The following is a 72,089-nucleotide window of genomic DNA, read 5'->3' as shown; positions in this document are numbered from 1 at the left end:
AGAGGAGAAGGAAAGGGGCACACAATACCCGCACATCCGTGCCCTTAAGCTCAATGCATGTGCCAGACACGTGTGCACCCCCTTTTTTTTGGTGTTACATGAGGTAATTAGACGGAGAATCCCAATGAATAAGGTGAGGCAAGGGAGAGGAAGTAATGGAGCTTGACAAAAGGATCTCATAGTATTCATAAGCAAGTGCCGGAGTTCTTTGCCAAATGATCTTTGCATCTTCTTTGAAACATATGGTATTTCCATGTTTCCAAATGAGCCTAGTTGTGAGCCGAAGTGAGGCTACTTGCAAAGAGCCATAAGCCAAATTGTATCAAGTGAGACCCATATTGCTAAAGCAAAGGAGTATGTGAAGAACATGCTATCTAACTAAGGAAGAGAGTAGCTTGTCTCAGTCCATGTGGAGATTGAAGGCAAGACAAGAGCACTGGGGTACTCTCGACTAGGGTAGCAAGACAATTGGTGGTTGTTGTTAGGCTTCGTCTTGGCATGATCTCAGCCATGGGTTGGTGATGAGGGCAGTCATGTGTAAGGTTGAGCAAGGGAAAGAAGGAAGGAGGTTGTGGCAACAGTGCTTTCGATTGATAATTGCGAACAAGGAAAAGGTGGATGAATATAGTCTAGTTGAGGTGGAGAGAGAAAGAGAGAAAGAAAGAACTAGATTAGATTCAACTTGGTTGGGCTCGATTGCACTCTAGAACTTATATAAAAGGCTAGCCAGACTAGAAATGCTTTAGCCAAATTGGCTAAGACCCAACAACTCGATAGCTAAGTTGAGTCGGACTAACCATGCATGGACCCAAATAAAAAGACAATAAGCAAATGGCTCGATTAGCTCATGGATTTAAGCTAACTATAACTCAGACTCAATACTAGCCGCAACAATAATCCACCATGTTTCCTTACACATTATCCTCAAGGTGGAAACTCAGTATACCAAGCCATGTAATATGACTTAGCCATCCAAGTCACATCATCTTTGGAATCAGCCTAATCAAGTTCTTCTATCAACATAATAGCAATCGGTCTTGCGCATCAGTGCCCTCCAAGAAACCTTTCATTGCAATAGAAGTAATGACCCTTCCCTTTTAACTTATCCACTTAAGTTGTTAGATGCTGCATGGGAGGATGCAATTATCCTCTATCCAAAACTCGTAATGCTCAGGCCACAAGTTCCAAGGTGCCTTCTAGGTCCCTCGAATGTCATGTAGGTTCACTCCATTATCCTAGCTATGAGGATTGCATCCACGAGAGAATGTGGTTTGCTTGCCTTCACTTGACTTGAATGTCGTAGCAGAGTTTGTTAATGAAAGTGCTTCGCTTGGGCAGAAGATATCCTTTCAAATTCCAACTGGTAGGCCTGAATAGAAGAGGTCTAAGTGAGTTTTGAGAGGATAGCTATGAATCTTCATACTTAGATAGTCTAAAATGTTGACAAACGACCATTGTAAACTCATACAACTTTTGAAATAGTCAGTTTGGCTGTGCTGATTGGAACACCAAATCATGACATCTTCTAGATGGAAAGAGGCTAGCAACTGTTATGAACCGAACGTTCGCTATCCGATCACGCTCAGATGTAGGAAAATAGTCCATACAGTCGGAGGAAAATAATCACAAAATATTCTATCGTAGATAAAAAATTATGAAACTAGTGGTGGTCGATCTGAAACTTCCTAATCTACGTTTTTGGTATTCACACCCTTCATAGATTCTGATTGGAACTAGGATGAAAATACTCAAATGTAAGGGTGAAGGTGAAGGTGACGGGTGACAGCGATGATGGGGTGAGGAATGATAATGGTGATGGAATGAATGGCTTGTGGTGTTGAGGGGATAAGGATGAGGGGGGAGAAGTAGTTGAGATCCAAAGGAGGAGAGAGGACTCGATAGTTGAGGGGGATTAGAGGTCATCGGCATTGAGATGGTGCACGACTAGGGCTTGAACGAAGAGGAAGAAAGATTAGGGTAGAGAGGAAGGGAAGCGATAGATATCAATATTCATTCATAATAATCCTTTTGGTTGTTATCCACATCTTAAGAGGCTAATCCAACTAGCCAAAATGACAAATAATAACCCTAGAAATAATGAATTCTCGCCAACTGTGTTTGAACACACACTTTGCGTTCTCTGTTGATGCAAACGTATGCAGGGGTTCGCACGTGGGCATTCAAACGGGGTTGAGTGCGTTCGAACACACAAATTTCGTTCTCTGTCGATACAAACACCTGCAGGCGTTTACATGGGGTATTCAAATGAGACCCTCCTACGTTCAAACACAACATACGTAATTTTTATTTTTTTAAGGAAAGAACTAGAATAAAAATAAGAATAGACTCCCATAGGGTGTATCCATGCCCGAGACGACTTGGTGTGGTCTAAATCACACCAACAACACTTTACTTCTAAGTGCCTTCATATGAGAAAAATTGCTCTTCATGATAAACCAAATCAAGCGTGTCTCCATCACTGAATTTGGGAAAATCTAGCTATGTGGTTCATCCTTGTGTTGCTAGTCCATGAGGGTCACTATATTTGAAGTTTCCTAAACTAGTTAGGCACCTTCTTGCTACCATGGAGCATGTGGTAGGCATAGATCGTGGAATGGTGGCTCCGATAATATAATCCTAGGGAAGGGAGTAACTAGTCTTGGTTCAAGTGGAGACTGAGGGCAAGCCTAGAGCACCCCACCCATAATAGGGTCCTCTTGGCTAGGGCTACGTGCAAGATGATTTGTGGCTGTTGGTAATTATTCAACCTGGCTTGGTCTTGATCGTGGATTGTGTTAGTCTCTGATACCAAATTGATAAGTTCTGATACCAATTGATGGGTTCTGGAACTAAAAGATCGGCTACGGAATAATTCCTTAAGATCTAAATTTATCGTAGGAAGCACTTCGTGCAACTATGGAAAAATATTCTTCCGATATTCTCTAGTAGTTAGAAAATTACAAAACCAATTGGGTTAGATCCGTAATTTCCTAATCTACAACTTCCGTATTTACTCCCTTCGTAGATTCAAACTATAGCAGGGACAAAAATATGGAATAACATGGGTGATGGTGGTGGTGACGGGTGGAGTGGATGTTAGGGTTATGGATGGGTATGGAGATGAGGATGGATTATGGAAGTGATTAAGGAAAGTAGACAAAGGGAATGAAGTGGTCGAGATCCCAAAAAAGAGGGGTGGCTGGACAGTCGAGGGAGATTAGAAGCGAGGTGAAACCTTGCTAACGGTAGATGTGGAAGGATGGTGAAGAAAGATGAGGGAGAAGTCTAGAGAGAAGATAGAAGACAAGAAATCAATAATCCAATTCTATAATGAAGTTGGTTGCTATCCACATATTTATAGAGGCTAACCAACATGTCCTAAAACAATATGAAATCCTAATTCTAGAGTATTCCCGTCGATCGTATTCGAACGTGCCCGATCGCGTTCGAATGCACTCCAAAAGCCCCTTCTCTGGATTTGCGAATGCGACACAAGCGTTCACAAAGCATTTACAAACGCGAGCGTTCACAAGGGCGTTCAAACACGACTCCACCCGTGTTTGAACGTGACCTACAGAAATTTTATTTTAATAAAAATAAACACCTAATGCAATAAGAAACGATCCTAACTAAGTGTATTAGCCACCACGCTTCCCCCACCTTGCATTTAAGGTGAAAAGTCAGGGAAATGCTCCAAGATATCAGTCTCCAACTCCTATGTCGCCTCATCAGATAGCTTGCCAAGCCACTCAACTAGAATCTCCAACTCCAATCTGGTACCATGTCGTCGTCGGCTTCTAGTAAATATTCGAACTGGCTCTACGATCTCTATCTCCTCCAATGGCTCCGGTAGAATCGATCCAACAATCTCATGATTTCTAATACGCTCTCTCAATAATAAAACATGGAAGACAGGATGCATTGTCGACCCCTCCGGCAACTCCAAACGATATGCAACCAGACCAATACGCTCCAACACCCAAATGCATCCGCGGTCTAGCAGCAAACCGCCTCGATTCTCCAACTCGGGATGGCGCTCCGGACTATTTATCACCTCCTACAACAATCTAAAAATATCTAGGTCAGATGTACATGCATACCTCAGCTCGTCAAGGAAGGGAAAGGTAGGAGATGAATAGACTGCAAGCTTGGTGGTATCGGGTTGGCACGATAGTGCATCCGTCGCTCGATTTTTCGTTCCGTTCTTGTATTGAATTTCATAATCATACCCCAGCAATTTTGTGACCCATCGTTGCTATGCCGGAGTGTGTATGCACTGTCTCATAAAGTATGGAAGGCTCTTTTGATCGGTTCGGATAATGAATCGTCTACCGATCAAATAAGGTCTCAACTTTGTTACCGCATATAGAATTGCCAACATCTCTCTCTCTCTCATAAGTCGATAATTGCTGAGATTTTTGCGATAAAGCCTTGCTAAGATAGGCAATGGGACATCCTTCTTGCATTAATACAGCTCCTATACCAACTCCCGATGCATCACATTCAACAATAAATTCTTTGGTGAAGTCTAGTAGCGCTAGAACGGATACCGTCGTCATTGCTGTTTTTAATTTTTCAAAGGCTAAAGTGGCTTCATCCGTCCATCTAAAAGAGTCTTTCTTCAACAAAGAAGTGAGAGGAGTATCGATCTTACCATATCCGGCAATGAATCGATGATAATAACCAGTCAGCCCTAAATATCCTCTCAATCCGACGGTAGTAGTAGGAATAAGCTAAGCGGTCACACATGCAACCTTTTGAGGATCCGTCGCTGCACCATCTACTGAAATGATGTGGCCTAAATACTCCACCTTTGGTACTCCCCATAGGCACTTGGACTTCTTGATCTTCAATTGGTTTTGCTTCAACAAATTCAGCACGTCCTCTAAATACCGTCAATGCTCCAATTCAGTCTTGCTATACACCAAAATATCGTCAAAAAATATCAAGACATACCTTCACAATAGAGGCTAAAATATATCATTCATAAGGCCTTGAAAGGTAGCTGGAGCATTGGTGAGACCAAAAGGCATCACTCGGAACTCGTAATGCCTGTCTGGAGTCCGAAATGCAGTTTTGTGCACATCCGTCGGGTGAACTCTAATTTGATGATACCCGGCCCTCAAGTTAAGCTTACTAAATATAGTCGTCCCTACAAGCTCGTCTAACAACTCCTCGATAACCGGAATAGGATACCGGTCCTTGACGGTAATAGTCGACACAAAAACGTCATGTTCCGTCCTTTTTTTGCACCAAAAGCACAGGAGATGAGTATGAGCTATGACTTAGTTGTATGAAGCCTTGCTCCAACATCTCTGCTACTATCTTTGAGATAACTTCTTTTTGCATATGTGGATACTGATATGGCCTCACATTTGCCAGTGCAATCCCGGGTACAATCTCTATGCGATGGTCCGCCGCTCTCCTCGGTGGCAACTCCTGCGGGTCCTCAAACAGTCTAGAAAAGTTATCTAGTAAATTAGACAATTCAATGGTAGTACCTGAACTCGTTTGAGGCTCATCTCCTACTAGTCTTAATTGAAGAAGGTAGGCCAAATCATACGCATAAGGCAACCCCACCATAGGCTGTATTGCTGGAATTGGCGAAAACTGAACACCATCAAGCCACACATCTTTGTTTCCTTGTTTAAATTTTATCCACATGTTTCGAAAATCAAATGTGACGGATCCCAAACTCTGTAACCACTGAGCACCAAGGATAATATCCGCTCCTCGCAGTGCCAACGGATACAAGTCCACAATGATGTCGTGTCCTTGCACCCGTATACTGACTCGGCGACACAAGCTCTCTGCCCTAAGCTTCATGCCGTCTCATATAGCAACGTCAAACCCTGTAGTCGGTTCGGCATCCAAACCCAATCTCCTCACTAGCCTTCTTTCATCTAGAAAGTTGTGTGTACTCCCCGAATCGATAAGGATGTGCACACAATGCTTTCTAACGAGTCCGTCTACTCGTAACGTCCTCGGCACGGAAGTACCCAAATATGCATGCATAGATATTTCAGCTTAGATATCTTCCTCCACGCCTTCCTTAACGGTCTCCTCATAGGTCTCCTCTAGACATTCTCCATCATCAACTACCTCATCATCCTCCTTAGGACCATCGATAAGCATCACACTCCCGATCGGTTTAGAACACCGATGACCGGGGGTGAAACGCTCATCACATCGAAAGCAAAGGCCTTTCGCTCTTTGCTCCTCCACCTAGGCAGGTGTGAGAGTTCGAACTAGGGGTCTAGTGCCTCCTCTAAGATCGAAAGAAGGTCTCAAGGTGGTCGTGGTCTAGTAGTCGCAGCCGCTGTTTTTAGAACCGCAGAATTTCCAACCGATGTTCTAGGTGCAAACCGCCCATCTCGGTTGCCCCAATTGGTTTTCGCTGCCATCTTTAGAGCCCTATGCTTTTGTTCCATCCTCACGGCCTTCGCAAAGGTCTCCTCAAGAGTAGTAGGACATAGAGCACGAACATTCGCTTGTATCTCCTCTCACAGCCCTAAAATAAATGTACTCATCAATGTACGTTCAGGTCATAGTGGTTCACAACGACTACTAACTCTTTCAAACTTAGCTTGGTAGTCCAATACGCTAGTCCTTTGAACCATCTTGCTTAATGTGGCAGCAAAATCTTCATATGCCGCTGTCCCAAATCTGTGTATAATTCTCCTACAAAAATCAGCCAATTCAGTCAATCCACCACCACGAATAACCGATCTATACCGATGCAATGCCATTCCTTGGAGGTGAAAGCTTGCCATCTGGACTTTTGCATCTTTCGTTGTACCTTGACAATCAAAATATTGTTCAACTTGAAATACCCAATCCGTTGGATCATCGCCTTAGAATTTTAAAAAGTCCAAACGTGCGGTTCTCTCTCGAATAGCATTGTCGGGTTCACGAAAGATCCTTGGTTCAGGTCTAAACCTTTGTGCATGTTGATCACCTTCTCTAAATCCTCGAGTACGTCCATCACCAACTCCATAGGGATCAACCTCATCCTCATAGTGCCAATCCTCCTCATCGACAAAGCACACCGGTGCCACATGCCTCTTGGGTTCCACCACCGCCGGTCTTGGATTTTGTAATGGAGGTGGGGGATGATGTGAAGGCATAGGTAGGAGGGGATCATTGACACTCATATGACGCACCTGCACCTGTAGGGTATCGGTTCGATGAGGTCCCACTACTGGTTCTTCTTGAAACTCCATTCGTTGTTGAGGAGATGACGAACCAATCGACTCACGACATATTCCTTGAATTCATTGTGATCCTTTTGTATGTTGTCAACTCTATGCAACAATATTTGGAACATACCCCTAAGTTTATCCATATTCGAACCCATGAACGTTGGTTGACTCGGTCCTGTCGTGGTCGCTCCAAAGGAATTGGCCTTACGATTAGGGTCATTGTGGATTGAGTCTTCTCTTATCGATGTGCTCTCCATAGGTCTCCTTGTTGATGTCATCTTTTTTGTTTTAACCATTAATGGAGGTCTAAGGTTCGCTTGCTCTGATACCAAATGATTGGCTTTAATACCAATTGTTAGTCTTTGATACTAAATTGATAAGCTCTGATACCAATTTATGGGTTCTAGAGCTAAAAGATCGGCTACGGAACAATTCCTTAAGATTTGAATTTATCGTAGGAATCACTCCGTGCAACTATGGAAAAATATTCGTTAGATATTCTCTAGTAGTCAGAAAATTACGAAACTGATTGGGTTAGATCTATAACTTCCTAATATACAACTTTTGTATTTCCTCCCTTTGCAGATTCAAACTATAGCAGGGATGAAAACATGGAATAACGTGGGTGATAGTAGTGGTGACGGGTGGAGTGGATGTTAGGGTTATGAATGGGTATGGAGATGAGGGTGGATTGTGGAAGTGATTAAGGGAAGTAGATGAAGGGAACGAAGTGGTTGATATCCCAAAGAAGAGGGGTGGCTCAACAGTCGAGGAAGATTAGAAGCGAGGAGAAATCTTGCCAACGGTAGAGGTAGAAGGATGATGAAAATGGAGGAAGAAGAAGTCTAGAGAGAAGATAGGAGACAAGAAATCAATAATCTAATCCCATAATGAAGTTGGTTACCATCCACATATTTATAGAGGCTAGCCAACAAGTCCTAAAACAATATGAAATCCTAATTCTAAAGAATTCTCGTCGAGCGCATTCGAACGCGCCCGATCGCGTTCGAACACACTCAAAAAGCCCCTTCTCTAGATTTGTTAACGCAACACAGGCGTTCACAAGGCGTTCGAACGCGGGCGTTCACAAGCATTTACAAGGGCGTTCGAACGTGACTCTACCTGCATTCGAACGCGACCTACAGAAATTTTATTTTAATGAAAATAAACACCTAATAAAATAAGAAAAGATCCTAACAAACTGTATTATTGTTGATGATGGAAGCCACATGTCAAGCCGAGCAAGGGAAAGAAGAAAAAAGGCCAAGGCAAGGGGTGCTCTTGGCTAGGGTAGTGCTTGGCTAGAGGTTATCCCAACTAAATAGCTTTAGCTAAATCTGCTAAGACATAATAACTCAATAGTTAAATTAATTTGGAGTGAACCATATATAGATTCAAACAAAAATAATAAGTAAATAACTATTATAATAACTTAATTTGGATCGTAACACATTTCATCAAAAGAGGTAATTTAGAAATTAACTAAAAAGGAAAGTGAAAGACAAGGATATTTAAGGTAATTTAATATGTAAACTTTGTGTTATTTAGATATAGTTTTGTTAGAGACCGATATAAAAAAAAAATAGGTAAAAAAAATAAAGGAGAGTTAGATTACAAATAGCTAGCTCAAAACAGGGGTGTTAATAACAAAATCAGTAAAGTGCAGGGCATTATTTGAAAATTTCCGAATAATATAACAGTTGTAATGTCAAATGTGGTGGTGACGGTAAGAGCAGGGGAAAAGTCGTCATGGCCATAGAAGATGTTGCCACGTCAGAAGATCCCCAGGGAAAAAAAGTTTTGGGTACAGTATTTTTCCCTGTTAACCTCGCCCCCGCACGTGGCAATTGTCCCATGTGAGAGTGTGGGCCCCAGGGTGGGGGGAAGGAATTGCCAGCACCCAAAATGCGAGTCTAATGATCGAGTCATCCCACGCCAGACCGCCAGCCGCCCCCACACTCGGCCCCACCCATCAATACTCCGTGGGGCCCATATCCACTCACCTTCTTCCTTTCTTTTTCTTTTTATTTTTCCTTTTCCTTTTCCTCCTCTTTTTTTTGTGTGTTTACCTCTCTCTCTCTCTCTCTCTCTCCTTTGCCAAGTTTCTATTGGAGAAGAGTCCCAATCGTGGGTCGGTTGGTGGGGTCCTTGCCCCAAAAGGCAGTGCAAGAAGACTGGAGAAGTGGTAGCCCTAATATAGAGATAGTTACAAGCCAACCAACCAATGTATACAGAGAGGAAAATTGTAGTTGTAGTTGTGTACATGGCTTATTTAACATTCAACCATATATCTTCCCATACATTACACTTCAAAGAGTAAATATGACAAATTATTTTAGAAAATAGGATAATAAATATGACAATGGTAACCAACCATTAATCAGTGGACATAATGATACCATATCAACTGTGGTTGTAGATCAGGTTTGTAAAGTATTGATAGATAAGGCTTTTTTCCTTTTAAAAATGACCCATATAAAGAAGTAGATAACTGGCAGTGGTCACCTGCTTGGCTCAACTTGTATGGTTAAAGACAACCCTAATCCTTACAGGATCTAATTGCTTAATTCCATCACTAGCTAACAAAGGCAGCATGAACTACTACTCCCACATAGAGAGAGAGAGAGAGAGAGAGAGAGAGAGAGAGAGAATGACCAAAAAAGGTAATGATGTGTGGGGCTAAAGAAGTGGGTCCATGGTGTTGGAGTGGACGAGGATGCTGTTGCATTACGTTTTCTCCATATCTTTCCTCCCTTTCCCGTTCATCTCTCCCCGTTTCTTCCTGTCTCTCTCTCTCTCCATCTCTTTCTCAAGTCCTGCACGATTTTTATATCATAAATTCTCCTTTTCCCCCCTTCACCTCTGCTAACCTGCAAGACTTCCTTCCCTATAGTATCAAATAATTCATCACCCCGTTAACGTTTTGCTCTCTCTCTCTCTCACTCTCTCTCTCTCTCTCTCTCATCTTTCTCCGTTTCCGTTCTCTTCTCTTCTCTCTCTAGATCTTCTCTGTGGTCGTTATCAGAGTTGGGTGGGTGGCGGTTGCGGCGAAGGCTAAGAGATCTATCCCCGCCATTATTCACGCCAGAAAGCATTGACCCTGCGATAGCTTTCGATATCTATTGAGATCAGTTGAGGTGGAGGAAGAGAAGTTATATTATTATCATATATGGAGGGTTAAGAGATTGTAACGGTATGTTGTTTGTCTTCTAACTGCCTCCTCTCCTTTCTTTCTCTTCTTCGTCTCCTTCTTCTTCTTTCTTGGGATCCCGAAGAGCTCAAGAGGTCATCATACGTGTTGGGCTACTGAGAGAGGAGCTAGCTACAACTAGAGCTAGAGAGCTAGAAGGAGAAGGAGGCAGACAAAGGTTTCAGTGGATCAAATCCCGAGGTAGGTGTCCGAGGAGGCAAGACATGAAAAGAACTAACAAAAGCTTCTTGTCTGTTCTCATCTCTCTCTCTTTCGCTCTCTCTCTCTCCCTCTCTCTCTCTCCTCTCTCTCTCTCTCTCTCTCTCTCTAACATAAGCACACTAAGACATAAAACATTACTGATCTATTGAAGCTTGACATACGGATCTCATTTTAACGTTGATCGGTTGATCTATTCTTGTTCTTGGATCGGTTTCTATTCTACTATTCCAGCTGTTCTTTGTCTACTTCCTTGCCTAGAAGGGAAGGATCGTTCTGTTGTATCCTATGAATATAGTTACACACACACACACCAAACTTTTGGACTACGTACCATTATCCGTTTAGTAGGAAAATAATTTTGAGATCTTATCTTTGTCTACCTCTCTCATGAATTAAAGTAAAGATTCTATGTAAAAGACTTGGGACTATCTTCTGACAATCTTTGCAATAAGCTTCGTCTATACTTCTCATAGTTAACCGGCATTTAATTTACAATAAAAGATCACGAGTGCCAAAATCATGAGCAGTTTAAGCTTGTGATTTTGTTAATTTATGGATAGCCGCTTCCAAACATATGATGAAATCAAATCGAATGACTGTACTGAACAAGATTATGTAGCGTTGGAAGAAACCCTTTTATTTTGAAGCTAGTAAACTCCATAGTGATTCTACATCTAGTTGCATTTTATTCTTTCAACTCTTTTTACTGGAAGTTGCATGAAATATTCAATGCCCATATATTAGGATTAATCGAGAATGTTGTATCATACATTGTTTTTCCACTAACCCTTTTTGTTAAGAGACTGCAGGTAGATCCTTATTATTTGTTGATAGTTGAGTTTTGCAGGAATGTTTTGAACAATATTAGTGTTGCTTCATTTTCGTGAACATTTCATTCTTTATATTTAAGTCTCACTTTCTAGATGTATATATTCTATGCTAGCATTCGTTTTACTGATTAAGGTAACGTTCATAAAAACGTGTATATTTTTGGTATAAAACAACAGCATGTTAATTGAGATGCATACACAAATACCAAATCATTGACATCTGAACATTAAATTGTCAATGTGTTTTCTACTTTCTTTATAAAAGCTAGGTATATATCTTGTTGCAATGCAGGTAATACAAAAGCCAGTACGTAAAAGAGAAAGGATAAATTTTGCCTGAAAACTAGGAAGGAGATCTTTTGGATCATAATTCAAGAGTTAAATAAGAACTTAGTAGACAAAAATATCTTACAAGTATGTATGTATTTTAAGAAAGTGAAAGTATTTCTCTTCCTACATCAGATGCTAATAATTAAACTCTTCCTCCAGGAAGGTTTATTCCTCTTTATTTTCATCATTGTTGCCACCATCATCATGATAACTATCATCATCTTGTCACCTTCTTCTTCTTCTTCTTCTTCACGACAATTTTAATTGTTGGCTGGTTCATTTTGTAACAGTCTTCTAGCATTTGATTAAATCTTGAGACATCTATATCCTAACAATTTATTTCAACAAGATGAAACACAGATATCATAAGATGTGTGGCAATAAAATACTTGGAGCATGCAAGAATAATAAGGACATACTAATATTACTCAGCATATGATTTTATGTTTTCATAATCATAAGATGCATAACACGTAAATGTAGTTCTTTTATTACCAAAACTCTTCGTTCTTTCATGCACGTTGATGTGATTATGTGTTTATAGATATTGCTAGGTTTATTGAGGATGTCAGTTAGCCAATATTATTAGTACTCAGCATACGGTCTTAATCTGTGGCTATTTTCCATCAATTTTTATCTTTACAGTCTGATTGGATTTATTGATGCAATTTAAGAACATATATCGTGAAAGAGCACTACCAACTCCTATTCTTTCTGTTCCATGCATGACATTTACTTTCCTTGTTAGCCATCGTTCGCACATCTTTGTATACCTGATTGCAAGGACTCTTCCATCACGGTACTCAATTAGTGCAACCAAGAGTATATATCCTATATCTCTTTCTTGGACAAATTGGATCGTTTCTTTTTTTTCAAAAAGTCTTTGATCAAATACTCCATCTGCTGGGAATTATACTCCTTTCTACCCAATAGAGTGTTCTGCCATTTAAACTAGCACCACAACATAGAATAACCTTTATTTAAGAAATTCATCCATATTCTTTGCATTCTGAAGTTTCTTTGAACAACACCTAGTAAATTTAAATGATATTAATTTCTTTACACTAATATTACCTATTGTACATGATGCACAGGTTGGAGACTATGAGTACTTCATCGCATGTTCCCCCAGGTTTCAGATTCCACCCTACTGATGAAGAACTTGTTGATTACTATCTAAGGAAAAAGATGGCTTCAAGACGGATTGACCTTGACATAATAAAAGATGTTGACCTGTATAAAATTGAACCATGGGATCTCCAAGGTATGACTCAAAATAACTCCTGTAGTTAATAAGAAATAAAGTTAATAAGTAATCTACAAAGGATTTGTTTTCTGATTAGCTTTCTTCATTAAAATAGAAAAATGCAGGATAGGGCAAGATGATCAAAGTGAGTGGTACTTCTTTAGCCATAAGGACAAGAAGTATCCAACTGGAACTCGCACCAATAGAGCAACTGCAGTTGGATTCTGGAAAGCTACTGGAAGAGATAAACCAATTTATGCCAAGAACAACTTAGTTGGCATGAGGAAGACCTTAGTATTCTACAAGGGTCGGGCTCCGAATGGGCAAAAGTCAGATTGGATCATGCACGAATATCGACTTGAAACAAGTGAAAATGGACCTCCACAGGCAAGTGCTCTCGAGTAGTACTCAACCACATAAATTATATTCTTTCTTATCAACTAAACCTCATTTTAAGTATTGTTATCACACACAAAAAGAAGTGGTAATCTAATAATCGACATAACCAACTCTAAATTCCTCCAACTTTTAAAGCATGGAAACAATATATTTATATCTTCCATATCTTCCCTAGGAAGCAGTTGTTCCACTTAAAACCAACTGATTCTTTTAACTGATAACATATATATTATAGGTTGTCTAAAGAGAGTGACACAAAAAAGAAAAAAGAAAAAAGAAAGAAAGAAAGAAAGAAAGAAAAATGAAGGTGCTTTAAGATGCTCAAGATAGGTTCCATTATTCATACTCAGGATGCAAGACTGATTCATCTAAATACTAATGTCAATTGAAACTGCATGTGTTACCTCAAGTTAGTTCAAGTCTTTGTAGGTTAGACTATCATGATAGATCTTTTTCTCAAGGACTAGAAGGGTTGCCAGGATTAAGGACTAGAAGGGTTGATAGATATTTTTCTCTAGGACTATCATGATAGATATTTTACAGCATCAAATAAGTCTTACTGAAATCTGTTTCTCACTGTTCACATGACATTTATAAGGTGCCGATATTGAGTGACTGAAAAATTAAGGAACCAAAAAGGAACAATGAGATGCTTACCTTTATTATCTCTTTACGTCATCAGTCTATTAAAAATAAACCAGAAGTTATTGTTAAGGGAATATCTAGCCACAAATTTTTTAGTTCATATCAACTGAAAATCGAACTGCAATATCTTTATCTAGTTGGCCTGATCATTATTATTTTGTTGTACCAAACAACTGCTCGGATTTCACAGAAATCACTTTCTTCTTACATAATTTATCAAGAGGGCATAACAGTGACTAAGCTATTAGCTTTTAGTAAACTCAAAATTTGAACTGCATAAGATATATGCATAAACGTCTTTAACCTTTTCTTATGTTCCTTCTCCTCTAGTAAAAGAAGTCAAGATTAGACATAATAGTTACATTGAATCTAGAATAAGAACAAAGAGTACTCACTCAATTTTTCATCCGATGCTTACTTATTGCATGGAGAGTTAAATAATAATCAAATGTATTTCAAAATAGTAGCAACACAACAAAACCAGCTCTGAATGAGGCAAGTAGAGCTGCTTACTATTAATACATCTATATCAACTTTCAGCTAAAGCTAGAGCAACAGTCACTTTAACTTCCTTAAAGAGTATCGATTAACATAATTCATGTTCTTAATTTAATATCTAAAAATTTAAGAAGAAAACTGGAAAATGATGAAGCCATGCAATCAGTTGCAATCATCAAATTCCGTATAACACCAAATCTATGTTGTAGTAGAGTATGATTTTATTGTCCTTCCAAACATATTATTCATTTTTGCATTGGTCCCAGTTATTGCCGCATACTTGGTCTTTAGCATAAAAATTCAGTAACTTATTGTGCAAGTCCATATTACAGGAGGGTTGGGTAGTATGCAGGGTGTTCAAAAAGCGAGTGCCGACAACAAGGAGGGAATGTGACCAGGAAAACCCATGTTGGTATGATGAAGAAGGTCCCTTCATGCATGACCTAAACTCCCCAATGAGGCTGGCACCACAGATGCATTCGATGGCATATAACCAACACCTCCATCCACAAAAGAGAGAGCTACAGCTGCAGTACCAGCTACTAAATGAATCTTTCCACCAGCTTCCTCATTTGGAGAGCCCTAAACTTCCTAACTACATCCACCATGGAAGTAACATCCAACCTATCATCATTTCACAGGATGACATAGTGCAAGTCCAGCCAGGTCACCAACTTGAGATGATCACAGTCTGTAATAGCAATGAGAATGCAGCTCAATCAGAGGACCAAGTGACAGACTGGAGGGTTCTCGACAAGTTTGTAGCGTCACAACTTAGCCATGATGATGTATCGCAAGAGAAGGATTACTCCGACCCCACTGATGCTTTTCAAGTTTCAGAAAAACAACAAGAAGTTATAGCAGATTATGCATCAGCATCTACCTCAAGCAGTCAAATTGATCAGTGGAAGTGAAAGCTACTATGTTGGATAGAAGATAGTTTGCTAGTGATGTTATTAAATGCAATATTTAATCCTATGTCCAAGTGATCGATATGGTCAGTGTGAACGAAACTAAAGTTGTCGTGTTGCTGCTGCGCAGACATTTGTAATAGTAGATATATTACTTTGTGAATAAGGACATAGGTACATAATAGGGTTTGATAATAAGAAGCCCTGTTGAACTTCTTATGACTTGTGGATATTAACCTTGATTAATTACTCGATCTTTTGTTAGGTCAAGTTATAAGCCTAGCTCATCGTCAAAACTAATTCATGCAAAGACCTGCATTTCTAAGCCATGCTCATTGTTATAGCTTAGCTCCTTTTTATTTGCAAATTTATGATAGAAAATTTACTGCAAAAATTTAAGAGATAATTTCTTAATTGGCATTTTTCTATATAATCTAACATATTAGTATTCGATACATATCCAGATCTATCTCCATCTATATACTTAATATGCAAAACAATGACGAGAACTTTTGACCATGAATTACAAGGGAAATGTAATTTAAGTTTTTTGTTTCCACTTTTCTTTTATCAACTTATCTATTTGAGGATGATGATATGTTTTCCTACCACCTGGAAAGGAGGTCCAATATATGCAACCCAAACTGATAAAAGAACTATTAAAGAAAAGAAGTATATATATATATATATATCAATTAAATGGCGATCTCTAGCTAGGCAAACAAACTTATGCAGGAAAAATGAGATGCTGTTCAATTGGTTCACCGAAAGAGATGCTTTTTTAAAGGTGGACATGGGAATAGAAATTAAGGATACTCGAGAACATCTCGGACAAATGAATATGCTGGTAGCTAAAACGATAGGTAGGTTCTACTTGCCATTCTCTGAGGGATGAAACAATGTAATCTTCCCGCATATGCAAATAAGATAGTTTTTGAACTACGAACATGTAACTGATGCTAAATTGTAACATATATACATAAGAATCAAGAGTTGCTACCGTAACATGCTTCTTTAAGTGTTTTGTTGAAAAATCATCATGACTTCGTTTGACAAAAGAAGCCCACCTTTCATCATAATGCCTAATTACTTGCCCGAAAGATATGATAATTACCATGCTAAATATTTTCTTTCCTTTTTCCTCAATTTTAAATTGATCTTCTCACTTGCATATATATGCTTCTACTAGACAATTAAACAATACTACATAAATATTTACTGTCCCTGAAGTTATTGTTATTTTCCATGGAAGGTAGTGAGCTCCTACTCCATCTTCAACAATTGACAAGGGTGCAGGAAGAATTAGGAGAACAAGGCTTAACATATTACCCCCTTGCATGCTTTTATTTCCAGTCACATCAGCATATAGCTAAATATCTAATTGTTCGAACCCATAAAAAAAAAAAATCAACTCAGCTGCTGCTGACTATTCCTCAATTTAGAAATTTCATGAAAGAAGAAGTCATTTAGAACTATTATGGATTCTAAATAAAAAAGGTAGACTGCAGTGACATTACTTAAAAATGCCTCACAATAAAAGAAAGAACATTATCATAAAAGAATAACTTGCTATTATTTGGAAACGCAACAATAGAAGCAGCAATAACAACTGAATCTACCATGCAATTCAGATAAAACATTGCTGCGGTTGATAATTTTAACTTATTTACATCTCTTTTATTCTCTTCGCAAGGAATATGGTCTCTTAATACAAGCTCAAGAAACACTATAATCTAATTGGCATTCATTGATAGTATATCTCATTAAATTAGCTGCAAACAATATAGGACTGAATTATATAGTAGTAGAAGCATTAATAACGAACGAATAGCAACAACAATATACCACTGCATCAAGAAATATAAATATTAGGTATACTTTAAAGACTTCAAGAATGCTAGAACATCACAGTGTACAAATCATATACTTTGATGATGATAAGGCATTTCTCTAGCTAATTAAACACAATCAGCTATGGTATACCATGTAGAAAACTACCGAGGATCGTGTCTCTGTGGGCCAAATTATGTTATAACGTATGTACTTATGGTGAACCCTAAATAATTCCTGCAATCCCACAGAGACAGGAAATTTTGATACATTCATGTAAGGAAAAATAAGACTATAAGAAAGAGTTGGTACCACCCTATGAAGCAACAAAAGTAGATCAACCAAGGTAAATAAACAGCAGAAGTATTAAACAAAAGAAGATGTAACAGTACTGTTTAAGATCCAGTACATAACCTACCTAATATAACACAAGAGAAGTAATGAGGAGTTACATTAAATGTAGCTGTGCAAGAAAGGGATATGTGATGAAGAAAAAGATGAGCTGATCCCTAAAAGACATCCCAACTGTTCCTTTCAGGAGCCAGGCAATAACCAAAATTGCCTCCCACCTACTTAGCTTGTGGATTATATAGGTGGAGAACCCCACTTGGAAGCCATGCAAGCAACCTAACTCCATCATTCCTTTAAAGCAACTATAAGGAAGAGAGAGAGAAGGGTCAAAAAGGGCAAGTTGGAGTTGTAGGGAACCAAGAGGACATGAGAAGCATGCAGGAAAACGCATGGGAAATGAAAGAATAATTAAGGTGGTGTCATGGTTAGTATTGTTTGCGGAGGAAGATAACATTATGTCTGCGTGAGAGCTCTCATGTGATACCCCATCATGCATCCACCTTTGTTCCAATCCAACCCTTTCTTTCTTTTTTTATCTCCCACGCCTGTTGTTGTTTGTTGTTGTGTGCCCTACCTCGCTCGATCTATATGCTTCGAATCATCCCTTCCATATATATATCCCTTCTTTCTGGCGTTGGCGACTTCTATTCCATTCTACTATTTGTAATAATCAACTACCATGCACTTGGAGTTGTACCTTTATACTTGGTTTCATTGCAATCTTCACAGGTAAAAGTATGCGTACATGGATGTACGTACTGCATGCGACGCATATACAGCAAAATACACGAGTATTCTCCATTAAGCCCTGTATCTTCCTGTGTTTTGCCCACAAACATTTTACAAATACATTTGATGTGGTATAATATTATCCATTGATAGTGATTGTCATGAAATAGACAGAAGCTATTAATAAACAAAATGATGCCGCATCATCTTTTTTTAGAATAATATTTGTAGAGTATTTATGAGCATAACATTAATTTTTTTATTTGTAATAGCACCAATTGTAGTTTTGGACTTATGATTATAAAAAGAGTATTTGTCCAAACTAATTCTTCTCAAATGCTTGTTTACTAAAATAGTCTATCTCCTAAATTTAATATCAAAATAAGTCTATTTTAAATATGTCAGACAGCCTCCACTTTATAGGCCCAGCAAAAAGTGCTAAACTGTTTAGCATCTTTTGCTAAAACTGAAAGCACTAACAAAGATAAATAATTTATTTTAAACTAAACTGTTGAACAGATAAGTATTTTATTTCAAAAGTTGACATATTAACATAAGAATTTTAGATGTCTTAAAAACAAAGACATGTTGAAAACTTCGGCACTTGCTTTTACACTAACAATTAGTTCAGTCGGACCCATGAGATGGTGGTTGACGTATCCAAAATATATTATTTTTAAGTATTAAATTTAGAGAGTAGTGGTTTATTTTTGTTTAAAAGCTGATAAAAACCTCCACTCACAACATAGCTTATCTATTTTTTATTGTGTACGATTTAAAAAGAATCAACAAAAAGACAACATGGCTTACTAATTAGGAAGAGTAGACAACATAATGGTGTCTTTTTGTACGTTGCCAATACCATTTGAGTTACCACTGACTTAGAATCATCAGAGTTCCCAACATATATATATATATATATATATATATATATACCAGTGCAGTAAAAATTATATATAGCATATGTAGGACATTGCTTCTGTCTCAAGTGATTGATGTCTACTTTTCCGTAGGCCAACATATAAAAGTAGAATGATAAAAAGGTTAGGAGGGTTAAGAGTTTGGATTGCTTTTAAGGTCCGGCACTACTTGCCCAAAGCTTTCTCCTGCTGTTGGTCCACACGAAGAGCTCGATCGGTTGCATCTCCACCTTTTGACTCTTGTTTCAGATGCTTCTGACTTCTACCAATGTACTTCTTTGTTCTTATCCACTTCTTGCTTCGTAAGGGAGACTTCTTTTATGTTTTTATACATCTGCTGTCTCTGGCCAACTATAAAAAAATTATGATTCTGCTAAAGAATTATATTTTAGATGGGTAACGACTTTATAAACCTCTTTGAACATAAGGAACATAATATTGATAAAAAACTCATAGAACCAACTCAAAATTAATTAAATTCTAAAATGACCCAGTATCATTGTTCATCCCTTGAGAATAAAATAGTACAATTTTAAGAGATATTAATGATGGAAATAGAATGTTATCTTACATACCTGTACTAAGGAAAGAAATTGAGGATCCAAGAGGAAGGTGAGATGTGATGAGCTCAGAATTAAAGATATATATTTGGTAGTCCAAGAAAAGATTATCTTTTCTTCAATGCTTCCCAGCATTGGTTAGTGTACTATATAAAGGTGTGTTTGGTTAGGGAATAGGATAAGGATGGTCATTATTGTTTAATTAGTGTCGCCAAGTTAGTGTTTTTCCCAAGTCAAAGTATAGTTTGCCAAATCTGGTAATCATAGAACTCTCCTAATTAAGATTAATGCTATGGTTACAAACGCATTACAAATATTCTACAAACCAAACGACGTGGTTACTTATATGAATCTTTGGTCTTAAAATATTACCATCAACGTGTAGAATGATGCCACATCTATACTATTTCCAATACATTTGTAAAGTATGCAGTTGGAGAATCATATCTGAGTCAAGCAAAAACTAGCTCTATAATTTAGTTATTAATGGGATGGAGAGTTTCTTCCAGAGAAAATTTAGCTTCTCTTCCTTTCTCTCTTGACTTTTAGAGAGAAAAGGTGACCATTATTTGATCTCTTTTTTCTCCCTTTCTTCTTCATTCTCTCCTAAAATCTTTTTTCAAATAATAGAAAGTCTCTTTCGTAATTTTCTCCTCTTCTCTTCTCTCCATATGTTCTATAGGTATAAATTCAGAATTCCTTATCTCAGAAATCGCCTAGTCAGCGATTAGTCAGCAGCACTGAGTTGACTCTGAGATTTTTGGTCTTGTCGGGGCTGTCGACATTAACGAAATCCAGTGTAGTGAACGACTGGAAAAAAGGTCATCAAATCAAGCAATCGGAGAGGTAAAAGATTGTAGAAGAAATTAAGTCATCTCCCTCCCTGAAAACCAGAGCAATAGCAGCTGAATTCAGAACTTAGAGCTTGGATACAAGAAACAAAGATCTACAGAATCATTTGTTTGCTTAATAATTTTTATGATCAGATATCCCTTACAAAGTCAGTCCTGCCAAAACTATGCAGCATGGCGAAAAGAAGATTCAATCTAAACTGCATGTGTTTCTCCACATAGACTGCTGATTCCCCAACAAGAATAGAAAGTTCCATAAAAGGAACAGACTACTGACTTTAAACATGTAGTGTAACAGGAAAATGGAGGGGAAAAAGAAAGAACAAAAAACTCCATTGGATTTCATGTCGGCTGCTGCTTTTCTGTTGATGGTGAATTAAGAACAGCTGCCACGCTGTCCATCTGCAATTCACTTAAAAACATTTGGAGGAGGCCATATCTTCCCAAAAAACTCCTCCACATGTGTTGGATTGATTCATATATCCTTCGAGGCCAGCAGCAAGAAGCTCTTCGGCAGCTGGACCCATGGCAGATGCTAAGCTCAGTTGGTCCCAGTTCACAAGCTGTACCGTGATGGAAAACATTGTGCATCAGTTAGGCAGTCATGACAGAATATGTTGTAAAATAGGCCAAATGCCCATTGCATGTGTTCCAAATTTCTGTTGCATTGTCCTATTCTAGCACCTGACATAGAGCACGGATAACTATATCAAGGGGGTGACCAACGAGACATTTGAAAGTTTAAAAGGTGCAAACAATCTACTTTGCCAATAATGTATTCCCTCTGTCAATCAATGTGCAAAACAGTATATCTGTTAATTTTAAAGAGTCTAAAGGTGTCCAAATATATGCAACATTCATAAGCAACTGAATGCAGTTAGTGCTACTACTGATTATGTTGCACAATTACTTCAAGTATCAAGGCATGCCCACACTGACATGGAAATAAAGACCCAAGGCATAATACTTTTTGACTAAAAGTGACTGTGCATTACATGAAGGCTGCTAAAATGTGCCCCTCCAGCTCCACTTTACATGAATACAGAATAGGTGAACATACCTCTTCTTCAGTGAAGTTAATACATTTTGGCAGATCCTAGAGATAATCTCCTCATGAATGAACACTCTTCTGCCGGGTAAGTCACTGAGTCTTTCAGAGACTGCATTATATGCAACAATGTAATCGATCTTACAACCAAGTTAAGTTGTTCATAATCAGGTACAACAGAAGCTACTAACAAACAAGAGATGGTACAGAGGTGCAATGGTTACCCAAAGGAGGCTATATATGTCCTGTTTGTTGCAGATTGCTGTGGCCGTCAACTTTGATTTGTGCCCATATTTGTAAATATAACTCTATGCTTTCTTCATCTGATAATTTAGCCATTACAAGATCGCGAGGGCCCCAGGAAGTATATGACTCCACATATACATCTATATCCATGAAGAGTCTCAAAAACTTAATAAGGGAGAGGGATGATGTTTAGGGTCATATCAGGTTCCTCTAAAACAAAAGTATAGAGAAAACCAACATTTATGATGGGAATAAGTACATAACTACACATTTAACGAGAAGAAGAGTAAATTAAAACATGGGAACATAAATAAAGACTCATAGCAAAGAACAAACTCAGACTATCCTTATAGGTTTGAATTTTAAAGTGAAAGTTAATAGCGGTAATAGTGAAGAGAGAACATGTCAATCATTACAGCAGTACTATGAAGAGTTATCAGAAGTTTTCACTTCAGAGGATTACCATTTCCAGGAAAATGTTGAGAACTTCATAAAAAATTTAATCCAATTTTAGCTGGATAACTAGGAAGGAGATGAGGAAATAATTATCAGGCTATTGCAAAGCTGAACTGCTTGACAATATTCTTAATTTCCAATGAACTCAACAAATAGGACATGAAATAAGAAACTGATTTTCAGGCTATCACAAAGTTGAACAACTTGATGATCTTCTATAATACACCAAGGAAAACCTCATTGGTCCAATGACTATTAATATACTATTATCCAAGTAATCCAACAACATAACATTTCTAAAAAATACAATAAATTGCTAAAAAGAATTTACAGATAGTTAATAAATAAAAAAATTATTTTGCAATATCCAATATAGATCTGTTGAACATCCAATCTTTCTTTAAGAGAAACCAAGAAGAATACAGAAAATAAATATTTTGCAAACTTAATTAAGTTTATCATAGGACATGATAACATAATAAAAGTATAAAACTCATGCCAATGAAAGAAGCAAGTTTTATAATCACAATGAACAATCAAAATTACTAAATTAGAATTAGAAATATCAAAATATATAATCAGAACTGCTAAAGTAGTTAATAAAATAGATTTTCACCTTTAACATACTTGTATGTATCTAGAGTAAATGTTTATCCACACTCAGGCCTTCCAAGATAGAAACTTAATAACACAGTTGAAGGAATTTTGAGGAGAAAATACTGTGATGAAACCTCTAGTTCATTGTATAGCTTCAAGTCTTAAACAGTTCATGCATCTTCAAAGTACCACAGATGCTCTCTCAAATAGGAGTCTTATACAATTTTCATGGCAGATAGATGCTGGAAACATAAAAGATATTCTACTGTAAAGAAACTAACCCATTCCCCACACTACTGCTCCTTTCTATAGTAACACCAGTCAAAAAAGTTTAAGAGCCAGAGAAAAATAGTAACTCCACAATCCACATCAAATTCAACTTCAAATTCAACTGCAATACACCCTTCTCCACATGCTAAAGGACCCACATCAGCTTAACTCACATATGAAGGCACAAAAGTCAAATACAAAACTTTGAAACCTTTTAGTTGGTAAAACTTGATGTATGCAGATTTAGGTAATCACCACTCTTTACATGTACAGCAAATAGATGCACCATGTACTGGTAACATTGACAAATTAAAAAAGAGACTAATCACTATACTGAAAACCACACAAATAAGACTATAAGAGTCATGAACCACAATTTCTTATTGAGAAAGGCACAAATTTGTCGAGAATGTAGCATCATACAGCTCTTTGTATATTATTTGAATGTTTAAAATGCCTAAAAGACATTCTGATAAAAGAATAGTAAGAAATTAGCTACTGGAAACATTCCAGAGCTCTTACAGAGTAGAGAAATAAAAGAAATCCTATGACATGAACTAATGTTAGTTGTGTCAAGTGTCAACGTCACTACAACTTATAATGCATTATTCTGATAACTCATTTTGCTTACCAGACAAGCTATGATTGCATTACAACAGCATACAACATGATCCACTAGGTCAGCATCTAATATTACATCATTTCAAATAAAACGTGTAATATATCAGCAATCAAACAATGTCAATTGAATTTAAATAAATCCAAAATCTATAGAATGAGTAGAAAACCCACTAATTTGTAGAACAAAAGGAAAATTTATTCTACCAGGAGTATCATATTTCATAGCTATGAAATTACCTGGAATGCATCAATGGTAAGTAGGAGCACGGTGATTTCTCAGAGAACTTCTGGCGCTCTTCTTCATCGCATGTTATCCTGTGGCAGTAAGAGAAATTACAGAACAAAACCCTGCTCTCCTTCAACTTTGCTTTGGCTCTTGCCAGATCTCAAAGGCAGGCACTCACAGAAGTTGTAGATTAAGATCTTCTTGGATCATTGCTTCATAAAGTTGTCGAATAAGATGGCGTTAAATCAACTTTTCCATAATAAGATTATCCCATCACCAAAAGTCTCCACAAGAGCACAGTCCATCACTAAATTTATGGAAACGAACAGCATCTCTAACAAGAATCTCACGTCCAGTTATCTTAGAGATGAATTTGGTTGCATTGTGGCAATCCCCACATACACGAAGATTCTTAACTACTCTTATTGGCAGCCCTTGAGGAACAAAAATCAAACCAAAAGCAATAGCAAGCTTCTCACTATGGTGGCCAAGCATATGTATCTTCTCAGCCTCCCCTACATCATGCAAAACAGAGCTCATATCAGGTTTGTATCCTTCCTCAACCATCTTAGAGCTAAGCTTCTCTAGCTCTGCATATATCCTCTCTGAATTAGGGTGGGATTGGTCATCGGCTGAAAAAATGTGAACTTTGTTCTTATACTTGATCCAACTGCAGCCAGGTTCTTTTTTAACTCTCCTATCTCTCATTCCACGTCTCAGCTGAGATACCTCATCCCATTTTCCTTTAGCAGCATACATGCTGGATAGCAGAACATAGCTTGCAGGATTGTGTGGGTCAAGTTCTAAAAGATTCTCGGCTGCCCATTTTCCAATTTCCATGTTTCCATGGAGTCTACATGAGCTTAACAATGTGGCCCATCCAATAGCATCAGGCTGGCATGGCATTTGCTTTATAAAATTCTCAGCCTCTTTCAAGCTCCCTGCTCTACTAAATAAATCAATCATGCATGTATAGTGGTCAGCTATAGGAACAATTCCATGATCTTCCACCATGGAATTGAAATAGCTATTTCCTTTATCCACCAGTCCTGCTCGGCTACATGCAGAAATAACACCAATGAATGTGACCCCATCAGGCTTCACACCCTCGGCCAACATCCTTTCAAATAAATCGATTGTTTCTTTTGCCTTTCCAAACTGAGCATACCCTGAGACCAATGCGGTCCATGAGACCTGATCCTTTGTGCGCATCTCATCAAACAAGCGGTGAGAATCTTCAATGCTTCCACATTTACCATATAAAGTAACAATAGCATTAGACACAGTAATAAATGAAATTAATCCTGACACCAAAGCCCAACAATGGAACTGTGTGCCCTCTTCCAAGCTTGCCAGATTAGCACAACTGCTAATAACACTCCCTAAAGTGAAATCATCTGGTTCAATTCCACTCTTTTGCATCTTGCAGAAGACCCTTACAGCTTCCTCATTACACCCATTTTGCCCATAGCCCACAAGCATTGCTGTCCATGATACAATATTCTTAAGTCCCATGCCCCTGAAAACTGTTTCTGCTGATCCAATGCTCCTACATTTTGAGTACATATCAACGAGTGCGCTCCCTACAAAAATGTTTTCTTGATACTGTGTCCTAATTATAAAAGCATGAATCTGCTTCCCCTGCTCCAAAGCTGACAAACCACCACAAGCAGTTAATATACTCCCAAAGGTATATTGATCAATGCTAACCCTCTCTGCTCTCATCTTCCTAAAAAGATCAATGGCCTCCAACTGCATCCCATTCTGCGTAAGACCGGTAATCATTGTTGTCCATGAAATTGAGTCCCTCTCATCCATGTCTGCAAACAATTTCCTTGACTCCTCAATCATCCCACAACGAAGTAACCCTGTGATCATGGTATTATACACGACCAGATTCTTCTCTTGCATTCCATCAAACACACACATAGCCTCCCTCGGAAAACCAGTTTTTGAGTACATGTCCACCAATGGGCTACCAACAAAGACATACGACTCAAACCCAAATCTCAGAATTTGACAATGGACCTGTCGGCCCAAGTCAGCAGCCATCCGAGTGGATGATAATATTAACATGGTCGAGAAAGTGATGCGGTTCGGCATCACCTGACCCTCCCTCATCATAGCCCGATAAGCTGCCACCGCTCTGCTTGCTGACCCATGACTGGCGAAGCCTGAAATGAGCGAATTCCACGAGATACCATCCCTATCCTGCATCAATCCAAAGATCTCCTCCATTTTGGAAACGATCCCCGCCTTGGAATAGGCCGAGAGAATGGCATTCCACGAGAAAAGGTTTGGGTGAGTAATTTGATCGAACACCTTGCGGGCATAGACGGGAAGGCCGGATTTAGCGTAGGACGTGAGGAGGTTGTTGGAGAGGAAGGTTTCGGCAGAGCGACCGAGGGTTTTAAGGATGAGGCAGTGGAGCTTCTTGAGGTGAGATTGGTGTTGGGGCTGGGAGCAGAGGCTCAGGAGTGAGGCGTAGTGGTTTGAAAGCGAGGAGCGCATGGCAACTGCAATTGCCGAGAAGAGGGGGGCAGAATGGGAATATCATGAAAAGTGGGAGTCGCTGGATGCGTACGCTCAAAATTTACGAATTTTTCGTTTACAAAGTTTATTTTGTAGTGATATATATTATTTTCGTCAATTTAATATTTTGATGAATGTGAAGGTTAAAATTATACTCAATATCCTTCAATCAAAATCTGGCTTCCTCGGGAGATGGCAATCTTTTATTTTTAGATATTTTTAATTTGTATAAATTAAGACATTATGATTTACTTAGTTACGATTTTAATTTATTTTTATTAAAATAAAATTTCTGTAGATCGTGTTCGAACGTACTTGTGAACGCTTGCATCAGGTTCGTAAATACAGAAAATACATATTGTGCATTCGAACGCGGTCGAACGAGTTTGAACACCTGCGTTCGAATGCTTGCATTGCTTTCGCACTTACAGAGATGGAGCTTTTGGTGCGTTCGAGCATGATCGTGCGCGTTCGAACGCGATCGGCGGGAATCCTCTAAAGTTAGGGTTACATATTGTTTTAGGACTTATTGGCTAGCCTCTATAAATATGTGGATGTCAGCTAACTTTATTATGCTATTGGATTATTGATTTCTTGCCTTCTATCTTCTCTAGACTATCTCCCTTCTCCCTCTTCACCATCTTTTTTTTCACCTCTACCATTGGCAAGGTTTCTTCTAACTTCTAATCTCCCCCGACTATCGAGTCACCCATCTTCTTATAGATCTCGACCACTTTGTTCCCTTCATCTATATCCCTTAATCACATCAACCATCCACCTTCACCTCTATACCCATCCATAACCCTAACATCCACTCCACTTGTTACTACCACTATCACCCACGTTATTTCATGTTTTCGTCCTTGTTATAGTGCAAATCTATGAAGGGCATAAGTACGAAAGTTGTAGATCGGGAAGTTATGGATCTAACCCAATTAGTTTCGTAATTTTCTGACTATAGGAGAATATCTGACAAGTATATGCCCACGATTGCGCGGATTGATTCCTATAATACATTTAGATCTTGAAGGAATCGTTGCGTAGCCTATCTTTAGTACAAGAACCCATCAAATTGGTATCAGAACTTAACACATTATCGTCTTCTCTCACAACTGTTTTAGAGTAGCCAATCTTATTGCTGATTAGTTAGCAAACTTAGAAAAATCTCAATCATTTTTGTCAGTTTAAAATCGGGTTACACCGATCGGGATAAATGTTTGATTGTATAAGGATGCTTTAGGTATCACCTTAGATACCTAGAGTAGTTTTGTGTCATTTTTTGAGGTCAATACATTAACCTTTCCAATAAAAATCATCCTATCTATTATACAACTATTCGATGTTATTACGTGAGTTTCTTAAATTTATATAAGTTATACGAATTATAAAAGATTTTATTTATGAACGTATTTTTCTAAGTTTTAATTGAGTTTGTTTGTATTTTAAACTACTTATAAATATGTTATGGCATCATAAACATGTTAAATTTAAATGAGTTAATGAGTTGAGGTACTAAGCACTAACAAAACCCATTTAATAATCTGAGCAAAATCCCACCAATCTCCCATAAGCATATCATGCACAACATAATTTTCCCCGATAATAGCAGTAGGAAAAAAGAACTCCAATATTATTAATTCCTAATTAGTCCAGCAAGAGCAAGAATCACAAGATAATTAGAATTAGATTTTATGTATACCTACATTCTTATTATAATTATATATATTTAGTGTTTGTTTTATACAAAAAGAGATTAATCATCATAAGCTTACTCTATAATTAGCAAACAAGGTTCATAATTTATTACTATCAGTATTAAATATATAATGGAAATCTAATTATTTAATAAAAGTAAAAGGAGTGATCCTAAATTTAATAAATTAATATATTTTATATAAATAAATTATAATTAGATGAACGACTAATTTTATATTATTAAAATATTTTTAGATCTCGAATTTTTTATTTGAGACCTTATTGACTCTCTTAGTTGTGAGTTGACATTCATGAACATAAGTGGTTTGTGAATTATATGACCAAGATGTTATGAATTTTAGCATGATTATAGTGTACGATCACCACGAGCACTAAGGCTTAGTGCCACCTTATCATGGATCAGATCGTAAGAGATCCGGGCAAGGAAGATTCAAAACTAGGCAAGTAATCATGGTCCTCCGCCTCGATAGAAGTGCTAGAATTATCATTATTAGAGGGAAGTGAAAAGAGGAAGATGAGGCAGAGGCAGAGGGAGCCTTGCAGGTTGTCAAAGGCGAGGCACAACACTGCAGAGGAGGAAGTGACAAAACTCATCCTCAAGGCAAGTCATGTAGATCTGGAGAGTCGTCTCATGACAGCCAAGGAGAGAGGAGGAGAAGGAGATGAACTGCTTATTAACGACAGAGGTAGTCACCAATGGCAAAAGGGAGGAATCCCAGATTAGAGAGTCAAAATAAGTCAGCCAACTACAGCACAACCTTCTCGGCATTGGCAATGGAGGAGAGGCAGTTGTCAAATCTGAAGAGAATGTAGATAATGTCCTCAGCCACATTCTCTTAGGGTAGTGAGGTTTGAAGATGCCATGTTGGAATGGTTGGATAGCTACATTGGGAACTTAGATTGGAGAAGGTAGAGAAGTGAGATGGGAAGGATATTGGATGGGAGAAGGCTGGACGATCCAGCTAGTTGGAGAAGAGAAAGAAGAAGAAGAGTTTTAATTGTGAAGATAAGGGTATTTTGGTACACTAAATTTTTTTTTTTCTTCTCTCCAAATATAAGGGTAAATATATCAAGTAAAATCGGTAATAAAAACCCAACGAAAGAAATGTTTGAGAGATTCTACAAATCGTATGGAATCTCAGACACCATAATAGTAGTTACTTCTCTTTTTAACCTCCAAATAAATCCCTTCTCCTTGCTCCAATTGTACTTACCGAGAGATCTACTTATTTATATATTGAAATTGCCTTGCCTTTATGTACATGGCGATGTTGCTCCTCTTTGGTGACCACTGGGGTCGATGAATTCAACATCGCCCTCCAACGTTGTCCTTCTTTTTAGAACTCTCCATAGACTTTTAATATTCATTTCAAGTCTTTCATACAATCCAAATCCATCAGCGGATCAGTCTTAAACTGTAGTCCTACAAACATGAGATGCTAGACTGGCTAAACTATGAGCTGCATCGTTATTGGCGCGACTGATACACTTAGTTAAAATCTTTTCTTATTACATTAGGTGTATACTTTCATTAAAATAAAATTCCTATAGGTCGTGTTTAAACGCAGGAGGGGTCACGTTCGAACGCCTTTGTGAACGCCTACATCAAGTTCACAAATATAGAGAACGCATATTGTGCATTCGAACACAGTCGGGAGAGTTTGAAAGCCCGCGTTCGAACGCTTGCATCGTGTTCACACATACATAGATAGAGCTTTTGGTGCGTTCGAACGCATTCGAACACGATCGACGGGAAAGTTCTAGAATTAGGGTTTAATATTGTTTTAGAACTTGTTGGCTAGCCTCTATAAATGTGGATGACAGCCAACTTCATAATACTATTGGATTATTGATTTCTTGCCTCGTATCTTCTCTAAACTCTCTCCCTCATCTCTTTTCACCATCCTTCCACCTCTATAGTTGGCAAGGTTTCTCCTAACTTCTAATCTCCCTCATCTGTGGAGTCGCCCTCTTCTTTGGGATCTCGACCACTTTGTTCCCTTCATCTACTTCCCTTAATCACATCCACAATTTTTTTTTCTTCTCTCCAAATATAAGGGTAAATATATCAAGTAAAATCGGTAATAAAAACCCAACGAAAGAAATGTTTGAGAGATTCTACAAATCGTATGGAATCTCAGACACCATAATAGTAGTTACTTCTCTTTTTAACTTCCAAAATAAATCCCTTCTCCTTGCTCCAATTGTACTTACCGAGAGATCTACTTATTTATATATTAAAATTGCCTTGCCTCTATGTACTTGACGATGTTGCTCCTCTTTGGTGACCACTGGGGCTGAAGAATTCATTGCCCTCCAATGTTGCCCTTTTTTTTAGAAGTCTCTAGACTTTTAATATTCATTTCAAATCTTTGATACGATCCAAATCTGTCAGCGGATCAGTCTAAACCGTAGTCCTACAAACATGAGATTCTAGACTAGCTAAACTATGGGCCGCACCATTATTGGCGCGACTGATACACTTAATTAAGATCTTTTCTTATTACATTAAGTGTTTATTTTTATTAATATAAAATTTCTGCAGGTCTTGCATTAAGTCTTTATTTTTATTAAAATAAAATTTTTGTAGGTCGCGTTCGAACGCAGGAGGGGTCGCGTTCGAATGCTCTTGCGAACGTCCGTATCAGGTTCACAAATACAGAGAATGCATATTGTGCGTTCAAATGCGGTTGAGTGAGTTCGAACGCCCGCGTTCGAAACCACAATATGCGTTCTCTGTATTTGTGAACCTGATACAGAGATGGAGCTTTTGGTGCGTTAGAGTACGATCGGGCGCGTTCGAACATGATCGACGAGAAAGTTCTAGAATTAGGGTTTCATATTGTTTTAGGACTTGTTAGTTAGCCTCTATAAATATGTGGATGGCAACCAACTTCATAATGCTATTAGATTATTGATTTCTTACCTCCTATCTTCTCTAAACTCTCTCCCTCCTCTCTCTTCACCATCCTTCCACCTTTATAGTTGGCAAGGTTTCTACTAACTTCTAATCTCCCTCGTCTGTCGAGCCACCCCTCTTCTTTAGGATCTCGACCATTTCGTTCCCTTCGTCTATTTCCCTAAATCACATCCACAATCCACCTTCATTCTCATACCCATCCATAACCCTAACATCCACTCCACCCGTTACCACCACCATCACCCACGTTATTCCGTCTTTTCATCCCTACTATAGTTTGAATCTGTGAAGGGCATAAATACGAAAGTTGTAGATCAGAAAGTTACAGATCCAACCCAATTGGTTTCGTAATTGTCTGACTACCGAAGAATATCTGACGAATATTTTCTCACGATTGTGCGGACTGATTTCTGTAATACATTCAGATTTTGAAAGAATCATTGCGTAGCCTATCTTGGTTCCAGATCTTATCAAAGTGGTATTAGAGCTTATCAAGTGGTATTAGAGCAGGCGATCCTCAGACCTCCATTAATGGTTGAAACAAAGAAGATGACATCAACAAGAAAACCTATGGAGAGCACACCGACAAGGGAAGACTCAATCTATGATGACCCTAACCGTGAGGCCAATTCCTTTGGAGCGACCATGACAGAACCAAGTCAACCAACGTCCATGAGTGCGAATATCGATGAACTTAGGGGCATGTTCCATGCATAGAATTGACTCAATTCAAAAGGATCACAATGATTTCAACAAATATGTCATGAACCAATTTGATTTGTCATCTCCTCGACGATGAATAGAGTTTCAAGAAAGACTAATGGTGGGACCTCATCGAACTGATACTCCACAAGTCCAGATGCGTCATGTGAGTGTCAATGATCCTCTCTTACCTATGCCTACATATTATTTCTCACCTTCATTGCAAAACCCAAGACCGACGGTGATGGAACCCGAGAGGCGTGCGGCACCGGTGCACTTCATCGATAAGGAGGATTGACACTTTGAGGATGAGGTTGGTCCCTTTGGAGATGGTGATGGACATGTTCGAAGATTTAGAGAAGAGGATCAACATGCACAAAAGGTTTAGACCTGAACCAAGGATCTTTTGCGAACCCGACAATGCTATTCGAAGGAGAACCGCACGCTTGGATTTCCCAAAATTCCAAGGCGGTGATCCAACGAATTAGGTGTTTTAAGTTGAACAATATTTTGATTGTTAAGGTACAACAGAAGATGTAAATGTCCATATGGTAAGCTTTCACCTCCAAGGAACGGCATTGCATTGGTATAGATCGGTTATTCATGGTGGAGGATATATCGGATGAGCTGATTTTTGTAGGAGGATTACACGCAAATATGGGACAGCGGCATATAAAGATTTTGTTGCCACATTAAGCAAGATGGTTCAGAGGACGACCGTATTGGAGTACTAAGCTGAGTTTGAAAGAGTTAGTTGTCGTTGTGAGCCACCTTGGCCCGAACAGACATTGATGAGCACTTTTATTTTGGGGCTGTGTGAGGAGATACAAGCGAATGTTCATGCTCTATGTCCTACTACTCTTGAGGAGGCCTTTGAGAAGGCCGTAAGGATGGAGCAAAAGCATAAGGCTCTAAAGATGGCAGCGAAAACCAATTGGGGCAACCGAGATGGGCGATTTGCACCTAGAACGCCGGCTAAAAATTTTACGGTTTCAAAAACAGCGGCTGCGAGTACTAGACTACGACCACTTTTGAGACCTTCTTCCGATGTTAGAGGAGGCACTAGACCTCCCGTTTGAACTCTCACACCTATCTAGGTGGAGGAGCGAAGAGCGAAAGGTATTTGCTTTCGATGTGATGAGCGTTTCACTCTCGATCATCGGTGTTCTAAACCGATCGGGAGTGTAATGCTTATCAACGGTCTTGAGGAGGATGATGGGGTTGTTGATGATGGAGAGTGTCCAAAAGAGGTCCATGAGGAAACCGTTGAGGAGGGTGTGGAGGAAGATATCCAAGCATATTCGAGTACTTCCGCGCCGAGGACGTTACGAGTAGATGTGTTCGTTAGAAAGCATTGTGTACACATCCTCATCGACTCAGGAAGTACGCACAACTTTCTAGATGAGAGGTTAGTGAGGAGATTGGGTTTGGATGTCGAACCGACCGCGGGATTTGACGTTGCTATTGGAGACGGCACGAAGCTTAAGGCGGAGAGCTTGTGTCGCCGAGTCAGTATACGGGTGCAAGAACAAGACATCATTGTGGACTTGTATCCGTTGGCGCTGTGAGGAGCGGACATTATCCTTGGTGCTCAGTGGTTATAGAGTTTGGGAACCGTCATATTTGATTTTCAGAGCATGTGAATGAAATGTAAATAAGGAAACAAAGATGTGCGGCTTGATGGTGTTCGGACTTCACCGATTCCTACGATGCAACCTATGATGGGGCTACCTTATGCGTACGATTTGGCCTATCTTTTTCAATTAGGATTAGTATGAGATGAGCTTCAAACGAGTTCAGGTATTACCATTGAATTGTCTAATTTATTAGATAAGTTTTCTGGACTATTTGAGGAGCCGCAGGAGTTGCCGTCGAGGAGAGCGACAGACCATTGCATAGAGATTGTACCCGAGGCTGCACCGGCGAACGTGAGACTATATTGGTATCCACATGTCTAAAAAGAAGTTATCTCAAAAATGATAGCTGAGATATTGGTACGTGGTTATTCTGTTATCTTTGTGGTGGTTGACAGATTGAGCAAGTATGTGCATTTTTTGGCATTATCACATCCGTTTTCAGCCAAGTCGGTAGCTGAAGTTTTTGTTAGAGATGTTGCTCGTTTACATGGCATGCCATACACGATTGTCTCGGATCGTGATCATGTATTTATAAGCGACTTTTAGACTGAGTTTTTTAAATTACAGGGGATTCAATTGAACTTCAGTTCAGCCTACCATGGACGGCCAAACCGAAGTGGTAAATCGAGGCATTGAGCAATATTTGATGTGCTTTGTTTGAGAGATGCCGAGACGATGGTTGGAGTTCTTACCGTGGGCGGAATGGTCTTATAATACCGTTTACCATAGCAGCATTGGCATGACTCCATTTGAGGTGGTGTATGGACGCATGGCTCCGACGTTACACGCTTATGATTAAGCGGCATTTGTAGATCGGATGGAGGTGGACTTAGCGTTGATGGATAGAGACGCCACATTGAGGAGGTTGCGTGCTCATCTTAAACTTGCTCAAAACCGCATGAAGCAAGTTTATGATCGTAGCCATCGGGAGCAGGAGTTCGACATCGGCAGTTGGGTGTTCGTGAGAGTACAGCCGTATCGACAGGTGACCTTGCATCCGATGCGTAACCAAAAGTTAGCACATCTCTACTTTGGTCTGATTCGGGTGTTGGAGCGTATTGGTGTAGTTGCATATCATTTGGAATTACCGGAGGGGTCGAAAGTGCATCCTGTCTTCCATTTTTCATTACTGAGGGAGTAGATTAGAGATCACGAGATCGTTGGATTAGCTCTACTGGAGCCATTGGAGGAGATAGAGATTGTAGAGCCAGTTCGAGTACTTGCTAGGCACCGACGACGATATGATACCAGATTGGAGATGAAGATTTTAGTTGAGTGGCTTAGCAAGCCATTTAATAAGGCGACATGAGCATTTCCCCGACTTAGAGCATTTCCCTCACTTTTCACCTTGAGAGCAAGGTGGGGGAAGCGTGGTGGGCTGATACACTTAGTTAAGATCTTTTCTTATTACATTAGGTGTTTATTTTCATTAAAATAAAATTTCTGTAGGTCGTGTTCGAACGTAGGAGGGGTCACGTTCGAACGCCCTTGCGAACGCCTGCATTAGGTTTGCAAATACAGAGAACGAACGCTTGCATCATGTTCGCACATACAGAGATGGGGCTTTTGGTGCGTTCGAAAGCGATCGGGCGCGTTCGAACGCGATCGATAGAAAAGTTCTAGAATTAGGATTTCATATTATTTTAGGATTTGTTGGCTAGCCTCTATAAATATGTGGATAGCAGCCAACTTCATAATGCTATTGAATTATTGATTTCTTGCCTCCTATCTTCTCTAAACGCTCTCCCTCCTCTCTCTTCACCATCCTTCCACCTCTATAGTTGGCAAGGTTTCTCCTATCTTCTAATCTCCCTCGTCTGTCAAGCCACCCCTCTTCTTTGTGATCTTGACTACTACAGTTCTAATCTCCCTCATCCCTTCTATAGTTCGAATCTGCTAAGGGCATAAATACAAAAGTAGCATATCAGAAAGTTACAGATCCAACCCAATTGGTTTCGTAATTTTCTGACTAAGGGAGAATATCTGACGAATATTTTCCCATAATTGTGCGGACTGATTCTTATAATGCATTCAGATCTTGAAAGAATCGTTGCACAGCCTATCTTGGTTCCAGATCTTATCAAAGTGGTATCAGAGCTTATCAGTGACTCGTGAAGCAAACCCTAATTTTAGGGTTAACTGAAATCTACCTTTTACATTCTAGCACTATTGGATTAATGGGCCAGCTAACAGAGTTTGCCCACCCATTAACTGCCTTAACCATGCTGAGAGAGTCACTAAAGATCCAACAGTCATCATGATCTAAAAAATCTGCCACCATCTTTAGGCCCTCCAATAGGGCAAGAGCTTCACTTGTTAAAGCATTGGGGCAATGTTCAAAATGGATGCTCTTAGCAATGTAGAACCTATTCCGGTGCTTGAGAAGTAAGATGCCGATGCCTCCTAGATTGTTGCCTCTCCATGAAGCATCGACCTAGCACACCAAATCGTTGTCTTGCGGCTTCTCCTGGTCTAGATGGTAGGTTGCATTTGGGTCCTCTACACCATGCATAACCCTTCTTGAGCACTCAAACCTTTCACTGTCTTTAGTATAAGGCCAGGTGAGCATGCCATTTCCCTGAAGACTTTCTCGTTCCTTGCTTTTCAAATCTCCCACAATATATTAAACGCATGAGTGAGCTTATCTGGAGGCAACTGCTTTGCCATTTGGGAGATCCAGCGATCTAAGTGGGCAGGTGTACTATCAATCTACTAACCCAGTTCGCTAGCAAACTAGACGGCCCAAGCGGATTGGCAACCCAAGAGGAGATGCTCCACACTTTCAGGGGTAGCTTTGCAAACCGGGTAGACATCATCCACCATACGAGGGAGATGCTTTGCTAATTCTTCACCTACTACAATGGCTCCGTTAACACATCGCCAGGTAAAAGTCTGGACTCTTGGGATGACATGTTTGCACCCTCATATCGTTTTCCACGGCTTTTGTCTAGTTGCACTAGAGGAGGATTGGACTAGTCCCCTTTAGAGAGGATGTTGAATGCAGACTTCACTAAGAGTCCCCCTGACTTGGTGTGAGTCCACATCAACTTATCCGGCTATATGATGCTCTCCTAATTGATGAAGATTTTCTTAACCACCATTACTACATTGTTGGGAAGCACAGCTTGGAGCGTAGCTTCATTCCAAGTTGCACCATCCATTAGGTCTCCCACCACTTTGATGTTAGAGGGCAGCTCAAACTCCACCAGATTTAGCGGAGTCCATCGATCACAAGTGATTGAGATTGAGCGACCCACCTACCATTGTACACTCATCCACAGCTGCTCTCTTATCTTTATGATTGAATTTCATGACCAGGAAGCTTGGGCCTTCTGTGTTGCACACTAGAAGGACTGGTTATGAAAGGGTCTTTCCTTCAAAAGCTTGGCCCAGTTCAACTCCGGCTCTTTCAGCACCTCCACGCTAGCTTCATAATCAATGCCTTGTTCGTCAACTCTAGGCGCCGAATGCCAAGGCTGCTGGCTCTCCTTGGCTTACATATCTCCCTCCAACTCTTTAAGTAGATATGTCTTCTCTTGTCGGTAAATCCCCACCAAAAGTCCCTCATAAGACCATCCAACTTCGCAATCAACGCATTCGGGTAAATAAACATTGCCATGAAGTAGAGAGGAATAGAGCACATGACTGATCTAATCAAAACTAGTCTACCCACGTGCGATAGAGCACCCACCTTCCATCCAGCAAGCTTTCGTCGAATTTTATCAGCCACAAAAGCATAGGCTTTTAGCTTTGATCAAGGGAGGATGAGAGGGTTGCCAAGATATTTTTTGCCTTCTTGTAGTTGTCTTACCTTGGGAGCAGCAATCACATTGTTTCTTCTTGATTGCTCTGCATTTCTACTGAAGTGAAACACTGATTTATCAAAGTTGATGGCTTGGCCCGAAACACTACAATAGACACCAATAATCGCTTTGAGATTGGAAGCTTCCCTTGTCGTAGCCCTACCAAACAGTAACAGATCATCGACGAACATTAGATGGGTGATTGGAGGGGCACTCCTAGCAGCCTTGACCTCGCTGAGTCGTTACCTGGCTCTTTCTTCATCCAGCATTAGCGAGAGGATGTTTGAGCTTAGGATGAAGAGGTATGGAAAAAGGGGACAACCTTGACGGAGTCCTCTAGAAGGGCGAAAGAAGTCATCAACTACACCGTTGACCACCACTGAAAGGGTGGCAGTGGAAATACAAGCATACACCAGATTGATAAATTTGGTTTGGAAGCCATAGCCCTCAAGGCAATCTCTGGTGAAGCTCCACTCTAGGCGGTCGAAGGCCTTTGAGAGGTCCGCTTTTAGCATAAAGGAGCCCTTCTTGCTCTTGGATGTCTTGAAGTGGTAAAGCATCTCCTGGGCTAGGACTTGGTTGTCCACAATCTGTCACTTGGGGATGAAAGCTTTCTGTGCGATGGAGATAATATCATGCAACAAAGGTTTTATTTGTTGAGCGAGTAGTTGGTAATGATTTTATATGTGGTATTGCAGAGGCTAATGGGCCAATAGTCGCCGGCAATCTCCAGCCTTTCCTTATTTGGTATGAGGATAATATTAGTGCGACTTATGGCCTTGTCCATCTCGCCTGTTACAAAGAACTTGCTCACTTCATTGAAGATGGCATTGCCTAGGTAAGGCCAGAAGGTTTGCAGGAAACATGCGTTCAAGCCATTTGGTCCTAGCACTTTGTCAGGGCCAAGACTCAGGAGCACACAATTAGAGTAGGCCGATGTGGTTGCACCTTTTTCGACTGTGGCCGAGAAATGGAAAAAGGAGGTGTTTTGGTCTCCCCAAGACAACCAGCTCACACATGATCTTTGATGCCAATAGATCTCGTCTTTGAGGAGTAAGTCCTCGTGAATACTTCTTAGAGTCCACTCCTTTGCCCAATCCTTATCGGTGTAGCCATTCTCTTGAATATAGAGAATCTCTTGTTCCACCTTCTTAATTTTGCTCCGAAGGCTGCCGGTTCTTGAGTTGGCCCATTTGCGAATGTGCTTTGTAAGGACAGCCAGATTGAGAGAGAGGGAGCTATTGGGGTTGTAAGAACTCCATATTCTACTATAGAAAGGGGAGAATGCTTCTTCCTTAAGCCACTAGGTTTCAAATCTGAATCGTGATCTCGCTCGTCTCCTTGCTTGTGCAGTGGATTGTGGTCAGATGAAATAGCAGGTTGGTGGCAGACTTGAGCTTCTGAGTGCATAGAACACCACTGGGGCAAGCTAGAGCCCAGTCGAGTCATTCTCTGATTAGCTTGCAAGGGGATCTTCTGTTAGACTATGTAAAAGCTGGGCCTATGAACCTAAGATCTATAAGGCCAACATTAGTGATCCAGTTGTTGAACTCCTGCATCCTGTTGTGTCTTCCCTCTAGCGCACCCTTTTTTTCATTTGAGGAGGCCACGCAGTTGAAATCGCCAACACAGCAAAGGGGAAAATGGTAACTCGTTGCGTAGAGGGTGATTCTTGACCAAATGAAGCTGTTTCTAGCATGAAAAAGGGTCACCACAGATTCCTCCTAGGTCCTAGTTGAGGTCTGATGATTGGTCATTGATATGGGCAAAAATGAAGTTTGGGCCCGCTTCAAGGACTTCCACCACTACACTATCATCCCATAGGAGCCAAGGACCCCCTGCTAGACCAGTGGAGCTAAGGATGAAGCTATTTCGCATTGGGAGGGAAGAGATGATGGACTGCACCTTCGTCTTTCCGCACTTGGTCTCAAAGAGAAATGCCATGCTTACTTTAGTGTAGCGGAGGAAGTTCCTGAGGTTCTGAATTGTCGGGGAACCTCCTCATCCTTGACAAAACCAGGCTAAGATTTTCATGGTTGTCTGAGCGGCAGTTCCGGTCGCGCCGCTTGGGGTTGATTGTCATCCTCTATGGGGACTTGTGCTACTGCTAGAGAGGGTAGCAAACGCTTCGCTTGAGATGAAAGGGATGACGAGGCTTTACGTTTCCCCGAAGATAGCAAGGTTGGAGGATGGCAGCTAGTTTCCTCGCCTGCGTCTTTTTGGGTTATGTGGGAACTATGTTGCAAGTCAGCTCGCTTAAGGCACCTTATACTACATAAGCACTAGGATTGCATGCATGGGGTGGGTGGGACCCACACTTTTGGACGCCTCCCCTTTCAGTTTTTTGGTGTTCCTTTGGCTAGGGCCTGCTCAAGAACTTTCACCACCTTGGGATGACTGACGGCTATTACCCCAACTACTGATAGGATTTGTTCAGCTTTCGAGGATGCTGATGTGGGCTTCTGACATGGAATGGCGTCCGCTAGAGCCATGGGAATTGAGATGAGGGAATGGCCACCCACGCTACCACCATGAGAGAGCTGATTACTAGTTTTTGATCTTACCTCGGCAACCACTGTTAGGGTAGCTCTAGAGTGCTCCATTAAGGCTTCGACATGTCGATTAGATTGGGCAGGATCAACTAATGCACCGCTTGCTAGGGTCAGAATGGGCGATACATAAGTGCACTTTGATTTGACCTTACTGCTCATCCTGTCAAGCTCTTCACCAAAGGTGTGGATTGGTCTGATTGGTGACAGCTCAGTCACTACCTAGGAGAACCTTTATGACCCCGGCCTTGCTCTACCTTCACCACCATTGCTGGCGACCTCTGGCGATCCTTGGATGGCACCTAGTTTGACAAAACTAGGTTTCAGAAGGTCTAGTAGCTTGTCATGGATGTGCTTAGGATATTCTTGCTTGATTCTGGACTCCAACGCCCCTTTATTGGCCCATTCAGATTGATCATGCCCCACAAGCCCGCAGAACGAATAGTGGCGGGGTAGTCTCTCATACTTTACTTGGATATCTAGGGTGGTTTCGTTCGTCAGTGAGACTAAGAGCGAATCGACCAAAGGTTTCGTGATATCCACTCTGATGCGCGAATGGATGAATCTACTCCAATGCGATGAATCGATGGCATTAAAGGTAGTTGGGGTACCTATCCTCTCCGCTAGCTTGCGAGTTGTTGCCTTGGAGAGATACTCCATGGGTAGTCCGTGGAATTGGACCCAAAATTTGCAGAAGGAGAAATTACAACTCTCAACAAGAGTGTTGGCCTTGAACTGCCTGAGGGTGAACAGATCTCGGTTGAATGACCACGGCGAGCTAAACCACACTCTCCACTTATCAGCTTCCTTTTCAAACACCAAGAGAAGACAATCTTGCCTACCTCAATGAATTCAAGGGATCCCTCCATGTTCCAAGCTCTTGAAAGAGCATTTTTTAACCCAATAAAACTATTGGATCTATCCATATCTAGTTTGCCCACGAGGCAAAGATCTAGGTTGCATGCAGGGACAGTGTTGTCCTCATGCAAATGGGATGGTCTCCTCCATGTTGCTATCAGAGAGAAGAGCAGAGAACCGTCGCAAGAGAACTTCATCCATCGACATGGAGGTAGAGAGGAGATAATGGACCCAAGGGGTGGTACCAGAGGGAAAGGAGGAGCAGAAATGAGGAGGGGGTGGAAATGGAGGCAGGGAAAAGGGACTTAACACTGTCCGTTAAGTCTCATAGAAGACGAGAAGGCTGGAGAGGAATAGCTCTCCAAGGGAAGACATCCCCTCCAACCTTGTCTTCGACCAGTGTAATATCCAGTTAAAAATAATAAAAGTAAAAATAAACAAGTACAATTAAAATAAAGAGAGAACTAATGCAAGGAATCAAATTGAATTGTTTCCATAATAACTGTTCGATCATGTGAATATTGATTATATGATAGCTTGATTTGTAGCATAATTTATATAAATATGATATTAGGATGATATGATTCTTAAACCTATAGAAAGATGAGTTAGCAATTTATAATTTTTGAATTTATTACGTATCTATATTGGTTCACCATAGAGGTCAAAAATTGAGAGAGACAATAATAGTAGGATCGTCTCCAACAACTTATCTAAAATACTGCGGTATATTTTGATCATAGATTTCTTATACAATCTTCTATTTAGGTGATTCTTAATTCTATAGAAAGTTGACTCAATTATCTAAATTTTATGTTTATCAGATTAGAAGATTCTATAAAAATATAGGTCTAATATTCTCTGTCGTTTTGTTGGTATATAAGCTTTAAATGTGAATTATGGATTTATATCAAAACCCCTCACTTGAAATAGAAGTTATCACGCCTCCTTACTTGAGATAGAAAAACATGCATAACTTTAAATTATGCAGGTTGACCACATAGAAGCACACTTCTAGAGAGTGGTGTTTGTGTACTATTTATAATTTAGTTTGTAAATATGGATGGGCTATCAATGAATAACATTGAGGCATGCGTAGTGTTTATGCATTAGCTTAGAGCACTAATTTAGTAGTGTGATGGTTTGGAACATGGCTCGGAGGTATGGTTAGATAGTGCAATGGCTTAGTGCCAAATTACTCAATTAATGCGAGGATTGGGCAAGTTGTCTAACTCATTGTCCGCTCTTGAATGATAAAAAAAAGAAAGACACCAAAAGTATTACGATTATTTTATTAGAATAGGTGAAGTGAAATGGGTAGGAACGTTAAAAAGGAAAACCCGTTGGTTTTTAGGGTTAAATTGCCCATAAAATCATTTTTCTTTGAAAGAAAACAATAAAGAGAGGATAGCATAGCAGACTCTGCTGATGTGGAGTAATGTTAAATTTCTTCTACCCTTCTTCTTGCAAATTGAATATTCTTATTTATTTTCTTGTGTTAATCATAGATTTAGCAAAAGTTTACTCCAACTAAGATGTAAATTCCTGTCACTTGGAGTTCCTTTTCTTCCTATCTTGAATAAAACCAGAGCTGGTTAGCCATAGTGCTCCCCCACCCTTACTTGAATCTACGGCTTCCATTTACCAAAAGAAATAACAAGTTGTAATCACGCTTACATTTTGATTGAATCTACTGCTTAACAGTGAAGCAGCTTTCCATGTGAAGATAATTATATCATCCATTATGTGGCGAGATCCATTCCTCATCTGAAACTTCAGCTCTCCAAAATGACTTTCTTTAGTGTGTAGTTCTTCGCAAAAGCAAGATATGTGACAAAATTCACTATACACAGGCCAGTCAAGCTCCAGAAGAAGTAATCAAGGTGGCCTTTGTTCAAATCATCTGGTATCCATCCAGGCTTCCCTTCTGTTGCCATCGTAACTGAAACGAGTGTTACAATGAGGGAGCTCAAGTATTGGCCTAGAGAGACTGTGAGCAATGCCAAAGCAGTGCAAATGCTCTTCATTGATTCAGGTGCCTGGCCATAGAAAAACTCCATCAGAGTGATAAAGATGAAGACCTCTGTGACTGCAAAAATTACATATTGAGGAAGCTGCCATGCGATGCTTATAAGTTCGTCCTTCTTAGCACTCTCTAATCTCCTCCATTCGACAAATGCAGCAGTCGCCATTGCGATGATTGCCAGAAAATATCCGATTCCCATCCTCTGCAACTGCGAGAGATCTTTTGAAAACCAGCACCTAATTTTTGGCACTAGTACTTTGTTATAGAGAACAAAAGCCATAACACTAATCACTTCAACAGAGCTCAAGGATGCCGGTGGAATGGCGAACGACCCGATTCTGGTGTCCATTGCACTCCCTTGCTGGATGAAAGTGGTATTCATTTGACAACACGCAGATGTATAGATGATACTAGTTGTCCAAATTGGAACAAACCGTAGAAGTATCTTCAACTCTTCTACTTGTGTTACAGTACATATTTTCCATGAACTTTTAAGATCATTGTCCTCTAAATGATTTGAATCATGAATAGTAGCTGCTTTGTCCAAGAACCTGAGAGTATAATGAGGAACTTAACTCTATGCACTTAACCTTCATTCAGGAAGTATATATAATAGAGTACGTTAGCATGAGAATTACCTGAATTCATCAGTATGTGCTAGTTTTGGTTGAGCAAAATTATTTGCAGAGTTGGAACTGCCCTCATAAAGGAGATTGCTATTTGTTGGACATTGCACGCTTATCTTCCGGAAAGATGCAACCAAAACCTGGCAAATACTCTTCAATGGACTACCATTCGGAGTTCGCAAATGGTAAGTTGGTGTTCCAAGTAGGAAGCCTCCCAATGCTAGTATTATGCATAGAGTTGATATACCATATCCAAGTGCCCAATCTATATTTTCTTGGATCCAGACTATGAAAGTGCCAGAAGCAATCCCTCCGAAGATGAAACAGATAAAGAAATAACTGAAGTAAGATCTCTTCCTTTCTCTGTCTGTAGGGTTCTCATCATTGAACTGCTCTGCACCGAAAGGAAGCACCGCCGACCTCACTCCTCCACTGCCGAATGAAACAAGATACAATCCAAAAAAAAAGAGAGTTTTCTTTGTTCCACTTGATGTCTGCGATGGGTTCACCTCAGATAGGGAAGAACTTGAAGTCAGAGTCAGAGTTGTAAGAGTTATCAGTATCATACCCTGAGAGTATATCAGAAAATAAGGAAATTGGTATAAAACTACTTTAAGAATGACTAAATGAGCTGAGATGCAGGAACTGAATTTGACATACAATTAAGAACATTATGAGGGAGACCCAAATGGTCTTGTAATTGCCCCAGTATGTGTCTGCTATGATAGCTCCAATAACTGGTGTAAAATAGCTCGTTCCATGCCAAATAGCAGCATTTGCTGCATTTGAAGCATTACTGCCATTAAGGACAGTGCGTAGAAATAAGACTAAGTTCGTTCCGATGCCATTGTATGCTATGCTGTCTAAGCATTCAAAACCTTCAAGAATCAAAGCAACGTAATGTTAAAGAAACAAAGCAATTGAGTTTGTTGCACCAAAGAAAATCTTAATTGTCGTGCAGATGAAAGTTCACCTAAAAGGATTGCTGGTGCTCTCCAGTCAGTAGGTTCGCACCGCAACTGGGGTTCTTGAAATGCTCCAGATGATGCTTCGTCATTGTAATTCCTTGGCAGCTCACTCTATAAAAAACAACTATCAAAATTAATGCCATCTTTCTTTTGCTACTTGATGGAGTCACTAATGTATTCATTTTGATTAGACTTAATATTGATCGGTAGTTTCAAATGTGTCGAGTTTCATAGGTAGAGTGCACGACACATTAATTATGTTGCTTTTCCTATGATGAATATATCTAAAATTGAATGCTTGCAGCTTCAACGTTAATTTATTACCAAAAAAAAAAAATTAAGTTAATCCATAGGTAATTCTTTCTTTCTTTCTCTGAGGATTTACGTTTTGGGATAGAGGGAGAGAATACTTCTACCTTGATCAGCAGAGACCTTTCTTCTTCTCCCTCCACGGATACCCAAAATTCAATATTTCTTCCTTACCTTCACTTCCCTCCATTAATAATGTCAAATGAATGTTCCAATCAACCTAAACAGTTTATGAACTGTGCAAAGCTTTTTTTTTGGGGGGAAGCATCTATTCAGAGCCACAAAATTCTTGATGTATATTGGAAGAAAGAAATTGGATTGAAAGTGACTTTCCTGCGTCCATATAGACCAGAAAGCAACTTAGTTTTAACTAGCTCGTTATAGAAAACCTTAATCTAGAAATAACTTGAGCTAAAAGGTGAACATGTTGGAATGCATGCACTTATAGGGCAGCCTTGTATATTTCCTAGAACTCTCGGACATTAGAACAAACTACCAACGTTCAAAATATGCTTGAATAAATTCGAACAACCAACTTTCACTTCTTGGCTTGAATTTTTCTTGGAGTTCTTGGGTAAATTTTGTTCAAAATTTTTTGAAAATTAGAAGGTCTCAAATTTGAATTTGATATAGTGGAAAAGGCTGTTTGCATTTGTTCAAACAAGCTTAGAACATTCAAAGCAAATTCGAACAACTTCAATTAACAGAGCATCCTCCTTCAATATTTGACGTATAGATTTTGCTACAGATTGTTACAAATTAAACTAGAAAGCATACACTAATACATAATTTGCTTTATCACAAACTTACCACTCACAAAAGAACTAACACAATGTTTTTATTATTGTGAGAGCAATACTACGTAGCATATTCATGTGTATAATTAGAGAGGAGGAGGAGGAGGAGGAGGCTTACTTTAACCAGCAGAGGGGCTTTGTTCTCCTCTCTCCAAAAACTCTCAGATTCCATTGATCAAGAAGAGGAACAAGCTCTTCCCCTCTTCCAATACTTCTTGCAAACTCCCATGAGACTTTTATATAGGAACAGGTTCTGCAATACTTCCCATCATTTCCCACACGAAAATTTATAAACATATGCAAAATTTAATTGGGGCATAATTAAACCGGCAAGTTGATCACAAATTATTAGTTAAATTCAAATTGGTTGGCATTTTAAATTCACACCCAAACAGTCACATGTATAATATCAATGACCGTACAAGATTTACTCAAGATAGTGTCAGGTGGTTATACAAAATCAAAGAAAAAAGCTAGTAGAGAGTGAATAACCAAGCTCTTATTTACATTAGCATGACAGAGACCTCATTTATAATGGTCTGTTGTCAAAGGTTCTAATAAATAAAAAAAAACAACTAGAAGACCAAGGTCAACATTTTTTAATGTATCTTGATATAATGAAGCATGGAAATGAAACTAGCTGTTGTCAGCTCTGCATAATGAGAAGAGTAATATATTTACAGTAGCTGATTCAATAGATGGATAGGTTTGAACTACTTTTCTACTTTACTTTGTGTAATTGAGAGAAGATAAAGATGGTCATTTTTGTCCAGCTTAATATTCCTGAAATCTCAGCCACCAAAGTTATATTAAATATTACATCACATTACATTATATCACATCACATCACATCACATCATATCTTATAGATCATCAAATGGAGAGGACATTTTGTCAAAGCAGCAATCTATCTATCAATCTATCTATCTATCTGTCTATCAATCTAATCTAATCTGATCTAATCTTTTTTAGTAGAGCCAAGCTATCATAAATATCACTTCCAAGAAAGTGAACAATGCAACAGGAATGGACAAAGTATTATTATTTTTGGGCGTCGTGTTCACTAATTTCCTATTTCACTTGTAGGATGAATGTAGTGGTCATTCGAGTGCACGTAGTTGAGTAGCATTATTATTTTTGGGCGTCTTGTTACCCACATGAAAAAATTAGTTTAAACTATTTTATTGGTAGATCAGATTATAATAGTAAAAATAATTTGGAAGATTGATCTTAGTAACTTATTAATTTATGAATAGTACTTTTGTGGATTTATCTAAATTATATGTATGTATTCTCAAAAATCAAAGTACAATGGATTAGTAAATACTTGGAACTGTATTAGTTACTCAATGCTAGGTTGATTCAGTATATGTTAATTGTTGTTGGATATGGATTGGTATTATGAATGAAATATTATATTGTCGAGTGATTAAAAGGATTATTTGGCAGAATTTACTAGAAAGTCATTGCATTTGAATATCATTAATTAAATATTTTAGTGGATATTCTAGTAACAATAGTAATTGAGTTGATCATGATTGGATTGGAACTATATGAATTATTGAATGGATAGTTTAGATATGAAAAATAATTGATAGAAAGATCATTATAAATTTTTAACGTGTATATTGCTCGAGGTAGTCTGGACTTAATCATTCAAATATTGTAGGTTAAAAAGGAAGATCATGTAGGGAATTAGAAGGTTCTATAAATTTTATTTGATGTTGTAATATGATTAATATTAACAGGTTGGATCAGATGTGCTGTATGTTATTTTGAAGAATATATTATGAACACAAGTGATATTATAATCTTATATGAATTGATGTGATTTCTTATATTGATTTATTTAGTAATTTGTATAATGGTTTAAGAATATGAGCAATGCACTTTTAAATAAAAGAGTTTGTACTATTGCCTAAATTTTATGAGGATATCAGATGATGGTGAGTATGTCTAGGTTAGTGGCATAATTTGTCTAGAAAGATAATCATGAGTTAAATATTTCGGATGTTCTTGAAATAATATGTATTTATCGTTCTATCCGGTATTAGTGATAGTATTGAGGCATTCTCCTTTGAGCATGTTTGGGATCGGAGTATACATTTAGTAGATGGGAGATATTTTACTTAAATAGGCTATATTGTATTATTATATGTGATTATGGCATTACGTTATTATATGATTGCAATTAGCAGAAGAAGTGATAGATTTGGACAGATTGAGATATTTTGGAGTAAAACATGATACAATTTATATATGACAACACTTTCTATGTTGTAGAATTAGTGTACGTTCTTTCTTGCAAACCAGTGATGTTATAGATGTCTATGGATATAGTATGATTACCTGACTAACCTAGATCTAGGAATTTATTTTTATACAGGAGTTACTTGTGGAATGTTAGGAGTTAATGAGTACATTAATATATGAAGTATGAGTTATGGATCTAAAAAAGTGAGATTAGACAATTGTCGATGTGATTAGAAAGGAGTGGAATTAGATATGTTAATTTTCTTGCAATATCAATGACTTAATTTCGGTGTTGAAATTTTTATAAGGGGGAAGGAAAATGTAACAACCCAACCTTAAAAAAATTAAAATTTAATTTATGGGCACGACGTGGCTGGCCTCGTGCCCATGGAGCTGCATAGGGCAAGGGGAAGCTCCCCGGGTAGGAGTGGCACCGACACGAGGTCGTCGGCCGGCCGATTGCTCGACGAGACCGCAAGGAGGATGGGAAGGGGAAAGTACTTCAGGCTAATTAACTTAAAGAATTAACTACACCAGATGGCGGAGGACTCATCCGCGAGCACCTCTACAGCGGCGACAAGCTCCAGCAATGCCCCGGCATGCGAGAAGGGGAAGAGGTATAACCCCAACCTTTAAAAAAATTAAAATTTAATTTATGAGCACGATGTGGCCGGCCTTGTGTCGATGCAGCTTGCGTGGGTGGGTAGGGGGGGGGGGGGTGCCATGCACCCCACTACCGCTGCAGCAGCCTACCAGCTATAGCCAGCTGACCACGGTGGGCCCCAGCACCGTTGTAGCCGTCGCCGTTCCCCCTCCTCCCCACTACCTCTCTATCTCTCTCTCTCTCTCTCTCTCTCTCTCTTTCTTCTCTCCCCTCTCTCTCTTTCAGTCTCTCTCTCACTCTCCTCTCTCCCTCAAACTCTCTCTCTTTCTCTCTCTTTCTCACTACTATCGCCACCAACCTGCCTCTACTACCGTCGTGCTACCGATGCTGGTGAGCCTCCTCCTTCCTCCTCTTCCTTCTCTCTCTCTCTATCTCTATCTCTCTCTCCCCCCCCTACGACCGTCACCTTCAACCACCTGATCCGTCGCCAGGAAGCAACCGGTGCTCCCTCATCCCCTCCCTTCTCTTCTCACCTTTCTTTCTCATCCTCTTTCTCTCTCTCTCTCTCTCTCTCTCTCTCTCTCTCAATTGGGCTCGGGCTCGTCGGAGCTGAGCCGTCGATGAGAGGTCGGTGGCCAACCAGCGGTTGAGCCCCTCCCCGTTGGCCCAGCGCAACTGGGGTTCTTGAAATGCTCCAGATGATACTTCGTCATTGTAATTCCTTGGCAGCTCACTCTTGAAAAAACAAGTGTCAAAATTAATGCCATCTTTCTTTGCTACTTGACGGAGTCACTGATGTATTCATTTTGATTATGACTTAATATTGATTGGTAGTTTCATATGTGTCGAGTTTCATAGGTAATTCTTTCTTTCCTATGATGAATATATCTAAAATTAATTATGTTGCTTTTCCTATGATGAATATATCTAAAATTGAATGCTTGCAGCTTCAACGTTAATTTGCTATCCAAAAAAAAAAATTTAAGTTAATCCAAAGGTAATTCTTTCTTTCTTACTCTGAGGATTTAGGTTTTGGGATAGAGGGAGAGAATACTTCTACCTTGATCAGCAGAAGATTTTTCCTCTTCTCCCTCCATGGATACCCAAAATTCAATATTTCTTCCTTACCCTCACTTTCCTCCATTAATAATGTCAAATGAATGTTCCAATCATCCTAAACAGTTTACGAACTGTGCAAAACTTTTTGGAGGGGGGAGTATCTATTCAGAGCCACAAAATTCTTGATGTATATTGGAAGAAAGAAATTAGATTGAAAGTGAAATATTCCTGCGTTCATATAGACCAGAAAGCAACTTAGTATTAACTAGCTCAGTATAGAGGGAAGTCATTTTTGAGCTTTAGAAACTGTGAAAAATTAAGTATAGAGGGATATCACATCACATCTCATAGATCATCAAATGGAGAAGACATTTTGTCAAAGCAGCAAGCTATCTATCAATCTATCTGTCTGTCTTTCTATCTATCTATATATCTATCTAATCTAATCTAATATTTTTTTAGTAGGATTAAGAGCCAAACTATCATAAATATCACTTTCAAGAAAGTCAACAATGCAACAGGAATGGAGAAATATCCAATCTTGGTGGTTCACTAATTTCCTATTTCACTACTTGGATGAATGTATTGGTCATTCGAGTGTCTCCAAGAACTTTAAGAATAATTATATGTACTTAATGATCTGAATCTGTAACAATATGATGCAGGGTCTCAAGGAAAGAGTCGGATAGATATACATTTCTAAATCTTGTTGGTTTTCCAATAAAAAATACCAAGATAGTGGGCATCAAAAGTCTTGTTGATTCAAAGAATCATCAAGAACAATAGAAAATAAATCTCCAATAATTTTATTGGATCTTCAAAAATCCAAAATAACAATCTTTCAGCAGTATAAATTAACGTCAAGGGCAAAATCTTCACTTTTACCAAAACTAACAAAAATGAGATGTACACCGGAAAAGATAAAGCTAATAGTAGAGAATCAAGATCTGAAAGAATCTTCCAAATCTGAGAACTCTACAAAAGATAATTAAAAAATATAAAAACTCTCCTAAAATACTAAAATTATGATTTCGAGGCCTAAACAATAGAATTCTTTCTGAGATTGCAAAAAATCACTTTGTCAAAAGAAATTCTATATCTCAATCCAAGTATGAAAAATAAAAAGAATCAAGCCTCTGTTCGCTCTGTTCACTTATAGAATAAAGATGGAATAGGCATAAATATTCTATTTTTATATACTAAAAGAAGAGGGCTAATACTAGTATAAGTTATTACAATATTTAGTTTAATACTAGTATAAATTGTAATAATTACATTTGACGTGATATAAAATTAATATTAAAATAAGGTAATTGTATTAGAAATTGATGATATTTTATACTCAATGACAAAAATATCCTTGACTATATGTTAAGTAAATAGTATGGCCTTTCAACTGCAGACTTCCCCACATTATACTGTATTTAAAGCATACTTCTCCACATTGTCAACGGGAAACAATGATTCTAAATTTTCTCACATTTACTGTGATGGACTTCCCTGCACAAGCACTAGTTGCCCACACAATATGAACAACCCTACCCTACTTCTCCGCACTCGCAATTTTCCCGCATTGCCTCCAACTCACGTAGTGAGCTGTAGACCTCAGCTGCACCAACCTCAGTAGCAACGACAACCTATCTCTGTTGTGGTAGCTGAATAGGCGATCGTAAATACTTTTCAAAACTACCTAAAACTTAGGAGGTGAATCGTCGCCCACGATCACACGATGTGACAAGGAGTGTGAATATAAGGCCCCTGCCCGGTATAGGCACGTGCACGCCCATACGCCCACAGGGCATGCGCAGCGCACACGACAGGACGATGGGCCCGTCACGCACAGATACACTTCTGTGCACATATAATCATGACATCATCAAATAATAGCTGCTAACATATTCATACTCACATAATCCAACACCAAATAAATCATATTATTAATCAAATAAATCTGTTAACATATAAATATCTAAGTCTACAATAATATATATTAGACCACTACCTAATCTGGCAGGACTCACACAGGCCATAACAAAGCATCAAGATACAACTAAACAATTGATACACGAGTGCACTATAATCTAACATGTACTATACAAATCATCGTCTGATATAATAAAATACAAATATAACAAACAACGATACAACTCAATATCTAATTAAACTGTCTTCTATACCACTTCACATCTATAGCTCACCTCATCTTTACTTCAAAATATCTCATCAGGATATCTCAAGTCGGTATTACGTACCATAATATCTGTGAGATTTAGAAAAGAAATAAAGAGAGCCATGAGCAAAAGGCTCAGTGAATAGACCTTACCCCGAATCAGGGATGCTAAACAGAGAGTAAATCATGTACTGGATAATATGAATCAAAAAGCATTCTCATGAATGAGCATATTACATCCTCGACCAAAAATATATCTCACAATGAAATTACAATATAACATCACCAAATGTAACAATATATGATGTATAACAATCATGACCCAATGATACTAGTCACATCAATGATGATGCATGATGCATGCCAACCACTAGATAGTCGTATATGTCAGAGCCAAATATAATTCACATATCTCTCACTATCACAATCATCCGTCTCAACTCTTAATATCATCCATCATGTTAGACTATGGTACCCGGCCCAAACTCGATACTCATTATGCTACAAGCTCAGAGCATACCCTGTCATACGTTAAGAATATCTCTGGAGATAAATCATACCCTGCCATACGCTAAGGGTATCTCAGAAGAAAGTAATTATACCCTATCATACGCTAAGGGTATATCAATGATAGTTGTACCATATCATATACTAAGAGTACAACCATCAGCTATCACCATACGCTAATAGTATATCCAGTACCAGTCCGGATCAGATACTGTTCCAGCCATCACATCACATACACAAGTATTTTCATGATTTCCTATACATGATAGATCATATGCATATATCCAGTACTGCAACAGATCATACAACTCAGGAATTTAGGTGGTAAAGAAGCCACGAGAAAAATGATGCAATGCAAACTCCAACCATGTATCTAACTCATACATACTCCTGTTATTTTATTATATGCACACTTATGATAGAAATCATCTCGACATAAAATCATAACAGTATAGTCATCTCCAATCATCTCTATATATCACCAATGTACTTATATCCCAGATCAGTCTAATCAAATGCATAATAAAATATGCTTGACTGAAATCATAGCTAGATAAAGTATATAATCATGCTGGAGACCAAAACATGCATATACATAATATATAATATATTCTAATTTAAGAAAGGCGTCTAGGGGATAGGACTACTCACATCTAATCAGAAGACACAACTCACGATCCATCACATCCGGCAACCAAGTGATAATTCGTCCTAACAGGGTCCATGGGGCCTCACATAAGGAGTTTAGGATCTGAAAATATTTAAGTAGCATGAAGCCATTCATCTAATTAAAATCCGTTCATGTAATATATGATAATTTATTAGGTTTTAGAATTTCTACTTATCTTTATAACTAGCTAGATTTTTAATTATAAATAAAAATATAAATATAGATAAAAACCTAATTATAATTAAATTATATCTTGATTAATTAGGGACTATGTAGTTGTTACTTTATAAAATAATAAATAAATAAATACATATGCCTAGTATTTTATTTATTACAAAATAATAATGTATTTTAAACTATTAGAATTACTTAAAATGTATCTTATTCTACAAATTTGATAATTATAATTTACAAATCTATATATTAATCTAATAGAGATATAAATAAATAAATATAAGTATTACCTATATTTATACCTAATTAACTATACAAATTATAATTAATAATAATCATATTGAAGAATATATATTGTTATTAAAATAATTAATGTCTAAATAATCTATTTGCATTAACATAAATAAATAACATCAATAAAATAAATAAATAATTAATTAATTAAAACATTGCCATCAGTGTTGTGCAGTGTTGGGCCGAGCCCAGTACTATGCAGAAAGAGAAGGAGAAGAAGCCGAGGAAGAAAAAGAAAGAAAGAAAGAAGAAGAAGAGAAGGGAAGAGGGGAGGGAAGTGCGGACCTGGGCCAATGGGGAGGGCATCGGCCGCTGCTGGCCAACCAGTGGCCAGCCTCTTGCCGGCGGCTCGGCTCCGGCGAGCCCTAGCTTGGTTGTGAGCGAGACAGAGGGAGGGAAAGGAGCTCACCGACACTCGCGGAGGTGGTGGCGGCGGTTTCCAAGGACGGCGGTGGCGGCGATAGGCTGACCTCGGCGAGAGAGATAGAGACTGAGAGAGAGAGAGCGAGAGAAAGAGGGATAACATATAATCAAATGACAATGGGGAGATTGAAGAAATTTATTTTCTACCATTACAATATTAAATTGAGGGAGAGAAATTTAAGAAAGAAGATAAAAATGATCAGCTGATTAATTTCAAACATATTTTTGATGAAGAAAATCTTTGACACTAAATCAAAGAAGTGGAGGTCTGATTATTAGATGATACAGATATTCAACAGACATTCAATATTCATTTAGTTATATGAATTGCTCCATATGAACGTAAATATGTGCACAATTACATACATATGCATATATATACACGTGAACATATGTATATATGTCTATATATACACATGTATACACATATATACATACACACATACACAGACATATATACACACACACACATATACAGAGAGCAGTGCATGTGAATATTGACAATTTGTTTGGTTCAGAAATTGTCAAGCCATAAGAGTTTCTATGGTTGGAATGTTTAACCTACAGGGAGCAGCTCCTAACTAAGGCTGAACTCATTATTTAAGGCCAAACCAACAAGATTGCAGGTTTTGACCCTGGTTTTGATCCACTGTCAACTGAAACTGATGTTTCAACAAAAATGTTTTGTTTCTTTTCGGAATCAAAATCACAACCAACCCAAAACCGAAATATTGAACCATTACTTTATGCAATTCCCAAATCTTGCAATCAAAGATAGTAAGTTGGCCAAACTTGTTCAGAAATGCAAGACACCCTTTTAGAATAGAATATATAACCACAGTTATTCCTTGTATCCATGTATACTTTCCTTATAGCTAGATGCTTACTGGTCCTAATATCTAGATGCCAACATTCCTCATATATTATGGACATAACTGCATGGAGATCATGCTCTATTAAATTACATGCTATAATCATTATTTTGCTGCTTTGGTGTGTATAGCTATGTGGATTATAATTCTTGAACTCATTTTCTGCATTGTACACTACAACAACTACCAAATATTGTTTCTTGGTTCTCAATAAACAATTAGACTCAAGCATGTCTATAGCAACTAGGTTTACAACTTGTTCAATGTATCTGCCCTACTGGCTTCCCTATCAAGTAGCTGGTGACCTCTATGGTTAGTGTGTTCAAACATTTCAATAATAAATCTTCTACAGAAGCCAGTTAAACATTAGCTCAGTTCTTCAAATAACATAAATAAAAGGATCTAAAACAGAAAAAGACCCAAATAAGTACCTATAAACAAATGTTAAGTGTGTCTGTATTCCTTCAGATTCAAGCAACCTTGAGGCTTCTATCCCATGAACAGGAAACGAATACTTATCAGAGTAACAAAAGATGTAGCACACTAAAAGTTTATCCAGACTAAAGTCTTCCAAGATAGAAACTTAACAAATAATAACAGAACTAGCTGTACATCTTACTTGCCAAGTTGAAGGTATTTTGAAGAGTAGACGCTGTGACGAAACCTCCACTTCATTGTATAACTTTAACAGTTCATGCACCTTCAGAGTAACATAAAGATATGAAGCCCGTTCCAATAGGAGTTATATGGCATAAATTTACTTGCTAGTTAAATGCTGAAGAAATAAATCAGCAGCACAATTAGGCCAGAAGCATCCAAAAAGCCATGGAGGGGAAAGCATTAGCAAGTTTATTCATTACGAGTTAATCAACAATATACTGAGTAATAACTCTAGAATATTCTATCAGCTACGAGAATTTAAACCACTATCTTACAACTCAGACTAGAGAACTAAAGAGAATATATATATTAAATTAGTCTAATTCGTTCTAGTGCGCCGATACAAAACTAGTGTTGAAGATGAAACAACTCAGTTCAGTCAAAACTACTTTAGAACAATGGTTGATTTAGACTTATGTAAGACTAACTGATCAACATAAAATATGTCAATAATCCTCTCTTTGTCCATTGGGAAGCTATATGTGTGATTTTAGAACTACTTGAAGCTGACTTTAGAACTACTGATACAAAACTAGTGTTGAAGCTGAAACAACTCAGTTCAGTCAAAACTACTTGACAACAACGGTTGATTTTAGAACTATGTAAAAGACTAACTGATCAACATAAATTCCACCAAACATCATATCTTTGGCTATTGGGAGCAGTATTTTGTTTTTGCCTATATTAGAAAAATAAAGTATACATAAAGAACACAGGTAAATGTAAATTCAGATGTTTATGAAATTTCATGAAAAAGTGTAAGACTTCATTTTTCTAGGTTCAAATTTCTTGTTTATATAGTATTATTGTCTATCTATATCAATGCATATTACCATATCAAATTGGAAAGAAGCAAATAGTTGAATTCCTATTTTTGTTACCTTTTTCCTCCTTATATGTAGTTATATACAATCACACATACACACACATATACATAATCAATGTTGTGAAAAGCACCCATAAGTTTGTGGGTGACCATCACGCTGCATACACATAGGCTGTCATGATAGCTTTAAAAACAACTGCTAATTTCAATTTCAAGGTTTCAGAAAAAAGTCAAGAAACTTCAAACCATACCACTGCACATCCAATTTGTGGCCGAGCAACATAGCACTAAACAAATTAAAGGACTGAAAAGCACTGGTCATTTGTGAATACGTGATTATCCAATTGCGCAAAAACAATATAGTATAATGAGGACAAAATCTTAACATAACATCCATCAAGTACAAGATAAGATCGTTAGAAATAGCAGAAGCAATATATGCTTTGTAGGAAAACCTGATACAACTTTATTAGAGGAGGGTGGTAGAGAACACATCTCAATTTTTAAGAGGAAAGAACTTTTCTCCTCATAGACACATAAAAGAGGGGTTGGAGATGTACAGCTATAGGAGCTGCACAGAGCTCCGAGGGAATTATTTAGGAGAGATCACAATAGGCACAATCTATTTATTTGTTCTTTTATCTCTCTAAAACAAACACAATGGACGCATACAACCCCTTTCATAAACTTAAAGATGACTTTTAACTTACAACTTATGACCCTTTGATTTGACCACCACGTTCATGACACTTCCCTTGACTCTTGACATTCAAGACTTGGGTTCTACATTTCATTATCCTTCAACTCCATAACCTTTAGTTTTCCAATTGACTTTGACTCCAACTAGGATTCCACTTGGATGTTATGTCACATATACAAATCAAGTTTAATTCAAATAGAGGTAATGCAAGAATGTTTGCTCAGTATGATTATGCACCATATTTTACTGTTAAATTGTAATCTTTTGCTATGGCTTGCACTTCTGCCTACTAGTCTTATTCATCTCCACCACCTAGGAGATCAGTTACCTAAAGAGAGTGCATGTACGGAAAATGATATGGCCGCATATAGCAGATAGCAGAAAGCAGCACCTTAAGTCACTACATTGTATGAACTGAGAAAGAGTAATGAAATTAGATCATCAACCACCCAGTAATGATCAACACTAGTAAAGCTGCAAGTGAAACGAGATGCAAACTGGAAAAGTAATTATACTTTATGAATTATTCCATGTGTATCATAGGCCAAACGAGCATCCACTTCGGCTGATACCCGTCCAGGGACTAATTTGACCAGTTCAGCTCCAACATTAACAAACGCCTGTCAATCAACAGAGAAGTTTCATTTATCTCCTCACAACAAGAAATTCATCTTATATTCAAGGCAGACAGGTCAACGCAGAATGCCACCACCAACCTTGTTTGTGAAACAGGACATCCGGTCATCCATTTTCTCTCGCTAAGCATTCGGTATCTGCCAATGCCGTATCTATCGCACCCTACAACACATAATCTTCCATATAAACCTTCTTATATACTAAGAATTTCCAATAACCGCTTGGTAAAATTTCCAGAAACAGCTCACCTTGAACTTGGTACTGGGAAGACTGCAAATACCCAAGAGGAGCGAAGAGCTAACGGTGGCAGCTGTCGGAGGAAACCTGAAATCCAGTACCAGAACAGTAGGAAAAACATCAAATTGGTACAAATTTCAACACTTTCACAAAAATTGTGCACTAGAAGTACAAACCTTTCGAAATCATCGAAAACTACAGTATCTGGGACAATCTCACTAAAGCTTGACACAGCGTCCAGCTCAGTACTCAAATCTGGCAAAACCAATCATACGATTTAGATTCAAAACAAAGTATTCAAAAAACACGATCAAATGAGGAACAAATCAATGGAATACCAGCGTCGACAGAAGAGGAGGCATTCCCGGCGGAAGACACTACACTCGGAAATGATCTCTGGAGACGAAATAGAAGGTTCGCCGGTCAAACGGACGAACCCCACGGTCGCACCTGTGGTGGAAATCGAACCGAATAATATCAAAACAAAGAGAAACCAAGCACTTCACAAATACATATCAGGCGCTTACTAAATTTCCAATCTTTAAGAAAAACAAAATATATAATGTGACTGAGATTCTTTCATAATACAGCTGGAATACTTTCGAGAGTCTCACAAAGATGAGACAAATTGAAGGAGATTACTACCTTCATTTCCTTGTTTGGTTATGGGAGTTCTAATTTTGATGAAGTTTAATGAACGCTATTTTATGGTATAATGGCAACTGCATGATTTTTTTTTTTAATAAAGAAGGATTTTATAAACTAAATTTCACGGTTATAAAAAACTCCGTTAGAATCGGAGGCCGACAACCGTACAAGATCAAAAGGAAAACCCCCATCCCAGGTACAACCATAGCCATTGGTTCTACCATAGTTAGCAAGCCCATCAGCAGGATGATTGGCCTCTCTAAAAATGTGATTAACTTCACAATTTTGGTAATTGCAAGTTAAGAATTTGATGTCAGACACTATAGCCTCTCTACTAACCACATAGGCTTTGTTTTATCATTCAAAATCTTGATCAGAAGAAGAGAATATAATTCGATGATGACTCTTTGATAGTCTTTGTCCCTTAGGAATAGGAGTGCCTCCCTAATTGCTATTGCCTCTACTATCAGGACTGATGAGTAAAATCCACAGCGAGCTCCTGCAAAGAGAGGGGCACAATTAGAGTGTCGAACCATGAAGCCTGCCCTTCCAATTTCCTCATTGCTCTCAAAAGAGCCATCAGTGTTTATTTTCCACCAGCCCCGAGGCGGTGGTTCCCACCGAATGAAGATTCCAGAGACAATAGGTTTCGTGTGTTCGACATATCTACTACTCATATATTCATTAGCTAATGGAATGAGACGTGAGCAAACCTTATCAAGGTCTTCTCTCTCCTTGTTGAAGATTACTCTGTTACAGTATTTCCAAATTGTTCAAAAGGAGACAGCGATAAGCGCCCTGAGCCAGGCTCTGTCTCTTATCGAGAGCCCTTCGCCCTCATTTAGCCAAGTGTACTCGGCCTAACTGTCCCAGAGCCTAATTTTTTGCGCCGTATGCCTCTTAACATAATCTCAAATTATAGTGGCAACCCGACAATGAAGGAAGAGATGATTAGTAGTTTTATCGTGCAAGGAGCACACCGGGCAGCATTGGTCCATACCAAGACCAAGGCTACCCAAGTTACAGTTTGTAGGAAGTCTGCCCCAACAAAATTTCCAGAAGAAGATTTTAATTTTGGACGGGATTGCCAGATCCCAAAGGTTCTTACAACCTGGCCAGCAGGCCCTTTTGCCCAACTGATTTTTGGTATGACAATAGGCAGTTTTAGAAGACGCATTCCTAGATGGGTGGAAACGCCAAATCCACTTATCAGATCCCATAGTTAGGGGGATATGGATTCTAAGGATGGATTGACTTAATTTATGGCCAAAGAGAGTGAATGAAACCCTCATTCCAATAATTGTTATGGATGAGGTTAGAGACTTTGGAAATTGAGGTTACCCTATTGATATTAAAGAAGGTAGGCCAGCGGTTTAAAGGCATGGAAGCGATCCACAGATCATTCCAGACACTAGTATCCTTGCCATCATGAATGATTTTGACAAAGCCATCCTTGATCTCATTGACAGCATTAAGAATTAGTCTCCATGTCCAAGAACAATTTTTCGACTTAGGTAGGGACCAAGGGTGCGAAGCTCCATATCTGGCTTTCATCACCTTGGCATAAGATGTACTGATATGGAGTTTAGGACAGAGTTGATCAGGACAACTATCCCTGCTTGTGTTAGACAGGATCTTTTCCAACCAACTAACCTATCATTAATCTTAGAGAGGAGTTCCTCATGATTTTTGATAAGTAGTCTTTTGGGAGAGATTTTGGATCCCAAATAGTTAAAGGGAAATTTCCTACCAGACATTTGCAGGTTGCTAAGTATAGCAGTCCACTTATGTAAGGGCACCCTATTCGAAAAAATAAACCTCTGATTTCTTTTTGTTCATCTTCAAATTAGTAATCTGCTCATACTTTTTGAACATATTAACGATAGCACTATACGCCCTAGGGCAGGCTTCACAAACTAGAAAAAGGTCATCTGCATACATCAAATGACTAATGTCCACACTGTTCCCCAAGAAGATTGGGTTAATGTTACCCAAATTAACCTCATAATTCATAAGACTAATAAAAATTTCAAAAACAATGATGAAAAGGTAAGAGGAAAGAGGATCTCTTTGACGGATTCCTCTTCCACCTTTAAACCAAGCAGACGGGAATCCATTTATTAGAGCAGCAAAAGTAGGAGATTCAACACATGCCTCTATCCAATTAACAAATTTAGTAGGAAAGTTCATAGCATGCATCATACCACTAATAGCTGACCAGTTTAAGCGATCATAGGCTTTCTCTAGATCAACCTTGATCATAATATAATCTTTCCTACACTTATCCGAGTTTAAAAAATTTGCAATTTCATGTGCAAGTGCAATATTATCATAGATATGCCGACCAGCCATAAAAGCTGTTTGCTCAGAGCTAATCAGGTTCAGGAGGAGGGGTTTGATTCTATTAGCTAACAATTTAGCTAAGATACGATAATTCACATTACACAGGGAAATAGGCCAGTAGTCCACCACCTTGACTAGATTGGGCTTTTTTTGGAATGAAAGATAAATACGTCTGCCCCCATTGGGCAGGTAGAAAACCAAAAGATTGAAAATGCCAAAGCGAGTTAACTAAATTAGGCCCTATAATGTCCCAGTAATTACGATAAAACTCAACCTGAAAACCATCAGGGCCAGGGACCTTTCTAGTCGGCATGGACCACACAGCCTTTCTCACCTCCTTAACCGAGAATTGCTAGATGAGTTCATCATTGCAAGGGGGGTCAATGACAAGTAGGGGTGGCCAGTGATCCGAGGCCATGGAGGCCCCGACATCCTCGCACCACAGGTTCTTATAGAAGACGACAAAAGCATGACTGATCAAGGAAAGCGAAACACATTCAGAATTATCCATAAGATGGATTTTATCAATAAAATTTCTCTGCCTCCTAATTTTAGTAGTTAAATGAAAAAAATTTGTATTCTCATCACCATCTACTAGCCAATTGTTATAGGATTTGCTACGCCATTTCATACAAATTTGTTTAAGAAGAGCCGAACACCAACGATTAAGAATGCTGAGATTAGTACTATCGGTAATCGACAGAGGGGCAAGGATTTCTTTCCTCTCCAAAATCCCTATCTCTTTCTTAACCTTGTCCAGATTTTCCTCTAGCCGGCCCAAGTTGGTGCGATTCTAGTGGGAGACAGAGGATTGGACATTTTTAAGCTTAGATAGGAAACTTTGAGTAGGGAGAATATCTTGCTGAGTTTGTCTACCCCAGACATTAGCAATTATTTTTCGAACTTGCGGGTATTCAAACCAAAACCATTCAAAACGGAAAGGCAATTTTTTTCCAAGCTTAAAATCACCGAGAATTAGCAAGATTGGGGCATGATCAGATGCAATGCGCGGAAGGTGTTCTACAGTTACTCGAGAGAAAATATTAAGAAGAGCAGAGGAAACAAAAACCCTATCCAATTGAACTAAAATCCTAGCTAAACCATGCCTATTATTGCACCAAGTATAAGGAAGTCCACTAAAGACCATATCAAGCAAATCAGTTTTGCTGATTAAAGATCGAAAAGTAGAAACGGAATAAGATAAAGAGAAAGGTCTACCTCCAATTTTGTCCTCCGGGTTAAGAATGCAGTTAAAATCTCCCATAAGGATCCAAGGCAGCTTAATCGAAAGAAAACTTAGTTCAAACCATAACCAATTACGGATCTGGGGATCTGTACTAGCATAAATTATCGAGATTAAGCAAGGGTTATTACCTTGTTTAGAAGTGATTACATGTAAAGCTTGTGTAGAGGAGTGTACCACTGTAACTTTGTAGACAGAAGTGCGCTAGCATAGAAGAATTCCTCTTGCTGCACCCGTCCCCGGAACATAGGTACCCTCCCAGTCGGGAGCAAGCCTGCGTAAAAAGATAGTCGTTGCATGATCATCTGTGTGTGTTTCCATAAGTGAAAAATTTTCAGGAGAATAAGCTGCCATAAGTTTGAAAATATGCATTTGGCCTTCCCTTTTCGTGAAACCACGGATGTTCTATGAGTGTACACGCATTAGGAAACCATGTTGGGTTGATATGCTCTGGGATTTGACTTGGGTTGATATGCTCTTGGCCAGCATCTCTCGCTAGCCTCTTGGCATTTTTCCTTCGGGGTTTAAGTAGGGAAGTTGCTTTAATAATAGAAGAGGGGTTCATTAGCTTTCTCTGACGGTAGGACTTTGAAGCAGGGAAAGCGCGGAGAATAGGGTCAGGTAACTCCTTAGGAATGATCGTAGTCTCCGCAGCAAGGTGAGGGCATTGCACGCCAGCGCTACCATCTCTTCATGACTTGGTCCCCTATCCGGGTCAAGAGGAGAAGGAGGAAGGTTTGGGGGAAATTTGAAAACCTTGAGCAGACAAAGTTTCAGGCAAGGTAGAGAAATGGAGAACAATAATGAAATCAGGATGCAGGAGGGGGAAATGGCTGGGAGGAGGGTGGGACTCGGTTCTAAGGTCGTCAACCCTATTTGCGTTAGAGTGAACCAGGACCAATAGAGGACTAGCGACGGGGGTTTCTTAGGGAGAAAGACAAGTCTTATCAGAGACAGAGGCATTTAAGGGGATGTCAACAGCCATCAAATTAGAGGTAGGGGCATGTGATGTAGGGAGGGCTGACTAATGGGGTGGCATGCACACTACTAGCACTTGATTCGAGAAAGTTTGGATCGATGGAATGGCTTGGTTGTTCAAGGAGCTGTTGGGAGAATAGGGGGTTGCGTGTAGGAGACAGCAGCATTAATGAGATTAGATATAGGAGGGGGAGGTGTACTAGAAGGGTCAGGGTGAGCCACCCGCAATGAGCCACCTTGAGCCCTTCTCTTCTGGTTACGTGCCCTCGAAGTGTTAGGGGGAGCAGCCCTAGGAGATTGGGTGGGAGTACCGCTGGCAGGGTTGCCCTTCCAACTACTTGACAATTTGGGGACGGTAAGCTTACCACCCATGGAGCTATTCGGCCCAAGGACCATCGGATTCCCTACTTTCATTACCTTTTCTGCCAGGTCGAAAGCATTTCCAGGCATTACTTTGACCTTTTTTCCCCAGTGGCCCTTCCGCTGGACACAGATCCAAGAGCCATATGGCTCCGATTCCATGTCCTCAGGGTTGGCCACCTGGGGGGTCTGGAGCTTTGCGTCCGACATAACCTGATCGCCCTCCACCAAGACTTTAGAAGACTTCTCATTAACCTCAGGCCCACTAGAACAGGCAATAATCCTCTGGCCGATATGACCACATCTAAAACAAACAATCGAAAGATTCTCATAGGCCACTGCTTGAATAACTTGCTCCCCAACCGAGCCAACGAGGGTGGACTACTTGAGCGGCTTAGTAAGATCAAGCTCAACACACTCTGGCAAAACGCCCACGAGAACGGGCGAGGTGATACAATCTCCCCTTTGGCTATGGAGCTCTAATACCAAGCTTGATATGATCTCCCCTTAGGCTAAGGTTCGGTCTCTTCCAATTTCCTGATCTGGACTAGATCTGACATGGAACTTTGAAATAAGATCCCAAAATATGCTGCCGTTGGATCGATGTGACATTTTGATATGTTGTAGTCCCAAAAAAGAGCTTTCCAACAAATCTAGTTTTAGGTGTATCAGATGTGTGGATCTCGATATATTGTCTGATTAATGGACAAAGGTCAGAGTGGTTTGTTTTGGATCCGTGGATGGAGGCACGTGATCCTAGGTGATGGTGTTTGAAGGTGGACCGAGGTTAATGAGGTGGTACCGGTGAAAAGTGGTAGTGGAAGGGATATGGTTGATGGAAGGGTTAGGGTAAGTGTTGGATAGATTGGAAGAAGGGGGAGGAGAGGGCCACCCCTAAAGGACTAGGGTGATTGGCCGGTCGAAGGAGATTAGAAGCGGCGTCGCCAGGGATTGAGAGAACGGGAGCGAAGAAGACAAAGGAGGCAAGGCAAAACTCAGTTCTCAATAATCAATAATAACTTTGGTTGCCATCCACATCCTTTTAGAGGCTAACCACAACTCAAAATTAACCCCTAATAATATAATTTTCGTCGACCGCGTTCGAACTTGCCCGACCGCATTCGAACGCACCGAGTTCGCTCCTCTGGATTTGCAAACACGATGCAGGCGTTCATAGTGTGTTCGAACGGGGCGTTCGAACGCATAGTGCACTCTCTTCACCCACGTTCACAACCCCGTTCACAAACCGCATTCGAACTCACTCCACCCGCGTTCGAACGCGACTTACAGAAAACTTATTTTAATAGAAATTAAATACTAAAACATGAAACAAAAATACTCCTAATGTGAATCCATGCTTGAGACGACTTCAGTGAAGTCCGAATCATATCACGAGGGTATATCCATCAACCTTCAAAGGTTTGCTGATGTCTACAGCAGTGTCCATAAGCATATCTTGGGGCCAGTATTCCCCCGACAACTCGACCAGTTGCACCCAAACGGGAGCAGATAAGATTTCCTCAGATAGAGGTTGGAAATTCAGCCTCCAAGGGATAAGATTGAGAACCATGCCTCTAAAGGTCCATGGCCCTCCCGTAAGAACTTTTAACATATCTTCCTCATAAGAAAATTTGAAAGTGAAAAAGCCAGTAGCTATATCAATAACTTGGAAATTTCCAGCAGGTTTCCACCTCCTCTCCGTCTCCTTACCAAGATAGGATAGAGGAGGTGGTCTCTTGAGAAACTTACCAATAAGGCTAAACTTCCATTCAGCCCTGCTCTCTTGCACTCTGGTAGGATCAGTTGCAGCTTTGGTCGTGGCGGCTTGTGTGATTCTCTAAAGTATAGATGAGTATTCAGCAGCGGGGCCTTTTGGATCAGCTCGTGTGTGGGTGGCCTTGAAAAATTCCGCCCACGACGAGGGGGGAGCCTTAGCCTTGGCATTTGAAACGGCACCCTTGCCAGCTTTTGGTATCCCTTCAGTAGGCCCAACAATATTTACTAATGTTGGAGCAGCATCCTGAGCATCTTTTAATGGCTCATTAACTCGGCCAACAACCAAGGGCGGGTCGGGAGGTGGATCCGGTGGAACAAAAGGATGTGGAGGCAAGGAAATAGAATCAATCGCCTCAGGGGAGCTCATGAGTTGTTACTTCACTCTCTGGTCAAATGCTGGTTCACCATGACTTACTGAGCTCTCCTTTTGTCTTCTGCTTCTTAGAAATTAAAATAATACTTTGGATGATTTATGTTGATGAGTCCATTTGGGATATGCTTGAATTAGTATTACTTATGCCCCGTTCACTTCAGAAATAATAAAATTGCTTATTTCAGAATGTCAACCAAACATCATAATAATACTATTCTAGAATATTACTACTATTCATCAAAATTATATTTTAAACCTACTTTTATATAATAACTATTTTACCTTTCGATTGTCAACTCTCCTCTTTCTACTCTCTCCTCTCTCTCTATCTTCTCTCGTACGGTGCAATTGATAGAGAATGGGATTCTTGATCTCATCCACCATTTCCCCTCTCTTAATCTCTTCCAGCATCTCCTCTATCTCGTTCTCTTCCACCATCTCCCCTCCCTTGATCTTTATCGAGCTTCCCTATTTGCACTGTTCACGTACCAATGTTGAGAAAACGACAAGTGGTAGCGATCATCAAAGCAGACAACCACTTGGAAGTTGCGCCAGTAAGGCCTTGCCAATCGTTGTAACAGCAGCTCCATTAGTTCAACCGAGGGAGATTTCCCATCGTGAAGACCTCTCAGACCAAGGAACGGCTAAAATAAACGAACATCATATGACCGTTACTAAGATTGTAGCTATCCGACATACCTACTACAGTCCCACACAATTGGTGCAGGGGAAGAAATAGATCGATCTAGTTAGATCTAGTTCCAACGACGACGACCTCATCTACTACTAGAAGGAGAAGTCCCTCCAACACTTTCGTTGAGCCAAAGTAAATTTTTTTCAATGAAAAATCCCTATTTTATAAATTCGATGATTAGTTGTAATTTTTTTCTAATATGGTATTTTACTTACTATCATCATAGTGAGTAGATCTATTTTGATTGTATATATTTTTGTCAGATTTTGCCATCTAAATTTTATTTGTGATTTAGTCAATTTAGTTGATATGATTCAGACTTCACTAATGTCGTCTCGAGCATGGATTCACTTTAGGAGTGTCTTTATTTCTTGTTTTAGTATTTAATTTCCATGAAAAATAAGTTTTCTGTAAGTCGCGTTCGAACGCGGATGGAGTAAGTTTGAACACGGTTGTGAACGTGGTTGGAGAGTGTGCATTGTGCGTTCGAACGCACTGTGAACGCCTGCATCGCGTTTACAAATCCAGAGAAGTGGGAAACAGGCGCGTTCGATCGCACGTTCGAACGCCTGCATTGCGTTCACAATTCCAAAAACGAGCAAACTCGGTGCGTTCGTACGCGATCGGGCGCGTTCGAATGCGGTCGGCGAAATTGTATTGTTTAGGGTTAATTTTGAGTTGTTGGTTAGCCTCTAAAACGATGTGGATGGCAACCAGAGGTGAGGATTGATTATTGAAGAATTGAGTTTTGCCTTGCCTCCTTCGTCTTCTTCGCTCCCATTCTCTCAATCTCCGGCGACGCCACTTCTGACCTCCCTCGACGGCCCTCTCCTCCCCCTTGTTCCACTCTATCTAATACTTGCCCTGATCCTTCCATCAACCATAACCCTTCCACCACAACTTTTCACTGGTACCACCCCATTAATGCCGGTCCTCCACCAACCACCACCATCTAGGATCTCGTGCCTCCATCCACGGATCCTAAACAGACCACCTAACGTTCGTCCACTAATCGGACAATATCTCGAGATCCTCACATCCGATTTGCCTGAAACTTAATTTGTTGGGCTACAACATATTCAAATTTCACGTTCGTACTAATAGGGCTACAACATATCCAAATTTCATGTTGATCCTATGGCGGCATATTTCAACATCTTATTTCAAAGTTCCGTGCTAGATCTAGTCCAGATGAGGGAATTAGAAGATATCAAACCTCAGCCTAAGGGGAGATCGTATCATTAGTTGGTAGCTAAATTGTAAGTATTGCTTATGTGTAGCACTGTGATATTTCCCTATAAAAATTTTTATTGACAATGTGGTCATTAGGGCTAAGATGTCGAAGAAGAAAGATGGTGCATTATTGTAACAACCTACCCTTAAAAAATTAATATTAAAAATTAAAAATTAAAAAGTTTTTGGGCACGACGTGGTCGGCCACACTCGTGCGCATGCAAGCTACATGAGCAGCTTGCGTGGAGGGTGCCACACGCCCCAGCTGTCGTTGTTGCAGCCAACCGGCTACGGCCAGCCGACCGGGGTGGGGCCCCCACTACCGCTGCCCATTTCCGCCATTGCCCCTCTCTCCTTCTCTCTCTCTCTCTCCCTCTCAAATGCTCTCTCTTTCTCTCTTGTTCTTCTCTCTTAAGCTTCCCTATCTCGGAATGCCGATGCCGGCCACTTCGGACCATCGCCGTTGCTTCCACCGCCATGCTACCGACGCCGGTGAGCCTCCTCCTCCTCCTTCCTCCTTTTCTTTCTTCTCTCTCTTTCTCTGTTTCTCTCTATTTCTCACCCTCTCACTTTCTCTGTTTCTCTCTATCTCTCTCCCTCTCTCTTTCTCTCTACTACCGTCGCTTTCGACCACCCCACCAGTTGCCGAGAAGTGACTAGTGCTCCCTCATCCCCTCCCTTCTTTTCTCTCCCTTTGTCTCTCTCTCGCGGATTCATTGGAATAAAGCCTCTGACGAGAACCGGCCCAGTCCCCTTCCTTCCCTCCCCTCCCCTCCCCTCTTCTCTTTCTTCTCTTCTTCTTTCTTCTTTTCTTCTTTCTTCTTTCTTCTTCTTTTCTTCTTCTTTTCTTCTTCTTCTTCCTTAGCTACTTCTCCTCTTTTTTTGTCTACAACAGTGCTGGGCCAAGCCCTGCCAGTACTCCTTATTTTTATTTTATTATTTATTTATTTAGGTATTTCTTCCTTAATTGATACAAATAGATTTAGACATTAATTATTTTAATAATAATATATATTCATCAATATGATTATTATTAATTATAATTAATTAATGATTAATTAGGTTATAAACTATTATGCATATATATAGGTAATACTTATATTTATTTACTTATATGTCTATTAGATTAATAGATAGAATTGTAAATTATAATTATTAGATTTATATTCTATTATTCTTATCATATACATTTTAATTAATTCCATTAATTTATTATATATTATTATTCTGCAACAAATAAAATTATTGTAGTTATTTATTTATTATTTTATTGAGTAAAAACTGCATAGTCCCTAATTAATCAAGATAGAGTATGAATTATAAAATTAATTATAATTAGACCTTGTCTATACTTTTAGTTATTTAGCCTTTTATTTTATTTTATAATTATATATTTAGAAATTTTCTTATATAAAAGGAAACAGACCTCTTCTCCTTATACTATAATGAGCATTTTATGATAATAGTATAATTATAGTATATAATATAGATCTAATTATATAATCAAAAATAAAAAGAAGTGATTCTAAACCTAATAAATTTTTATATTTTACTTGAATTAATTCTAATTTGATAAACGACTAACTTCATGCTACTTAAACATTTTTAGACTCCGAACTCCCTTATTTGAAACCTCATGGACCTTGCTAGTGATGTGTGATGGTTGATTGGTGGACGTGAGAGATACGTGTATTGGGTTTTTCGATCAGTGTGAGTAGTCTTATCCCCTGGACGCCTTTCTCAAATTAGGTTATATTATATATTATGTACATGTATGTTCTGTCCTCTAGCATGATTATATGACTTTATCTAATGATGATTACAGTCGAGCATATTTTAATTATATAAATAATTAGGCTGATCTTGGATATGAGTATGATGATGATAAATAGAGATGATAAGAAATGATTATACTGTTATAATTTTATGTCCAGTCGATCTATAACATGAGTATGCATGTGTTGACTACATGGTTAGAAACTACATTGCATCATTTTTTTCTTGATTCCTATTCCACCTAAATTCTTGTTATGCATTGACTTGTTATCGTATTGGATATATGCATATGATCTGTCATTTAGAGGGAAAACATGAAATGTGATTGATAGGATAGTTGATAGAAAGCGTGAGGATACTCGAGTGGGTGCGAGCGTTAGGGCGTGCTTGGAGATGATTGATCGCTCGACATAGTCGCGATCTTGTTGGCCTTACGTCTGAGGTCGTTAGTCTATGTGTGCAGTAGACATTCGAACATATGCTGTTCGCTAGGGCATATGTGGCGAGTTATCTTCACGAGGTTTCTATCAGCTAGGAGGGTGCCCCGTCTGAATGGATGTTGATACCATAGCAGGTGGTAGGGTATGGTTATATTTGAGATACTCTTTGCGGGTGGCAGAGTTTACTTTGAGCCTTCGGACATGATGTTGAGATCGGGTACTCAGTGTTGACTGTGTATAGTGGTCTAGTATGATGATATATAGAGATGACATTAATGACTGAGATGTTGAGAAATGCATATGATTTCATTTTCATCTAATTATCTAATTATCAAGTGGTCAATATACATCATATATGGTTACATGGTTATAGTCAGAGATTTGTTTATTCATTGTCGAGGATTATATACTTTTATCAGTTATGATATATTATTTACTTTTCACTTATGTATTATTGAGGACACATTCATATACTTATTTATGACATAATGCTCTTTCTGATTCATATTATCCAGTACATGATTTACTCTCTATTTGATATCACTAATTTAGGGAAAGATCTATTTACTGAGCTTTTTACTCATGACTCTTTTTATTTCTTTTCTAAACCTCTTAGATATGTGATACGTGATAGTGACTTGAGAAATATTGAGAATATATTTTAGAATGATGATGAGGTGAGCTATAAATGCGAGACGGTATAGATGATAGTTTATATAGGAATTGAGTTGTACCAGTATTTGATATCTGTACTTTATTGTATCAGACGGTGATTTGTATAATATATATCAGATTATAGTGTACTCGTGTATTAGTTGTTTAGTTATACTTTGATGGTTTGTCGTGGCCTATGTGGATCCTGCTAGATGATAGGGGTTCTATGGTACCAAAGATAGGCTCTGATACCAATGATAGGTCTACGGAATGATTCCTTCATATCTGGATTTATTGTAGGAAGTAGTCTGCGCAACCAAGAGAAGATATTCATCAAATATTTTTTCATAGTCAAAAAATTACAAAACCAAGTGGAATCAATCCATATCTCCCTGATCTATATTTTTTATATTTACGCCCTTCATAGATTTGAACTACAACTAGGACGAAAACATGATATATTGCGGATGATGGTAGTGGTGACGGGTGGAGTGGATGTTAGGGTTATGATGATAATGGAGATGAAGGTGGATAGTTGATGTTGTATAAGTGATAAAGACAAAGAGGAAAAAGTGGTCGAGATCCCAAGAAAGAGGGAAGGCTTAACAGACGAGGGAGATTAGAAGTTAGGAGAGACCTTGCCAACAGTAGAGGTGGTAGGTTAGTGAAGAGGGAGGAAAGAGATTGGGATAGAGAGAATAGAGAGAAGATAGGAGGCAAGAAATCAATAATCCAACAGCATAATGAATTTGGCTGCCATCCACAGCTTTATAGAGGCTAGCCAACAAGCTAAAATATAATTATTAATCCTAATTTTAAAAGATTACCGCGGATCGCGTTCGAATACACAAAAGGTGTTCTCTATATGTGCGAACATGATGCAGACGTTTGAACGTGCTTGATTGCATTAGAACGCGTATTTTGCGTTCTTTGTATTTGCGAACCTGATGCAGGCATTCATAAAGACGTTCGAACGCGCCCCCAACCACATTCGAACGTGACCTACAGAAAATTTATTTTGATAAAAATAAATAACTAATGCAATAAGAATAGACCATAACTAAGTGTATCACCAAATTATGTAGTGGTCTAGTATATATTATTGTGGACTTAGATATTCATATGTTAACATGTTTATTTGGCTAATAGTATGATTTATTTGATGTTGAATTATGTGAGTATGGATATGTTAGCAGATATTATTTCATGATCATGATTATATGTGCATAGGAGCTGTGCGTGATGGGCCCCACTTGTCTTATCATATGCGTCGCGTGTGCCATGTGGGCGTGTGGGCATGCACGTGCTTGTGCTTGGCGAGGGCGTTACAATTATCAGGTACAAAGCATGATAATTGGACTAATAAACAAGATGCTATTTTATTGGATCTCCTTCATCAACAACATGACGCAAGGAGGAGGAGTGCTAAAACTTTCACAAAAGATGGTTGGAATAGAGTACACATTGGTTGGGTACAAAAGATGGTGATGAGATAAGTAAAGAACAAATAAAAAGTAGATAGAAAATGCTATGTAGCATCTTTAGACACTACAAGGGGCTAAAAGAGAAAAGCAGATGGGGTTGGGATGATATATTGTGTAACAACAAAACCCTAAACATGTGCATGGCACGAGCCCACACGGCACGTGCAATGCACCTAACAACTCGGTTAAATGCTGATAATCAAATAAACCTATATTAATACCATAATTTTATCTACAACGTTTAAACCAAAAATAACTTAAGACTACCAACAGCATACATCTAATAGAGCCCTACACAGGCCACAACACATCATCATGAGCATTTCACTATTACATATACACAACAGTGGTATATACATAATTTAACAAGTACAAAGTTAC

General features: G+C 39.0%; 3 protein-coding genes across 15 annotated transcripts; 1 reads left to right on the top strand and 2 right to left on the bottom strand.

Moving 5' to 3' along the window:
• The first annotated feature begins 10,146 nt into the window (after positions 1 to 10,146).
• Positions 10,147 to 16,006, top strand: LOC140774518 (NAC domain-containing protein 7-like). Of its 2 annotated transcripts, none has more exons than XM_073117554.1 (4): positions 10,147 to 10,395; positions 12,869 to 13,038; positions 13,136 to 13,407; positions 14,895 to 16,006. In XM_073117554.1, the coding sequence occupies exons 2-4, from the start codon at positions 12,879 to 12,881 to the stop codon at positions 15,474 to 15,476; spliced, it is 1,014 nt and encodes a 337-aa protein (XP_072973655.1). In that variant the 5' UTR covers positions 10,147 to 10,395; positions 12,869 to 12,878; the 3' UTR covers positions 15,477 to 16,006. The 2 variants fall into 2 exon arrangements, with proteins under 2 accessions (XP_072973655.1, XP_072973646.1); XM_073117545.1 differs by having other exon boundaries at positions 10,148 to 10,593; positions 14,895 to 16,005.
• A 4,800-nt stretch (positions 16,007 to 20,806) lies between these two features.
• On the bottom strand, positions 20,807 to 26,751 carry LOC140769689 (putative pentatricopeptide repeat-containing protein At1g68930). 7 transcript variants are annotated; one of them, XM_073110522.1, is made up of 4 exons: positions 24,190 to 26,751; positions 21,987 to 22,218; positions 21,775 to 21,874; positions 20,807 to 21,398 (listed from the first exon to the last, which is right to left on the bottom strand). In XM_073110522.1, exon 1 carries the CDS (start codon positions 26,687 to 26,689, stop codon positions 24,452 to 24,454), a length of 2,238 nt encoding a protein of 745 aa, XP_072966623.1. In that variant the 5' UTR covers positions 26,690 to 26,751; the 3' UTR covers positions 20,807 to 21,398; positions 21,775 to 21,874; positions 21,987 to 22,218; positions 24,190 to 24,451. The 7 variants fall into 7 exon arrangements, with proteins under 7 accessions (XP_072966623.1, XP_072966631.1, XP_072966614.1 ...); XM_073110530.1 differs by having other exon boundaries at positions 20,807 to 21,277; XM_073110513.1 differs by having other exon boundaries at positions 20,807 to 21,874.
• Positions 26,752 to 42,439: 15,688 nt separating this feature from the next.
• Positions 42,440 to 58,239, bottom strand: LOC140769724 (protein NRT1/ PTR FAMILY 8.3-like). 6 transcript variants are annotated; one of them, XM_073110585.1, is made up of 13 exons: positions 58,045 to 58,239; positions 57,883 to 57,961; positions 57,718 to 57,793; positions 57,550 to 57,631; positions 57,349 to 57,453; positions 55,267 to 55,347; positions 55,079 to 55,136; positions 51,736 to 51,797; positions 45,740 to 45,874; positions 44,521 to 44,626; positions 44,208 to 44,425; positions 43,560 to 44,116; positions 42,440 to 43,472 (listed from the first exon to the last, which is right to left on the bottom strand). In XM_073110585.1, exons 9-13 carry the CDS (start codon positions 45,791 to 45,793, stop codon positions 42,671 to 42,673), a joined length of 1,737 nt encoding a protein of 578 aa, XP_072966686.1. In that variant the 5' UTR covers positions 45,794 to 45,874; positions 51,736 to 51,797; positions 55,079 to 55,136; positions 55,267 to 55,347; positions 57,349 to 57,453; positions 57,550 to 57,631; positions 57,718 to 57,793; positions 57,883 to 57,961; positions 58,045 to 58,239; the 3' UTR covers positions 42,440 to 42,670. The 6 variants fall into 6 exon arrangements, with proteins under 6 accessions (XP_072966686.1, XP_072966677.1, XP_072966702.1 ...); XM_073110576.1 differs by lacking the exon at positions 51,736 to 51,797; XM_073110601.1 differs by lacking the exons at positions 51,736 to 51,797; positions 55,079 to 55,136.
• Positions 58,240 to 72,089: the final 13,850 nt, after the last annotated feature.

Source organism: Typha angustifolia, chromosome 2 (genome assembly GCF_048772165.1).
Source record: "Typha angustifolia cultivar Huaian chromosome 2, ASM4877216v1, whole genome shotgun sequence".
NCBI lineage: Eukaryota > Viridiplantae > Streptophyta > Magnoliopsida > Poales > Typhaceae > Typha > Typha angustifolia.
Note: the sequence above shows the minus strand (reverse complement) of the source record. Positions and strands in the feature narration are given on the sequence as shown.

Coding starts and splice junctions, on each gene's coding strand:
- LOC140769689 (XM_073110513.1), bottom strand. CDS start 26,689: ATGCGCTCCTCGCTTTCAAACCACTACGCCTCACTCCTGAGCCTCTGC.
- LOC140769724 (XM_073110585.1), bottom strand. CDS start 45,793: ATGGAATCTGAGAGTTTTTGGAGAGAGGAGAACAAAGCCCCTCTGCTG. Junction 44,627..45,739: donor AAGCCCCTCTGCTGGTTAAA/GTAAGCCTCCTC, acceptor TGTTTTTTATAG/AGTGAGCTGCCAAGGAATTA. Junction 44,426..44,520: donor AGCACCAGCAATCCTTTTAG/GTGAACTTTCAT, acceptor TGATTCTTGAAG/GTTTTGAATGCTTAGACAGC.
- LOC140774518 (XM_073117554.1), top strand. CDS start 12,879: ATGAGTACTTCATCGCATGTTCCCCCAGGTTTCAGATTCCACCCTACT. Junction 13,039..13,135: donor TGAACCATGGGATCTCCAAG/GTATGACTCAAA, acceptor TCATTAAAATAG/AAAAATGCAGGATAGGGCAA. Junction 13,408..14,894: donor GTGAAAATGGACCTCCACAG/GCAAGTGCTCTC, acceptor TCCATATTACAG/GAGGGTTGGGTAGTATGCAG.